Source organism: Muscardinus avellanarius (assembly GCF_963383645.1).
Source record: "Muscardinus avellanarius genome assembly, chromosome: 1".
In the NCBI taxonomy this organism is placed as follows: Eukaryota; Metazoa; Chordata; class Mammalia; order Rodentia; family Gliridae; genus Muscardinus; species Muscardinus avellanarius.
Genome location: NC_137786.1, coordinates 225888806 through 225960894, shown reverse-complemented (window position 1 = coordinate 225960894; position 72089 = coordinate 225888806). Strand labels below are relative to the sequence as shown.

At 39.0% G+C, this 72089-nt stretch overlaps 1 protein-coding gene across 1 annotated transcript; it reads right to left on the bottom strand.

Moving 5' to 3' along the window:
* Nucleotides 1-53297: 53297 nt before the first annotated feature.
* OR4D6 (olfactory receptor family 4 subfamily D member 6) lies at nt 53298-54242 on the bottom strand (the record flags this gene model as incomplete). The annotated part of the gene is made up of 1 exon (XM_080719792.1): nt 53298-54242. One exon carries the CDS (start codon nt 54240-54242, stop codon nt 53298-53300), a length of 945 nt encoding a protein of 314 aa, XP_080575918.1.
* Nucleotides 54243-72089: the final 17847 nt, after the last annotated feature.

The following is a 72089-nucleotide window of genomic DNA, read 5'->3' as shown; positions in this document are numbered from 1 at the left end:
AGAAAATTTGCTCTCAGTCTTGGCAGCCTGATACACAGAGTGAAAGGAGGGATGAAAGGATAGGATATTAGATAGATAGATAGATAATTTTTTTCCCAAGGCCACCACCCCCAGGTGACCCACCTCCTACAGTCATGCTCCACCTCTGAACCTTCTTGCACTGGGATTATGCTTTCAACACATGGATTCTTTTGGAAACGATCTCAGTCCAAGCCACAGCAGTGAATATAATGAGTTCACTATCATTTTCTTATCAGTTATACATTCTATTTTCTTATTTCGACTACACATATACTTCTTCTGTGGCACTATTTACTTTTTTATACCAACTCTTTTCATACTGGTCTGTTTATCATAGTTTGCTTTCTTTAATGATCTTTGTTTCTCTTTGTTTACTGATAACCCACACAACAAATAATGTAACGTCTTAGTAATAAGGGCTTTATTGAGCCTCTCTTGGAGTGGCCCCATGACACAAATGATGAGCTATCTAGAGTTAACCACAGAGGAGTGTGGGACCTCTAGAGCTTAGGGCTATTTGTACCTATAAATCTCCTTGGTCCTGCGCACAAAGGCTTCTGTTATGTCACAAGGTCTGGCTCCCAGCTTTCCTTTCTAAGTGAAGGTTTTCATTAGCATCTATCCCCATACCTCCCTTCATCTTGTGTGTGTCAGAACCCAGGACAGCTTCATGTGAACCCTGCCTTCTCTTTCAGGTGACCATTCAATTTCTGCTAAAATAATTCCAAGATTTTCAGTTTACTTTAGATCTTTTCATTATTATATATTTGTTAACTGCTTCAATTCTGGGCACAGGTAGGTTCTCTCAAGAGGAGGACAAATGCCAGTGATCCAGGAAGGTGGAAAGTTGGGGTGCTCCATTTTGGCTAACAAAGAGAAAATGCTGAGATAATCTAGTTTTAACTTCTCTACCCCTACATGAATAAGACAACAGAACAGGCATGTTTCCATTGCACATTAAATAAATAAGAAACAAATATAATCTTCCATGGATTTAATTCCATCACCTCGTGTGTGTGTGTTTGTGTGTGTGTGTGTGTGTGTGTGTGTGTGTACACATATCTATTTTAATGTATATAAGAGTGTTACCGGCGGGTTCAGTCCTGTGGGGGGCAAGTCCACTAGCGGTCGGGGGCCTCAGAAAGATGGGACAAAAGGCAGGCGACGTTCTGCAGATTCTTATCTGCAGCGGTTCTTTCCCCTCTATGAATTCCTTAAGTTTTTAGTTACGACGCTTTGGAAAAGAACCTGAGGTGGACAAAGGCTTCTTGAGCCAATGACACTTTATTATGAAAACCCCAAGAAATTTATACACTTCACCAGTAAAGTTAAGTGAAAGGGGGGCGGGTGTCTTTTAGCTGGCTGTTGGCCTTTGAAGAATTAACTTCTGTTTCTCTCCAAGGTCTTGCAGATAAGCAGCTCCAGGTGGCAGCCTCCCAGGATAGTCAAGGCTTGGGAGCTTCTCGGGAGCTTTTCCTGGAACTTTCCATCTTTTGGGCTCAGTTCATATAGCAAGTGTGGGGAGATGTGGTGATTCAGGTGGATGTGATGGAGTTTCTTCAGGTGTTGGCATCTTATCTTCTAAGTCTGAAAGCTTAAGCATACTCACAACACAGTTTGGTAGACAAAATACCGCAAATAACACCACAAGGTTCTTAGTTCTAATTGTCAGATGTATTTCCTTAACTGCTGAGCACTCTTCTTTAAACAACAAGCCTATTAAAAGAATCCACTTCCCTGTCACAAACTCTCTGCAGTCTGCTTCTAACTTTCTAATTTCTTTCTTTCCCAGTTGGGACTTTCTTATGATAAGCTCTTTTTCATGCAAAAATGCTTTTCTTACTCTTACGGTATTTCTTTTCCTTCATACATATATATTTAAAATGTCTGTCCTTTATTTTGTAATATTTATTTCTAATTATGCGGCCAGTTTTTCTATCTCCTGGAATGCTCACACTGAGGTAAAAGTTAACAGTCTTTTTCTTTGGGTCTATTGTATTCGGGCAGCTAAGTTGTTTCTTTAAGGTTACACACAAGGTTTCTCTCTGTCTCTAGGCAGGATTTCAAGGGTGAATAATTATTTTGAACTGAGCTACTTTTGCCGGAGTGATAGATAGTGATGAAGGTCGGAGGCCATTTGTGATTGCTGCAGCTGGGGTGCTTATCACAGTACCTGAATTCTGGCCAGTTTCTCATTATTGTTGAGCAGAGCCAAGGACGTTTAGACAAATTATTAGAGAGTTTATTTCCACGGACTCAGTTTCTTTTTATATTTCTAATTTCACATCACTGGAGCAATTCGTGTAGAAAGTTAAAAGGAATAATAGTGAAGGGTATCTAAAAGTGGGGGATACTTTGGCCAGAGACGACACCTCCTTCTCGGGGCATTTTTGCCGATTTAACTATGTGGAGTGGGGGTTCTCAACACATAGATGCCGAGGCAGCAGGATGTCTTGGCATAAGAGTTTCCTGTACCTGTGTATTTACCTATTTTTCTATGTTTGGAAAATTATCTAATATTACTTTTTAGAATAAATTGTTGATCCCTTTGATTTAAGATCCTATTTCCTCTTCTATGCTTATTACTCTTAGGTTAGCCCTTTTAAATTTTCAAAGCCAGGCATGATGGGTCACACTTGTAATGACAGCATTTGGGAGGCTGAGACAGAAATATTGTGATTCACAGCCAGCCTCAGCTACTTATTGAGGCCCTTTGCAACTCAGTGAGACCCTGTTTCAAAATAAAGAATAAAAAATAGGGCTTGGGTTGAATGCCCATGGATTCCAACCCAATTACTGTAAAAAAGGGCCCATATTTATCCAATGTCCAATTTATACTGTCAAATTGTTTTTATTAAATTATATACCATATGTTCATTTTTGGAGTGGTCATCTTCCAAAAGTGAGATTCTGTTTTGTTTTGTTTTTTTGTTTTTTGTTTTGGTGGTACTGGGATGGAACTCTTTTACCTCCGGGCTACACTCCCAGACCTATTTTATATTTTACTTGGAAACAGGGTCTCTTAAGGCAGCAAGGCTGGCTTCAAACCTGCATGATCCTCCTGTCTCTGCCTCCCAAGCATGAGGATTACAAGCGTGTGCCACCATGCCCAGTGTGAAATTCTGTTTTTAATGTGATCTAGTTTACTGTTTATTTATGGTTTGTATTGATATCTTCATTTCAGTGATTGCATCCTTCACTTCCTTCAGAGTTTGTTTCTGATTCCTCTTCAAGGAGTCAGATTGTTTATTTGTTCCTTTATTTATTTCTGTGTCTCTCTAAATTCTTTTTGGAAATCTTGTATCATTTCTACTAGTAAAGTTATGATTTACCCTTCTGATGATCTTTGCAAGTTAGTGTTGTTTGGTTCTGTCATTGTGGGGTTATAGGAACTCATAGCTACTTTACTATTTTTCCTTCTCATGATTTTAGGTTTCTTAAGCTTTTTTTGTTGTTGCTTTTGTAGCTTTCTCTCACTCTGTACATATCAACTGGTATATACAAGGGCAAGTTGTGCTGTATTCAGTGATGAAGACTGAGTTAGGAGTGAGGTGCTGAAGTAGAATACGTGAGTAGAATAAGAGTTTGAGTGTAGTTAGGCAATATATAGTAGAAAGTAGAGATAGTGAACATATAGGAGGATTCTAGTATCCGGTGGAGAGTATTTAGGCATAGTGATATGAAGTAGATTTAATACAGGAAGAAAGAAAAAATACAAAGAGTATAGATATAAAACAGGGAAGAAAAGAGATGCAAAAGAGGTGTAGAAGAGAGCAAACAAAGAAGCATACAACACACAAAAAAACCAAAAAATGAACAACAAAGTAAAAGAATCCTAGAAATATATCAGTGCAGAGCAGATTTGACCCCTGCAGTCCTCCTAGTTCTACATGGATTCTTTCAGCCATTTAAGTTTCTCTCTATATTGCATTCTCTAGCATGTTCCAAGCTTTCTAATTTTCTATGTAACCTCTGGCAAAAATCTCAGTTTGTAGCCTCACTTTTTGGTCTCCCTCATTTGTTAGGACCCTCACCTTGTGTCTTTCTCTCTCTGTGTATATGCTGAGTGCAACTGTTGCCTCTCCTGTTGCAAGCCTGTGTTTCTGAACTCTTCATAGGGCCTGTCCCTCTGTATCTCTCTGTTTACACAGATGGGCAGTATCACTGGAGCTAGATCTAGCATAATTATGGGTCTCCATGCTTTCCAGAGACCCTTAGTCTGCAACTTTCCCTGCCTATGTAGATTTTGGGTGCACTGGCATCAGACCCAATGTATAGATGGGAGTTTGTGTTCTCCACATATAGGGCTGAATTGGTCTGACTTCTCTCTGGTCACTGGCTTTGATGGGCTCTGACAGATTTTAGGCCTCTTTGCCTGATTGGCCCTGAGGGCTGACTACTAATCTGTGCTTTTGCTGTGTCTGACAGCAGTCTTTACCACCAGCTTCACCAGGTGAAGTGCAAAGTCTCAGACCTTGTGAGTCTACCACTTGCTGCATGAGTTTCTGTGGCCTCCCTGGATGGCCTCCTGTTGGGACAGCTAGTTCACTTATGGTGTTGTAGAGTACTGCTTGGGATATCTGGAGGAAGAGATGGGTCCATCCACCACTGCTGCAAGATTTAGCTGGGACTCCAGACAGTAGAATCTCTGTGGAATGTTTGGTGAGGAACTGACCAATTAAAATTTCATAAAGTCATTGGCTTTTTTCTGAGGGTCTCTAAAAATTGTAATGCCCATAGTCATAGCACAGTAGGCAATATGGCATTGCTAGGGCCCTTGCAGTCACAGCCATTCCCCAGGGGAGGTGGGCAGCATACATTTCTGTTTTTGTTCTGTCTCCTGGCTTTGTTTTTGTTCACTTACAATTTTTCATTGCTTTGTTCAGATTTTTTGCTGCTTTTTTTTTCTCTTGTCAAGATGCTGTTTCCTGGGTTATAGAGATTGAGTGTAAGCAAAACTGAGTTGTGCTGCTTTCCTCAGGCACCATTTTCCCCAGAGGTCAGCTGTGAATCTTAACCTGCTGTTTTGAAGGCCATATTTTCAATAGATTGGCATGTTAAAACATTTCATTTAAACAAAGGTAAATTATATAAAAAGTGAACGAGATAATCACTCACAATTTATGTTTGATTAACAGGAAAAACTAAGATAAGTAACTAAAAAACACATATCAGCCAGGTGTGGTGGCACACACTTGTAATCCCAGCACTTGGGAGGCTGAGACAGGAGAATCGCACAGGTTCGAAGCCAGCCTCAGCTACTCAGTGAGGCTCTCAGCAACTTAGTGAGACTCTGTTTCCAAATAAAGTATAAAAAAAGGTCTGGGAGTGCGGCAGACTGACTCAATCAGAATGGCCGTGAGTCCACTCGGGATCGATTTATCTCAGAAAAGATGGGCAAGGATACGGGTGCCGTTCTGCAGGCACTTATCTGCAGCGATTCTTTCCCTTTTATGAAATAAATTCCTTTAAGTTCCTATTCATGGCGCTTCGGGAAAGAATCTGACATGGACAAAAGCTTCTTGAGCAATTGACACTTTATTACAAGAACCCCGAAAAATTTATATCCTTCACCAGTAGATTAATAGTAAAAAAAAAAAAAGAGGGTAGTGCAATCACTGCAAAACAATAGTGAATGACATGTAAACAAATTAAAAAAAACTAGTCCGGCATTCAAGAGATTAGCTCAGAATCTTCTCTGGATCTCATGGCAGATCCAGCTGCCCTTGCAGACAGGCAGTTCCAAAGGGCAAATTCCAGAAGAAACAGGCACGCCCAGGGCTTGGAGAATAGGCCTCTCATGGAATCTTCTTTTTTGGAACTTTCCATCTTTAGGGCTTAGTCCATATGGCAGGCATGGGGAGATGTGGCGATCCAGGTGGATATGATGGAAGTCTCCCAGATATCATCCGCCTTATCTTCTAAGGTCTGAAAGCTTAAGCAAACTCATAACACAGTTTAGCAGATAAACACCAAAAAATAACATGAAGTTTTTAGATTTAGTTGTCAGATGTACTTCCTTAGTTGCAGAGCACTTTTTCTCAACCGATAGGCTTATTAGAAGCCTATTCATAAGCCATATTCCTATCACAGACCCTTTGCAATATTCTTTTCTTAGCCACGTGGCGCCTCCCTGTCTTGGGCAGCGCTCATACTGGGTGTAAAGGTCAAGAATCTTCCTAGCCTTCAGCTCTATTGTATTGGGCAGTATTAGCTGCTCATAAACTAGGTTGCTTTGATGTCACACCCAATGTTTCTCTTCTCTGTATCTAGGCAGGATCACAAAAAGAGGGGTAAACAGAGGCACCGGGTTGCCTCCCTCTTAGGGCTTTTGTTGTAAGTTAATGATTAGAATGAAGGTCAGAGATAGAGGGGCAGTCTGTGTTTTGTAATTGCTGTTACTGGAATGTTTTCCACAGCATCTGAATTCTGACTAGATTTTATTACCATTTGAACAAAGCCGAGGACATTTAGAGGCTTAGACAAATTACCAGAAAGTTTATTTTCCACAAACTCAGTTTCTCTCACAGTCCTGATCTTACATCACTGGAGAAATTCATGTGGAAAGCTAAAAGAATCATTACCAAAAGAATAATAATTATGAAAGAATATCTAAGAGTGCGAGAGTGTCGGGGCCCACTCGGCTAGACCGGGATGGGGCGGTGGCTCAAGATGGCACCTAGGCATGTTGCCAAGTCACGAGGCTCACGAGGCTGGTGGTGCCCTGAGCCTGCACAGTGAGCCCTATCAGGCGCCCTACGGATGATCAGTGATGCAGCGCCTCATGCTACCACCAGCCCATCTATGAGAGGGTTAGAAATGTGCATGTCCTAGCTGTGGGAAGCTTGGGGTTGGTGGAGTGATGAGGGAGGGGTCATGAGACTGATATATATTTGCCTGCTGTGCACATTGAAGAAAAGAATTAAAGAGGAGGCATCATCAATAGACTCAGCATTTGTGTGTTCTTTCCCAGGGCTCTGTAGGACGGAGCATTAGGGATGGGACAAGTGGAGCTGAAACCCGGGAACGTCATGGGGTAAGTTTGCAGGTAAGCAACAAAGGGACAGCGCTGTGTAGGTTCGCAGGATTTAGCGACGAAGTAGAAAGCTCGCGGATTGCGACGAAGCAAGACTTATCATGGGGTCTAAGGTTACTACTATGAAAGTCAAAGAGGCTCTCTGTAAGATTCTTTTTAAGGGAGGAGCGAAAGAAATGGGCAGCTTAAAGCAGGCATAATGATGGTAAATCAAAGAGTAGACCTATTACAAGAACAGGTCGACATCTTGGGACAGATGGCCATGGTACCATGTATTCAAAAATTGTCTGGATTATGCATAACCTCTGTGCAGTATCAGAATTTTTCCCATGCAGGCAATCTATCCCGACAGATAGGCAGAATGCTTCTGGGAAATTGGAGCCATAAATTTGAACAGACTATGACAGAACTTTGAGCGTCCATTGTCGCTATCAAATCTACCCGCGTGGAGATTGTCTCAGTACAACAATGGATAGACCTGATACAGGGGACAGTGGGCTTCTTAAGAGATTGGGGTGGTGTGGCATTCTGGGCATTTTTTGCTGGTGGTAGTATGCTGTGTCCTGGTTGGATATATCAGGTGTATTCAACAACAAACTGTGCAACAACAGCACATGCTGGTGCAAGCTCTGGAGGCCCTTGAAGTCGGCTCATCTCCTCACGTATGGCTCAATATACTGGATCGGTAGTCAAAGACGGGTACGATCATCCCCGGGATCATATCAACCTAAGACAGGGGAGTAATCATGCTATTGCTTTCCCGATGACGGGTAAGAATGATCCTTGAGGTTCGACAACCTAAGACAGGCACGGTCCAGAGCCTTAATTTTAATAAAACAAAAAGGGGGAGATGTCGGGGCCCACTTGGCTAGACCGGGATGGGGCGGTGGCTCAAGATGATGCCTAGGCATGTTGCCAAGTCACGAGGCTCATGAGGCTGGTGGTGCCCTGAGCCTGCGCAGTGAGCCCTATCAGGCGCCCTACGGATGATCAGTGACGCAGCGCCTCGTGCTACCACCAGCCCACCTATGAGAGGGTTAGAAATGTGCATGCCCTAGCTGTGGGAAGCTTGGTGTTGGTGGAGTGATGAGGGAGGGGTTATGAGACTGATATATATTTGCTTGCTGTGCGCATTAAAGTAGTTAAAGGGGAAGGATTAAAGAGGAAGCACCATCAACAGACTCGGCGTTTGTGTGTTCTTTCCCAGGGCTCTGCAGGACGGAGCATTAGGGACGGGACAGGGGAGTACTTTGGCCAGAGACAACGCTCTCTCTCGGGGCTTTGCTCACGTTGAGAACCAGCCAATTAACTGTGTGGGAGACCACCACCCAGATGCTGAGAAGAAGCAAGTGGTCTCAGCATGGGAGTATAACCCAGAGGTAGAAAGCCCCTGGTTTTCTACCTGGGTTCCATCCTCACTACCACCAATACATAAATAAATAAATAATAAAAAATACCTATCAATTTGAAAAGATTTCATCAGGTTTAACTGAATACAAAATCAATATCTCAATATCAATTGTATTCCTGTAAACCAACAATTACCATTTACAGCACACTAGAAATGTTATATGATTGGTGGCAATAATAATAAAAGAACAAAAATGTCTTGAAATCTACTTGAACAGAAATATTTAAACATTAAAAATTAATCATATAATTTTTTATTCTGTACCTGAGAAAGAGTTATGGAGGCATATACCTGTTCCTGAGGAAAATATCAGAAAAAAAAATTCAACTTTTCTCTAATTCTTATCTAAGTTCAATATAACTACCAATTAAAATGTAAAAGGGCATTTATATGCCTTCTTTTGAATTCTGAATTGCTATTTGGGCTATTCAATATTAGAATGTGTTTGCTGAGGTTGTAATGGAGTAGAGCCCAATGTTGCAGCCAGATGACCTAGGGTCAAGGTCAGGGGCATTTTTTTGTTCTTGGATATCCAAAAAGGTGCTAGATTTCCCAAGCTCAATTTTCTCTTCTTTATAAAATGAGGCCAATGTTAATGATGCCCACTTCATTGGATTTGTGTAAGTACTAAATGAGTTTATAAAGAAAAACTCCTTAGCAAAGTATCTGGTAGTAAATGTCAGAAGTTACAGTTATGTAATTAAAGAAAAAAATAGAAATAAACCAAACAAAGAAACCACCTCTTTTCCAAAGCAAAGATCAAACTAAATCTCATTTTTCAACAAGGAATATTTACTAATCCAAAATGTTAACAAAATGGGCTTCTGAATTTGGCTCTGGTTCCACTGGAATTAAGCTGAGATCATTACATTTAATACCTTCATATATTATTTTATGGTCAAGTAGAAAGAATTAATATTATGGTGTTTATAATGAGTATTAGACTAAGATACAGATGGGTGGTGGTTTTGGATAAATATTATTTATCCCGAAGGCACATGGAGTCTCAGGTTCCTGTTCTCAGCAGGATGTTCTGGTCACACATCTCCTTTTGTTGAGAACATAAACCAAGAATCCCTTGTGTTTGGTCTTCAATTTTGGAACATATTCTTGTTGGACAAGAACTTTTACAGCTTCACTTCACAATCCTAATGTCCATATAGACTATTGGCATCACATGATGAAACCAATTTTCATCTCTACTACTTCCTCTTTTGTATCATTCCAATTTTCAAAGACAGAAGGAAGATTAATGCGAATGTAAATGTTAATACACAACACTGATTCTAATGTAGAAATCTCTACATTCAATCAATTTAAGTACTATTTTGTGGCTCACAATTTTTAATAACAAGTATTTTTGTGATTCTTGCTTTTAATAGAATCAGAGGAAGATATAATTTTAGGAATGGTTGAAAAACCATTAAAATAATTTTCTGTGACCCCCTCACAATGTCATTTTTAGCCTATACTTGAGAGAAAGTCAAGAAAATAAATGACATCACCACAACAGAATCCATGCTCTCAAACTGGGTGCAGTGGCAAGGGCCTATAATTCCAGATATTCAGAAAGCTGAGACAGGAGGATTGCTTGAGTTTGAGACCAACCTGGTTAATATAGCAAGATCTCATCTCAAAATACAAACAATCAAACAAAACCTCTCATGTTCACCCATCTTCCCATTCATGTAGTATGTATTTTCAAGTTAACATTCTATAAAGGTATGTTAGGTCCAGCGGCCAGTTATGGGCAGGAGAGAGAAGTAAAGCAGGTTGCTGAGAGATCAAACAAAGTGCCCAGAAATTGTGTGAAATATATAATTTATTTGGAAAAGCTTACAAGAGATTAGTGACTACTTCAAGAAGAGTAGTCAATGGTGATAGGATGACAGGATGACAGTATGATGCCCCTCAAAGTGCTCTGCCAAGTGGTGCCTCCTCTCCCTCATGGCACTTTGTCGAGTGGCAGCCATCTAAATGCAAGGCACATATCTTTCCCCCTGAGCCCTAAATTCCACTTTAGTCACCAGTGAGAGGGGGATGTTATAAGATTTTTTTTTTAGATTTTATGTTAGGCTGTGGAAGCTGTGACATGATCAACATTCGCTGGCTTAGTTTGATTGTATGACCATCATTTATAGACACAACTATTTTGGCGTATATATTAAAAAGTAGCTTTCTATAGATAACGGATAATACTAACTTGCCTTAGCTCCCATTATGCATAAGATTTAAAGCCAGCTCCCTTCAAGAAAATATGTGTCTGGAAGCTCGCTCTCATTGTTTTTTTTAACTTTGCTGGGCTTTTGTGAAAAGAAAGGGGGCATTCAAAAACATGATGTTTTAATGTTCCTCTTTTCTTTAAAGATAATACAAGGTTGGAAATAAATAAACTTGACTTGCTTTAGCAAAAAATAATACAATTCATGGATGTATAAAAATGAAGTCACATTTTGCTTATAAAGACAATTTACTTATCTTATTGGTACATTGTAGTCCATATATCTTAATGGGGGTACAAAATAGTAAAGGCATACATGCACACGTCACTCATCTAGCCCTTACCCAATTCCCACCTAATTTCTTCTCCATGCCCTATTTCTCATGTTTGGCTGAGTGATTGACTCTGATATGTTTGTAAATGTACATCATGTACCTTATGGAATTTCCCTCCTCCACCCTCCCATTTCCCTCACTTAGGTTGTCTTATTTGCTCATCTATGGCTTCTTCTTCATCAAGAGTTCCTCCTATCATCCCTTTTCTTTCTAGTTTCCACATATTAAGGAGAGCATCTTTTTTTTTTTTTTTGGTGGTACTGGGGGTGGAACCCAGAGGCTTTCTACTTCTGGGCTATAGTCCCAGACTCATTTTTTATTTTATTTGGAAACAGGGTCTCACTACGTTGCTGAGAGCCTCACTAAGTAGCTGAGGCTGGCTTCGAACCTGTGCGATCCTCCTGTCTCAGCCTCCCAAGCGCGGTAATTGCAAGTGTGCGCCACCATGCCTGGCAAGCATCATTTTTTTTTTTTTTTTACTTTTTATGACTGACTAACCTCATTTAGCATAATGTTCACCAGTTCCATTCATTTCCCCACACATGACACAATTTTGTTCTTCTTTATGACTGAGTAAAATTCCATTAAAGAGACACATTTTCAATAACATTTTTGATCAATAAATCTCCAACTGTTTTTTGTGGGTATAATACAATAAAAAACTTTTCATAAATCTCTTGCAAAATAATGAAAGTATGTGAGAGAGAAGTCACAGAAGTATTAAAATGAGGAAAGGGATGAAACTAAAGATAAAATTTAAATTTATAAGATTATATGTATGTGTTTACAATAATAGTTTAAACTTTTTATTGGTGCATCATAACCATACATCTTAATGGGGGAACAAGATGGTAGGGGCATACAACACATTACTCATTTAGCCATTCCCTAATTTCCACCCCATTCTCTCTCACTCTCTCCTTCTCAGGTTTGGCTTTGTAATTGATTTTGATATGCTTGTGAATGTATATCATGTACATCAATAAATTTTCCTCTTCCTATTCCCATCCCCCTCAAAATTAATCTTTTTTTCAAAATGGTAAATAAAATATTAATAATGTATATATTCTCTGGTTGGACTGAGGCTTTCTATAAAGGTAAGGCAGAATTATCATCACAATACATTTGACAATAGTAATACAATTATTAATGTTGTATTTGAAAATAACTTCAAGCTCACAGAAACACTGCAATGGTTCCTAGAGTAGAAAGAGCTCCTGCACACCTCTAACCAATTGCACGTATTATTTTATTTTTTACTTTTATTGGTGTGTGATAGCTTCACATCATATTGTATTTCACATTGATAGTGACATACATGCACACAGCACTTGTTGGGCTTTCCCTGGCTCCCTCTAGTTTGGAAAAAAAAAAGTAGACCAGAGCCACATTTAATGTCTTACAGATCAGATCACTACCCCAGATTAGGGAGTATGGATGGTCTAGGACTCTGGTGGTGCAGGAAGTGAAATCCCCTCCTCCATGAAGGGTGGAGGCCAAAGCAGGAAGGTACACAAAAATGAAATTAAAATATTAAATAAGATAACACTTCTTGGCTCTAAGTTTTGGGGAAATTTATGTCTATTAAAATAGCATATAAAACTATGAAATTATAAAGAACAGAATAAAGTCATTTTTATTTTTATTTTATTTTATTTTGTGTGTGTCTGGTACTGGGGGTGGAACCCAGGAACTTTTCTACCTCCAGTCTATACTCTCAGACCTATTTTATACTTTATTTGGAAACAGGGTCTCACTAAGTTGCTGAGAACCTAAGTAGCCAAGGTTGGCTTTGAACTTGTGTGATCCTCCTGTCTCAGCCTCCCAAGTGCTGGGATTACAAGCATGCACCACCACACCCAAGAGAATAAAGTCTTTTTACCTACTGAGGGGGAAAAAGTTGTTTTTAATCAATGTCAGTAACAATATATTAAAGATATTTAACTGCTCCAAAACTATTCCTGGGGCAGAGACCAGAGGCATTATATAAACTAAATCATAATTTCTATGAGTCAGAACTTCATTGGGAAGACTTTTGATTAATAATTGAAATATCAGACCTATTTGTGTTTTTACCTGATTTTAATGGAAATGTCTTTAGCATTTGTTGTGTTAGGGTAAGGCTTGTGGTTGATATTGAAAATTGATCTTTTATGTCTATGTAGTTTTTGCTTATTCCTATTTTACTTAGCTTTTTGTGGTATTCGGAATTGAACCCAGTGCCTTAGGCATGCCAGGCAAACATTATACCACTGAGCTCCTTGGCTACTTACTTAAAATATTTGTTAAGAATGGACACTGGATTTTATCAAACATCTTTTCTATTTTATGTTCTTTTAAGATTTTTCTTTTCATTTTTTAAGATAGCAGTATTGTTAGAAGTCTTTTTATTAAATGAACTTTTGCTTCAGTATTTTTATGTTTATGATTAATATTTTAGGGCAGAGTCCCTCTTGGTCTTTATCTTATTGACTTGCAAAAGAGAAATTTTACTTTTTATTCATCAATATTAATGTAATAATGTGGTTCTCAAAGCATAGTCCAGAGAGTTTAGGGGGTCCTATGATGCTATCAGAAAAAGCAATATTATTTTAATAAAATGAGGAGATACTAGAACATGAAAGCACGTTATGTTCATGTACAGATATACCACAATAAATCCTATTATTCTGTGTAATTATTATACACCATAAACACTCCTTTGTTATTTTCTCAAGTCACTCTCATGCTCTTACAAGTATCCTGTGAAGATGTTTGTGAGAGACTACAGGATGTGTGATACAGCAACATGTTAAAACAAAGCATATATGAGAGTTTATCTGTGTTTGTTGAGGCAGATACTAACGTGCCTTTCAAAAATCTAAAAAGTAATATGGTTAGCAAATTTTTTTGTTCAGGTAGACATAAACTGAATAAACAGAAACACTTTTATTCTTCAACAAATTTAAGAATATAAGAAATTCTTGTTCCTAAAACTCAGGAAATAAAACCAATAATCACTAAGTGGGTTGGCATCAAATTTAAAAGCTTCTGAGCAGCTAAGGAAACAAGAGTGTGAAGAGAGTCTACAGAATAGGGGAAAATATTGTCAGTTACTTCTATGACAGAAGACTAATATCTAGAATATATAAATAACTAAAAAACAAAATAACCTAATCAATAAATGGTAAATTTAACCAAATAGACACTTCTTAAAAGAAGAAATACAAGTGGACAACACATATGTGAAAAAAATGTTCAGTATCCTTAGCAACCAGAGAACTTCAAGTAAAACTATACTGACCTTCCATCTCACTCCAGATAGAATGTCAAACATGGGAAACTGAGACAGAATGACCACAGGTTCATGGCCAGCCTCAACAACTTAGCAAGGCATTTTGCAACTTAGCAAGATCCTGTTTCAAAATAAGAAATAAAATAGGACTGAAGGTTTAGCTTAGAAATAGAATGCCCCTGGGTTTAATCCTCAGTAACACACACACACACACACACACACACACACACACACACACCATAAACAATAAATTCTGGTGAGGATGTTAAGATGCATGAAAATAGGCCCATTTATACATTGTTGGTAGAATTATAGATTAATACAACTACTTTGGAGATCAGTATGAAGGTTTCTCAAAAGACTAGGAATGGAACTACCATATTACCCAGGTTTACCTGTCCTAAGTATTTTTCCAAAACAATTAAATCCAGGATATTTCATATCCATGTTTATGGCAACACAACTAACAATAGCCAAATCACGGAACCAAAATAGGTGTCAGTCAACAGATGAATAAATAATAAAAATATGTTATACAAACATGATACAATTTTACTCATTCATAAGGAAGAACAAAACTACATTATTTAAAGAAAAATGGATGAAGCTGGAAAACTTTCTGCAAAACTCCACAAAACACAGTGGAGTTTCCAGGTTGGGGCAGCAGGACTCTTCCCCCAGGGTGTAAGGAATGGTGTAGGGTACCCTATCTGTGGGGAATTTTAAAATGAAAATAAAATGAACTGAAACACAATCCGCTTTTCTTATCAACATGAGATGATTTTCCATATTGAATCAGTGATAATGTAGTCCTCCTTGAAAAATATAGATATAAGGTCTAAACAATTGTTACAATAGCCATGACCTAAAGCAGGCTGCTCCTAGCCCTCAGTCTTGGTAACAACCCTGACTCCATTCAGTTATGAGGATCCCAGGATTTTCCAATTAGTGGCTCCAGACTACTTAGTATCTTAAACTTAGTGAAACTCAGAGTGAGGTGGCAGATGAGGGTGAGGGGTTGACTGGGATGGCACAGTCAGAAGTGATGTTTGCCAACTCTCCTACATTCCATTGACCAGAAGTAGGCACAAGCCTGTACCTGCTGGAAACCAGGGTCTATATCCGTGTGTGTCCATGAGGAAAAGGCAAATGCATATGTAAGTAGTTCTCTAGTTTGTATTTTTTATTTCTTCAGTGTCTAGAGCACGTATTATTTGGGAAATTGTTGATCTATGTGAGTACACACTATTTTTCATTTATGTTGATTTTATTTTGTTTTGTTTTTCTTTTTGGTACTGGAGGTTGATCAATACTCTAGCCCTTTTTAATTTTTTATTTTGAAAGAGTCTCGTTAGGTTGCTGTGGGTCTCTCAAAGTTAGCAAGACCCTCAGTATGTGACACCATACAGTGACCACCTTGATTTCTATAGTGGAAACACGAACACACATTTGTTACAATGATTATTCAGTGCTGACTAAATCCTATGCCTCCACTTTGTGAAGAACAGTTTAATACAAATGTCCCTTTTAGAAATGGATGGAACTGGAGGACATTATGCTAAGTGAGATTAGTCAGTCACAAAAAATAAGAAATCAGATGCTTTCCCTAATATGTGAGAGTTAGAGAGAAACGGGTCATAGGAGGAACTCTAGATGAAAAAGGAAATCCTATAGAAAAGCAAACAAGGCAACCTAAATGAGGAGAAAGGAGGGGGGAAGAGGAAAATCTCTAAAACACATAATGTACTTAAACATATCAAAGTCAACCACTAAGCCAAGCAAGGGAAGGAGAGATGGGGAGGGAATGGGGTGGGAATTGGGTAGGGGTTAAATAGTGATGTGTACATGTTTGTACACACAAGTTTTTTTTTTTTTACCACAATATGATGTATGAATATAATACACCAATAAAAATTAAAACAAAAAACAAAAAAACCCCAAATGTCTCTTTTATGATATGCAGCATTTACTTAAATCCATATGTATGTTAGAAGTGCAAGCAGAATGATATTTTTCAGTCTAGATATGTTACTCTCTGTCTTCAACTCTTGGGTCCCAACTCTTACTGCCAAGTAAGAACACTGGAAGAGGAGGAGAAGACACTTCCAAAAAGGGTCATTCCCATTCTCTTTCCTAAATAAAGTGTGAACCATGAGCAGCAGGGCTCTAAGTGGATGTGAGGACAGCAGTGGCAACAGGATGCTGAGCACAACTTGAACTCAGAGCCCAAAGGCCTGGGGACTTCTGAGAGGGTGGTATGCAGAGGTGGCAGTGAAGAGGGCAGAGAGAGCACTTCTCCAGAGAGAGCATCCATGCTTAAAACAGGCAGTGAGGAATAAAGTGCTTTTTAGAGCCCTCAGTCTCATAACCAGGAGTTCTTTAATGAATGATTGCATGTGTGTGTCCATGAAAGCGTGCGTGTGTGTGTGTGTGTGTGTGTGTGTATGTTTGTGTGTGTATGCAGGCCTAGGTGTGTGACAACCGAGGCCTTTAAAAACCCCCAGTTCTATGAAAAAACAAAAGAGAGCATTATTGTTTTTTGATAGTTTATTTTAATCAAGTTATATTTGAGGTTTCAACAATTGACTTGCAGTTTATAGGGAGAAAGATAAAAAGAGGAAAGAAAAATTCTTATTTAAAGCTTTGGTAGGTAGCCTTTTTTTCTGACTGCAGACACCAGATCTCTCGGCATCTGCATTCTTATTTATGCAGTCCATAGGCGACTCTCAACGTGAGAAATAAGCCCCGAGAGAAGGTGTGGTTGTTGGCCGAAAGTACTCTCCACTTTTAGATATTCTTTCATAACTATTATTCTTTTAGTAATGATTCTTTTAACTCTCCACATGAATTGCTCCGGTGGTAAAAGATCAGGACTGTGAGAGAAACTGAGTCTGTGGAAAATAAACTCTCAACTTTGTTCAAATGGTAAAAACTAGTTAGATGCAGTGGCAGCAGTCCAGTCAATAATTACAAATGCAGACACCCCCCCCCAATCTTTGTCCTTCAATACAATAGAGCAAAGGCTAAAAGGAATCTTGGCCTTTGCACCTAGTAGCAGCAATGCCTGGAGTTATAGCGACACCACCTGGTTAATAAGCCTATCGTTTGAGGAAAAGTGCTCAGCAGCTAGAGAAGTATATTTGACAACTAAATCTAAAAACTTCATATTATTACTTGGTATTTACCTGCTAAACTGTGTTATGAGTTTGCTTAAGCTTTCAGACAGCAGATTGTATTGCAGACAGAATCCAGCAGACATTCATTGAAATCCTCTAAGTCATCACACGGATTTCCCTACGACATGTATGAAAGCTGGATTCTCGGACTTCGTCCCCCATTAAATAGAGAAGGACATTGGACTAAGCCCTAGGAACAAAAGTTCTGAAAGGGTTAAAGAAAACCGGACCCCTCAAGCGATTTTGGGTGTGACTTTTGTTCTTCTGGAAATAGCCTACTAAAAGCCTCTGCAGCTGCAAGGCCAAAAGGGGGCTGAATGAAGCACAAGACCCACCTGGGATAATGGGACTGATTTCAATCACAAACACTTGTGATGTCACAGGCCTTTACTTTTGTCTTGTCCAGGGTTGGTAATCTGCATGTGTATCTCTCTATTGTACCTTGGGTGTTTTGCACTTTTTTACTAGAAATTCACTGGGAGAGGGGAATATATAAAAAATCTTGTGTCCAGAATAAAGTGTTTGATTGCACAAGAAGCATTGATCCATGTCAGGTTCTTTTCAAAAGCGCTGCTAATATGATTATTTCATAGAAGGAAAAGAATCGCTGCAGATAAGAATCTGCAGTTCTTCACTCTATCCTTCCCCATCTTTACTGAGATCGACCGCGAGTGAATTCGCGCCCCGATTGGACTGAGTTGGTTTGTGGCATCTGACCATATTTTGTAGTCCTTTAAGCAAAAATTCTTGTGATAAGTTTGTGCTTAGTACAGTATTTGTTTTCATATATAATTCCCTGGAAAACAGAAACAGGGATATCACTGAGATTTTCAATTCTGCCCTGCAAAGGTAAATAATGAAAACCCAAATCTTTTCTTGCTGTATATTTGTGTTTTTTGAGAAACACCTAGCATTCAACAAAGTTCTAGAAACAAAGTTAGAATTAGTCAGAATTAATCAGAATTAATCAGTTTCAGAAGTGCTGCTGTTTCTGAAACTTTTCTCCAAATAGCACCCCCTGAGTACTCTTTTCTCTAAACTTCCTGTTATTTGAAATAATGTACTGTAGGGGTGCTGGAAAGCAGGCTGGAAGAAGCGCTTTCCCCCCAATATGAGAAGTTAACTAGAGAAGTCTTCTTCCATATTAGGATTAGAAATAAGATATTAAAATATAAAGTCAGGATATAGAAGTAAGGTAGGATTGGAAATAGAGTGAAGATCCATAAGCCCAGCGGCCCAAGTTGCAGGATTCAAGGACGAGGGTAGGGGACCCACAAGGTCAAAGTCTCTAATCTCCAGCTTGCCGACCAAGGTCTTTGTAAATGGGAACCCACCCCCATATCTCTGAGCTAGATCAGCAAACAAGGCCAGGCTAATCTGCTCTCCAGGCAGACTCTCCAGTGCAGAGATAAGCCTGGCCCAGCCTAGGTGGGTGGGAAAGACAGCCCTAGGGAATGACCACATACCATAAGGGAGATAAGCAGTCCTTAGCAGGCTCTGACATATGTGGATGCATGTTTTAAAATTATTGGTTGTGCTTGTTTGTCCTTGTATCTGATTGCTTGTATTCCAAGGTTGGCAGGCTCAAACTTTTGGCGGGCTCTGACGCGTGTAACCACTCCCTTGCGTGTAACCACTCCCTCATAAGGTTATAAAATTCAGAGTGTGGAGGAGGGAGGGGTCGAACCTCGGCCATAGTGTCTTGGTTTCGACCCCTGGCTAGCCGGGACAATAAACCTCACTTGCATTTTTACATCTCTTGTGAGTCCTTTGATATTTGGGTTGGTGGGCAATTCTTGGACCCTTTCAGTACTTAATGAAAACACTACAGATATTATGAGTTGAAGACCTGACAATTTGAATTATTCTGTCATCATTCTTTTAACACAGAATTGTTAACATCTCTGGTCATGTAAATGGGTGTGGTCATTCTGAGTTTTCCTATCACCTGAAAAGTAAAATATTTCAGTAAAATACTGAAAAAAACCAGAAGACCATTACCATTCCTTTTACATTCTATGAAATATAGGCACATTCTGTACTGTGAGTGACTGGTCTAACATAGATTTTAAATAAAAAGGAATCCCTTTATTTTCAAGCACAGGTGATGTTTAATTTATTATTAGGTGTTTTAGTGTATTTCTAAGTTTTCTACTATGGGATTCTTTAAAGAGAATACTGGTTTATTAAAACATATATATATATATATATATATATATATATATATATTCATTGTAATACCATTGATTTTTGTTTTAAACAATCCATCATCACACAGGCTGTTGCCTAACTGTGATCAATCCTAGTTATTTCATTGGTGCTAAGTGAGAAAGCCCAAGACATCTAAATATGTATACTAACAAATTTCATTGCTTAGAAGCAGATTTTAAATTATTTAAATAGATAACATTGAATATTATCACTCAAATGGTATTTTATGGACTCTAAAAATTGCTTAAGAACTAAGGTTTTTATTGTTTGTTCATTTGCAAAAGGGGAACTATCTTTGTTGATTACTCCCACAAGTGAGTACTTTTAGAATCAGGTGTTTTTCTTTGATATAAAATGTGTGTGTGCATGTGTGTGTGCGTGTGTGTGTGTGTTCTGGGGAGTGGAGGGGTAGGTAAACCATCTTTGAAGATGGCTTTTTTTTTCTTTTGGCTGCTTCATCACCATTCACTGAAGATTCTTGATATTTAAAGTGATCAGTCTGCCTTGGGACTGAAGAAAAAGTTATTAATACTACATAGCTTAATCATATAAAATTAAAAAAGCATATGCACTGATTGCTTTGACATTTTTAGTAACCAACTCTGAGCCTACTTGTTTTTGGTTGGTGATTTTACAAAGTGCAAAATTTTACAAAGTGCAACCATCATCAGTTGAACATTGGCAAGAGTTTCATTGGACTGGTTGAGAAAGCATCGTTTGAATTTTGCCACAGCATTTTCACTGAGCTTAGTACATACAAAAGGCTCAAATCTCTCCTGGTATTCAGATACAAACACTGACAGATCAATTGTCTTTGCAACTATTTCATTGAGACATCCACGGCCAGAACCTGGGAAGAAAACAGGAGAATTTGGGCTCATTACTGGAGGTATGTAGCCATTCTGGGGAGCATCTGTTCTGTCATTAATCTTCTTACATCTCATTAGAGATGAGAATTCAGACAGATTATAGGGTACAATCTAGGTTCCCAATTCCAGGAGCAAAATTCATATTCTGAGGTTTCCTTTAGTTCTTGCAAATTCTTACATATCACAACAGCCCACAGAAGATGGGCTTTTATCAAAGACATTCATGCAATGACATACTCCAATTTGGTGGGGAATAGTAAACATACCTGGTCCTTTCTTTATTCCAAGTCATGCCACACTTTATTATCATTCAGATCATCCTGTAGAACTTTCAAGTGCCACATAAATATTGGGTCTAGAACAGTGTCTTTCAGTCCTATTAACTATAGTCTGCATCAGCAACAAAATGTTCTCATGTAGCCAACCTGTAAAGAGAATGAGCTCAGGACTTGGATGAAAGTGAACTGGTTTTACTCTTGTTCCTGAAATGGTCTATTCAGTTGATTGAGAACATCACTTTTTCAGCCTGCATGGATTTTTGGAACAATTTAGGTAGGCAGCATCAACAAGCTTTGTAGACTATATGAAGCACATCACATGTGTCATTTGTCTGTGCTTACCACATTCTGGACAGCATGGTTTTTCACCTGCTGAGTGCGTTTTTCTACCCTAAAGGGAGGAGAACTCATGGGATTCTGGAAGGGCTCAGGTCACCCTGACAATATCTGTTCTGTATTCCTGTGGTTGTATGATTCTGGGTCACACACTATGCCCTGAGTCTTCTCTCTAGCAGTTTCCCCTTTTTCTTCCACATTTAAGCAGATTCATGAATGCCCCTGTCAAGAAATCTATCTTGGTACAATGCCATAGGGGCATCATTCAAGTCTTCCTCTTGTCCCACTGAATTGTATAATACCAGTATTCAATCCTGAGACCCATTTTGGTGTTCATGGAAACTGTGACTATGGTGGCACACCTTGAGTGGCAATGACACACTGCATGCAGGTCCAAAAACAGGAGCAAAGCCCACAAGGGAGATACCTCTTTTATACTTGAGCTAATGTGGAGCATGGTTTGAGGGCTATAACTTCTTTCCCAAGGTCCTAGAACCAAACCCTGGTCCAAAGCCAGTCCTCACTGTGCAGAACTCACCTGCATAGCAGTTAAGGGGAAGGGCAGACAGCATGAGGATCATTACCAGCTTCATGTTGAGGCAGCTGCTGTTTGCACGTTCCTTCTCTGTTGTAGGAATCAAGGTATTTTCTTTGGAGATGAGAACCCAGAGCTCCTATAGTTATTTCCCAGGTAGCTTTCTTAGTCACTCCCAAAAAAGGAAAGGATGAGTCACAGGACCTGGCTTTGGACCAGGAAAGGGCAGGTAGAATTAACCAGAGACAAGACAGGCTGCAATTTGTTTGTATAAAATAAGAAAATAGAGACTTTTGAAGCCAAAAGTAATGGGCAGCCAACAGTGATGACCCACTGCAATAGGCAAAGTCTGTAGAAGTGATTTTCAAATGAAATTGAAATAAAAATATCATAGAACTGTGTTGCCATCCTTTTTGTTTTTATTGTCATAATTTTGTAATCCATTCATCTCTTGACGGACATCTACATTGGTTCCATAATTTGTCTATTGTGAGTGGTGCTGTTTTAAACAAGGATATACATAATATTCATATAACATTATGGTAATATTACTATAATTATTATGTTCTGATTTAATTTCTTTTGGATATATACCCAGGAGCAGCATAGCTGAATCATTTGGTGAATTCATTGTAGTTTTCTGAAGAATTTCCCTAGTGACTGCACTAATTTGCAACCCCACCAGTAGTGTATAAGAGTTAATATTTCCCTGTATTTTTGTCGTCATTTATTGTTTAACTTCTTGATGACTGTAAATATATTTGGGCTTAGATAAAATCTCAGTATAGCTTTGATTTGCATCTCCTGATTGCTAGGGATGTTGAACTTTTTTCATGTTCATATTTATAGGTCATTTGTTTTTCTTCATTTGGAAATTATCTGTTTAGTTTGCTTGCTCATTTTTTTTGGTGGTACTGGGGTTCCTGGAAGCCCTTCTACCTCTGGGCTACACTCCCAGACATATTTTATTTTTGGAACCAGTGTCTCTTAAGCAAGCATGGCTAGCTTCAAACCTGTGCGATTCTGTCTCCACCTCCCAAGTGCGGGGATTACAAGCGTGCACCACCACTCCCGGTGATTGCTTGCTCATTTTTTAATTGTTTTTTTTAGTACTTATTTTATGAAGTTTTTTTATGTATATTAGGTATTATTAGTCTATCAGAGGAGTAGCTGACAAAGATATCCTCCCATTTTATAGGCTCTCTCTTTACACTCTTGTTTCCTTTGATGAACAGAAACTTTTTAGTTTAATGCTATCCCACTTGATAATTTTTTTAATTTCCTGAGATTTTGGGTCTTATTAAGAAATTTTCTAACTGTGCCTATATGTTGGAGTGTTGGACCTATGTCTTCTTCTAGTAATTTAAAGGTCTCTGGTTTAATTATCAGGTCTATGATTAATCTCCAATTGATTCTTTGCAGGGTGAGGAGTAGGTATTGAATTCCATTTTTCTACAAATGGATAATCACTTTTTCCAAAACCATGTTTTGAAAAGGCTTTCTTTTCTATAGTATCAGATGATACCATACTGAGGTTTTTTTTAAGGATGATAGATGCTCTATGCAAATAGCCTATCACATGATATAGCACAAGGAAATTATTAGTGTGTTTCCACCCATTCTTTCATTAATTGATCCATCCATCTATCCATATATGCATCCATTACTGAACACGCAATTAAGGACTGTCTTTTATGACCTGGGATTTTGACTATATGCTATATATTCATCTTATACAAGCAAGTTGGAACATATCTTTGCTCTTGTGAATCTTATTTTCTAATGAGAGAGACAATATAAAACCCTAAAAATGAGAGATATCAGCAAGCAGAAATTGAGAGATATCAACAAGGAGGAATTGCTGTAAAGATCAACAAAATCTGTACAAAAGCAAAATGAAATAATAGGCAGTTATTAGGCAGTGTGGTGAAACCTGTGGGAAGAGACTCTATTAGATCTAAGACTTGGATGAGTAAACTCAATATCTAAAGTATATCTGAGGGTGATCTAGGCAAAGGGAGCAGAAGCAAGTCCAGAGACCTGAAGGTGGATAGTACTTATAAAGATCAAAGGAAGTCAAAGAGGTAGAACTTTGGAAGCAGTCAGTGGAGGATTAGGTGTGATTTTTATAATAGAAAACCCAGCTTAAGTTGTGACAAAATATAGGCAATAAACAAGAAAAACAAAGTTAGGTCCTAATAAAAAAGAAGACAAAGGCTGGGTGTGGTGGCACACGCTTGTAATCCCCATGCTTGGGAGGCGGAGACAGGAGGATCGCGCAGGTTCGAAGCCAGCCGCACTGGCTTAAGAGACCCTGTTTCCAAATAAAAATATAAAAAATAGGTGTCTGGGAGTGTAACCCGGAGGTAGAAGGGTTACCAGGAACCCCAGTCCCACCAAAGAGAGAGAGAGAGAGAGAGAGAGAGAGAGAGAGAGAGAGAGAGAGAGAGATAAGAAGAAGAAGAAGAAGAAGAAGAAGAAGAAGAAGAAGAAGAAGAAGAAGAAGAAGAAGAAATAAGACGAAGAAGGAAATTCATGTCTGAGCCAGAAAGATGATTCCATTCTTAATTACCCATGAATGTATTATTTGCCATCTGGACATCTGGATTACTTATGACATCTTTCTTTCCATCATTCTGCTAGGGCAAAAGATGCCAAGAACAAAACTGGTTTAGGAGAGGGCAGAAACAGGAAGCATGTGTTCTTAAGCATGCACTTTCATCCAGTTCCCGGGACCAGACTCCTTCAATCTAAAGTGATGTGAAAGCGTTTTTCTTCTTGTCTGGATTTAATAAGGCCCTGCCTGGTTCCCTAGTTTTTATGGAGCTGCCCTATGTCCTGCTGAGCCAGGAATTCTGACATTTCTCTTTTATTTAAAAATGCATCACTATAGTCAGTTATGGTGGTGCATGCTTGTAATCCCTGGGCTGGGGATGATGAGACAGGAGGATTACACAGGTTCAAAGCCAGCCTCAGCTGCTTAGTGAGGCTCTCTGTAACTTATTGTGACCCTGTTTCCAAATAAAATATAAAAAGTAGGTCTAGGAGGATAGCTCAGAGGTAGAAAGTTCCTGGGTTCCACCCCCAGTACCACCAAAATAAAACAAACAAACAAATAAATAAATATGCCTCACTTTAGGCACAGGAGTCAACATCAAAGAGATTGTGTCTTGAGACTCCATGTTTTCCCACAATATCTTGTGTTGACCATTGTCTGATTAATTAAATCACAATTACTCATCCAAGAGGACTAATTTTCTAACCAGCCTTTTCAGGAAGCCATAAATCTCATAATAATTGTACTGCTGATCTGACCTTTTCTCTTCCCCAAAAGGACTTTGCCTAGATGAAGATCAAAACTGAAGAATTGTACTATACTTTATTGTCCCACACTGTGGGACAAATATTTATGGATAACCTGCTATGATTAAAGCATGGTGCAATTTACATTATCCACAGATTCTATCCTGAGTGAGCTTATGTTTCAGGAGAGATATAAAGTATGTGGTAAGGAAGATTCATATTTCACCTTGCCTCAGAGAAGACCCAAGATATAGTCGGATTAGTATATTTTGACATTTGAAAGGCTTTTCCATATTTTATAAAAATAAACACCATGTGAGAGCCATATTTTTCAATGACTCATGCATTTGCAGTAAAACAATAGAGTTATTTTTATGTTTATATAATGTTTAAACTGTCTAAATTGTAGGTTAGCAGTATGTATTTGCTTCACAGTATTTAGAAATGAGAGATCTGACATTTCCTTATTTTTCCATATTTTTTAAGTCTGGTTTCCCAGCTCACTTATCAGGCCTGATAGTAAACTAACCTCAGGCATGCCTTTGGAGGATGAACTTGGAGATAAACTTACTCCATATGGGCATGCCAAGTTCAGAAGTTGGAATGGGACTGCTGACCCAGAACATACATGTCAGGTAGAGGCCACTGCTTTGGAAAATATCTTGGTTGACAATGAGATGTCTGTTGTTCATGTCATTGAGGTCTTTTTAAAACTAGGTGTATCCATTGAAAAAGATGAAATTCTCTCTAATTCCTTCTATGAGGTCAGTATCACATTAATCCCCAAACCAAATAAAGATACTTCAAGAAAGGAAAATTACAGACCAATATCCGTAATGAATATAGATGCAAAAATTCTAAACAAAATACTAGCTATACACATTCAAAACCATATCAAGAGAATTGTACACTATGACCAAGTAGGATTCATCCCAGAAAAGCATGGCTGGTTCAACATATGCAAATCAATACATGTTATTCACCACATAAATAGAACTAAGAACAAAAACAACATGATCATATCAATAGATGCTGAAAAAGCATTCGACAAAATCCAACACCCATTTATGTTAAAAACACTGCAGAAAATTGGAATAGAAGGAACATATTTTAACATCATTAGGGCTATATACAATAAACCCAAAGCCAAAATCATATTGAATGGAGAAAAACTGCAATAATTCTCTTTAAAATCAGGAACAAGACAAGGATGCCCACTATCACCACTCCTTTTCAATATAGTCCTTGAGACTCTTGCCACAGCAATAAGACAAGAGAAGGAAATAAAAGGAATTCAAATAGGAAGAGAGGAATTAAAACTATCCTTATTTGCAGATGATATGATTCTAAATCTAGAAGATCCAATTAATTCAACCAAAAGACTTGTGGGGCTGATTAACCAATTCAGCAAAGTTGCAGGATACAAAATCAACCTAAAGAAATCAATTGCTTTTCTTTATGCCAACAATGAATCCACAACAAAATAAATAAAGAAAACTATTCCATTTACTATAACCTCTAAACCAATAAAACACCTAGCAACAAACATAACAAAAGATGTAAAAGACCTCTACAGAGAAAACTACAAAACATTAAAGAAACAAATTGAAGAAGACCTAGGCCAATGGAAAGATCTTCCTTGATCATGGATGGGCAGAATAAATATCATCAAAATGGCCATTCTGCCCAAAGTGATCTATAGATTCAATGCAATTCCCATTAAAATACCAACAACATTTCTCATAGGCCTGGAGAAATCAGTTATGAATTTTGTGTGGAGAAAGAAAAGACTCAGAATAGCCAAAGCAATTCTCAGCAACAAGAACCAGGCAGGAGGCATCACAACCCCAGACTTCAAATTATACTATAGAGCAATGGTAGTAAAAACAGCATGGTATTGGCACAACAATAGGCAGACTGACCAGTGGAACAGAATAGAAGATACAGAAACAAACCCACACATCTATAGTCAATTGATCTTTGACAAAGGGGACAAACTCATACACTGGAGAAAAGACAGCCTTTTCAAAAAAATGGTACTGGGAGAAATGGCCATCCATTTGTAGAAAGTTGGACCTGAATCCTTACTTTTCATCATGCACAGGAATCAACTCAAGATGGATCAAAGATTTAGAAATTAGACCAGAGACTGTGAAGTTATTAGAGAAAGGCATCGGACCAACACTCCAACATATAGGCACAGGCAGTAACTTTCTCAATAAGACTTCCAAAGCGCGGAAATTAAAAGCATGGTAAGAGGTAAGGATTTAGCTCCATCTTTCTACAAATGGATAGCCAGTTATCCCAGCAACATTTGTTGAAAAGGATGTCCTCTCCACCATACAAATTTGTCCCCTTTGTCAAAGATCAGTTGACTATAGGTGTGTATCTTCTATTCTATTCCACTGGTCAGTCTGCCTGTTGTTGTGTCCATACCATGCTGTTTTTACTACTATTGCTCTATAGTATAATTTGAAGGCTGGAATTGCAATGCCTCCTGCCTGGTTTTTATTGCTATAGATTGCTTTGGCTACTCTGGGTCTTTTCTTTCTCCATATAAAAATTAATTTTTTAATTTTTAATTTTTTTATTTTATTGAAAGTAAATGTTATAATTTAATCTGTATTTTGTGCCCTCTCTCCCCCCCTCATTTCCCTTCCCCTCTCCCGATACTTAATACCCAGGCTAACCTTGCTATATTCGTACTTTTACACCTATTTGGAAATAGCCATTCATCAATCAAGTTCAGCCTCCTTCCTCTCTTAGTTTTCCATTCAAACTTTGCTTAGATTTCCCTTCCATTATCTGGAGTCCCTCTGGTATCCCCAATGCTCACTCATTTGGGTATATTAGAGGAAACATATGTCCCTTTTCTTTCTGTGTTTGGCTGATCTCACTTAATATAATGCTATCCAGTCCTTTCCATCTTCTTACGAATGACGTGATTTTGTTCTTCTTTATAGCTGAATAGAATTCCGTTGTGTGTATTTCCCAAAGCTTTGCTATCCATTCATCTGTTGATGGGGGCCTAGGTTGTTTCCATATTTTGGCTATTACAAATTGTGCTGCTATGAACATAGGTATGCATATGTTGCTGTAGTTCTCTGTTTTCAACCCCTTTGGAAAAATACCCAGGAGTGGTAAAGCTGGATTGTATGGTGGATCTATTCCCAGTTTTCTAAGGAATCTCCACACCGATCTCCATAGTGGCTGACTAGTTTGCACTCCCACCAACAATGTAAAAGAGTTCCTCTTTCCCCACATCCTCGCCAGCATTTATTATTGTTTGATTTCTTTATGCTTGCCAATCTGACTGGGGTTAGATGGAATCTCAGTGTAGTTTTGATTTGCATCTCCCTGATGGCTAATGATGAAGACCATCTTTTCATGAATCTATTGGCCATTTGTATCTCTTCTTTTGTAAAGTGTCTATTCAATTTCAGTTGCCCATTTCTTGATTTGGTTGTTTGTTTTGCTAGTGCAGAGTCTTTTGAGTTCTTTGTATATTCTGGATATTAGCCCCCTATAGGAGTGGTGACTGGTAAAGATCTTCTCCCATTCTGTAGGCTTCCTCTTTAGGTTCTTGATGGTTTCCTTTGATGAGAAGAAACTTTTTAGTTTGATGCTATCCCACTTGTTTATTCTTGCTTTAATTTCCTGAGCTTTGGAGGTTTTGTTGAGAAAGTTACTGCCTGTGCGTGATGAGCCTATGTTCTCCTCTAATAACTTCACAGTCTCTGGTCTGATTTCTAAGTCTTTGATCCATCTTGAGTTGATTCCTGTGCATGGTGAGATATAGGGATTTAGATTCATCTTTTTACAAATGGTTAGCCAGGTCTCCCAGCACCATTTGTTGAAAAGGCTGTCTTTTTACCAGCGTATGAGTTTGGCCCCTTTGTCAAAGATTAATTGACTAAAGATGTGTGGGTTTGTTTCTATATCTTCTATTCTAATCCACTGGTCAGTATATCTGTTATTGTGCCAGTACCATGATGTTTTTACTACTATTTCTCTATAGTATAATTTGAAGTCTGGGATTGTGATGCCTCCTGTCTGATTCTTGTTGCTGAGAATTGCTTTGGCTATTCTGGGTCTTTTCTTTCTCCATATAAATTTCATGATTACTTTTTCTAGGTCTTTGAAGAATGTAGTTGGTATTTTAATTGGAATTGCATTGAATCTATAAATCATTTTTGGCAGAATGGCCATTTTGATAATATTTATTCTGCCTATTCATGAGCACAGGAGGTTTTTCCATCTTCCAAGGTCTTCTTCAATTTCTTTCTTTAATGTTTTATAGTTTTTGTTGTAGAGGTCTTTTACATCTTGGGTTAGGTTTATTCCTAGGTATTTTATTGGTTTTGAGGTTACAGTGAATGGAATTGATTGTTTTATTTCTTTCATTGTGGATTCATTGTTGGTATAAAGAAAAGCCTCTGATTTCTTTAGGTTGATTTTTTTTATTGGTGCACTGTATTCATACATCATAGTGGGATACAAACTTTTGTAGACATACATGCACACATCGCCCCCACCAGAACCCCACCCCATTCTCTCCCCATCCCTCCCTCCCATGCTTGGCTTAGTGGTTGACATCTAGTATTATAGCAATTTATCCAAAATTAAAAATGATAATCTCACATAACAGTTTCATTTGTCTGATACCAAGCTTTTGATGACTTAAAGATAACATTTCAATATTTCTTTTTACTTTCTTTCTTACCAGAGAATATTTTTTTCTATTTTTTTAGGTGAAACTATCATATATTTATATATTTATTTTTCAGAAAAAAAATCTATCCTAATATGGAAAATGGACTCTAGATACCCAAAACGATCTTGAAAAAGAACAAAGCTAGAAGATATATATTTTCTGATTTCAAACCATATAAAGCTACAATAATTGAAACAGTGTAGTACTATTCTAAAGGCAGATATATAAACCATTGGAGTTAAATAAAAGCATAGAGCTAAATTCTTCCCTATATTGTCAAGTTATTTTTGACAAGGTTTCCACGAACATTTGGTGGTGGAAATAATAATCTTTTAACTAAATATTGTTGAAACATAATAATTACACGGAAAAGAATAAAATTGGACCCTTACCTAATCCCATATACAAATATTAACTCAAAATAGATAAAAGACCTAAATATAAATCTTAAGACTATAAACTTTTAGGAGAAAATATGGGTCATAAACCTCACAACATTGAAATTGGCACTGATTTCTTGGATATGATTTGAATGGCACAGGCAACAGAAGAGTATACAAACTCCCTAAAAAAATATTGTATATCCAAAGACAATGTAAACAGAGTTAACAGTTACTAATAGAATGGGATAAAATATTTCCAAATGCTATATCTGAAGGTATATTAATATTCCAACTAGAAATCCTAAAAATTAACAACAATAAAGGCAAACAGTACCATTTAGAGATAGGTAAAAGACTAACATAAATAATGAATCTCCACAGATAACCAATCTTAGTTGTCTGTTGGATGGAAAATCTTGTTTCTCTGGTTCTGGTGTGTGTTACCTATTTCTTCTTTGTAGTTAATCTCTTTGAGTATTTTCTCTAGTGCTGGTTTTGAAGACATAAATTCCTTCAGTTTCTGTTTGTCATGGAAGCTTCTTATTTCTCCATCTAATTTGATAGAAAGTTTAGCTGGGTAGGAAATTTTTGGCTGGAAGTTGTTTTCTTTCAGAGTTTGGAATATGTTACTCCAAGCCCTTCTGGCTCTCATGACTTGGTTTGGGAAGTCTGGAGTGATTCTAATTGGTTTGCCTCTGAATGTCACTTGGCCCTTTGTTTTTGTTGCCTTTAAGATTCTCTGCTTGGCTTCCACATTGGTCATTTTGACAATTATGTGGCATGGGGATCCTCTTCTCCGATCCTGTCTAAAGGGAGTTCTATAAGTTTCCTGGACCTGTGTATTAATCTCTTGCTCTATGTTTGGAAAATTTTCTGCTATTACTTCTTTGAAGAGATTGTTGATCCCTTTGGTTTCACTTTCTTTTCCCTCCTCTATTCCAATTATTCTTGTTAGCTCTTTTAAAATGGGCCCATATTTCTTCAATATCAGATTCCTGCTGTTGGATATTTTTTCCTAGATTAGAAACTATGTGTTCATTTTTGGAATGATTATCTTCTAAGAGCGAGATTCTGTTCTCCATGTGTTCTAATCGGTTGTTTGTGCTTTGAATTGAGGCCTTTACTTCATTAATTGCATCCTTTATCTCTTTTTGGCTCTCTCTGAGTTCTTTTCGAAGCACCTCTATTATTTCTACAGTTATTTTCCTGATTTGGTCTTCTAGAAATCTCTGATTTTCTGTTTTATCGGGTTCTGATGTTGTGGGGTTGTGGGCATTAATTGTTCCAGTATTATTCCTCTTTCCCATGATTTCCGATGTTTGTGCCTTCTCTGGGTTCTTCCCTTGGGTCACTATGACTTCACTTAAGGTGTTCTGGATCTCGAGTCAGTAGTATCTCAGACCCCACTACTCCTTTACTGGGTTGTATCACAGAGTCTCCGACCCAGAGAGTCGATAGAGGCTGCTTTAGACTATGGGGGGTGCCAGGTTGCACATTCTCCTATGGTGTGATATCTCTGCCACTGCCACTCCCTCACTGGGTCAAGACCCAGGGAGTACAGTACTGGGATTTCTCCTCTGTGGCCCGCAATTTGACTCACTGTTCTTGAGTTCACAGATGTAGCTGTACTGGTTTTGGTGAATTCTCTGCTGCTGCCGCCAGTGGCAATATGGCGTCGCTGCTATGCCCTCGGCCGTGAGGCTGGCGTATTTCTTCTTGGTTTTGATTTCCACTCTGAATCCCTGCAGCGTGTGCTGAGCTCAGCCACTGGGAGCTTTAGATTTTACCTGCGGCGAGAAATCCCGCTTGGCTGTTCGGCAGCGGCTCACCTCGGCTTGCTGTAGCCATCCGGTGAAGTCGCCGCTGCCGCCGGCAGTATGGCGCTGCTCTTTAGGTTGATTTTGTATCCTGCAACTTTGCTGAATTTGTCAATTAACTCCAGAAGTCTTTTGGTTGAGTTCTTAGGGTCTTCTAGGTAAAGGATCATGTCATCTTCAAATAAGAATAATTTTAATTCCTCTCTTCCCAGTTGAATTCCTTTAATTTCCATCTCTTGTCTTGTTGCTGTGGCAAGAGTCTCAAGGACTATATTAAAGAGGAGTGGTGATAGTGGACATCCTTGTCTTGTTCCCGATTTTAGGGGAAATTTTTGCAGTTTTTCCCCATTCAGCATAATGTTGGCTTTGGGTTTGTTGCATATTGCCTTAATGATGTTGAGGTATGTTCCTTTTATTCCAATTTTCTGTAGTGTTTTTAACATGAATTGGTGTTGCATTTTGTCGAAGGCTTTTTTCAGCATCTATTGCTATGATGATGTGGTTTTTATTCTTGATTCTATTTATGTGGTGGATGACATGTATTGATTTGTGTATGTTGAACCAACCTTGTTTTTCCGGGATGAAACCAACTTGGTCATGGTGTATTATTCTCTTGATATGCTTTTGAATGCATATGGCTAGTATTTTGTTTAGAATTTTTGCATCTATGTTCATTAAAGATATTGGTCTGTAGTTTTCCTTTCTTGAGGTATCTTTATTTGGTTTGGGGATTATCTTTATTTGGTTTGGGGATTAATATCTTCTGGCTTCATAGAAGGAATTTGGGAGAGTTCCATCTCTTTCAATTTCCTGGAATAAGTTATGAAGTATTGGTATTAGTTCTTTACTGAAGGCTTTGTAAAATCCATCTGGAAACCTATCTGGGCCTTTTCTTTGATGGAAGAATTTTTATTGCCATTTCTATTTCATTGTTTGCTATTGGTTGATTTAGGCTTGCTATGTCTTCTTGGTTCAGTTTAGGTAGGTTAACTGTGTTTAGGAATCTATCGATTTATTTCATGTTTTCTTGTCTATTGGAGTATAAATTTTTAAAGTAGTTTCTGATAATCCTTTGAATTTCTTTACTATCTGTTGTGATGTCTCCTTTTTCATTTCTGATTTTTAATAATTTGCATTGATTCTCTTTTTCTTTTGGTTAGGTTGGCCAGGGGTTTATCAATTCTATTAATCTTTTCAAGAACCAGCTTTTTGTTTTGTTGATTCTTTGAATTGTTTTTTTTTGTTCTCTATTTCATTTATTTCTGCTCAAATTTTAATAATTTCCTGTCTTCTGCTGGCTTTGGGGTTGGACTGTTGCAGTCTTTCTAGATCCTTGAGTTGTGCCAATAGGGTCTGAACTTGGTGATTCTGAGTCCTTCTTATGTGGGCACTCAATGCAATAAACTTTCCTCTTAATACTGCCTTGATAGTGTCCCAGAGATTTTGGTAAGTTGTGTCTCTGTTTTCATTTATTTCCAAAAATTTCTTTACTTCTTCCCTAATTTCTGCTCTTACCCATTCATCATTCAATAGTGTATCATTCAGTCTCCATATATTTGCATAGTTTCTTTTGAGTTTCCTGTTGTTGATTTCTATTTTAATTCCATTATGGTCTGAAAAGATGCAAGGGATTATATTACATCTTTTGAATTTGCTGGTGCTTTCTTTGTGTACCAGGATGTGATCTATTTTGGAGAAGGTTCTATGGGCTGATGAGAAGAATGTGTATTCTGTAGTTTCTGGATGAGATGTTTTGTATATGTCTATTAGGTCCATTTGGTTTATAGTTTTCTTTAGTTCTAAAGAGTCTTTACTCAACTTTTGCCTTGAAGATCGATCCAGTGGCGTGAGAGGCGTACTGAAGTCTCCCAGAATTATTGTACTTGGGTCTATTTGTGATCTGATGTCCTGAAGGGTTTGTTTTACAAACATGGTTGCATTCACATTTGGAGCATAAACATTTACTATCATTATATCATCTTGGTGTATTGTTCTTTTTAATAAAAGGAAGTGCCCTGATTTGTCTCTTCTGATGTGTCTTAGTTTAAAGTCTGTTTTGTTGGATATCAGGACTGCTACCCCTGCCCTTTTTTGTTCTCCAGTAACACGGTATATCTTTTTCCATCCTTTCACTTTCAGTCTGTGAGTGTCTTTGACTGTTAGGTGAATTTCTTGCAAACAGCATATATTTGGGTTATGTTTTTTGATCCACATTGCCAGTCTATGTCTTTTGATTGGTGAGTTAAGTCCTCTGATGTTAAGAGTTATTATTGAAATATGATTTTTGTTTTCTGTCATCTCTTTGGTAGCTTTTTCTTTCTTAGAAGCCCCTCTGATCACTTTCCTCTCTTCTGTGGTTCTGAAGTATGCTTCTTTTTTATTCTTTATGGTTTATTTCTTTAAGTATTTTCTCTAGTGTTGGCTTTAAATTCATAAATTTTTTGAGATTTTGTTTATCTTGAAACACTTTTATTTTGCCGTCGACTTTGAATAGTAGTTTTGCTGGATAGAGCAGCTTCGGTTGGAAGTTATTTTCTTCCAAGTTCTGGATCACGTCATACCAGTCTCTCCTGGCATTCATGACCTGGGTTGTATAGTCTGGGGTGATTCTTATTGTTTTGCCTCTGTATGTCACCCGACCTTTAGTTCTCACTGCTTTTAAGATCTTTTCCTTGGCCTCTATGTTAGTCATTTTGACTATTATGTTGCGTGGGGAGGTTCTTCTTTGATCTTGTCTTAATGGTGTTCTGTATGTCTCTTGAACATGAAGATCTATCTCTCGTTCCATGTTTGTGAAATTCTCCAAAATTATTTCTGTGAAGAGATTACAGATGCCCCTGGTCTGAACCTCTATCCCTTCTTCAATGCCTTTTATCTGTAAGTTAGGGCATTTCATGTTGTCCCAAATTTGCTGTATGTTTAGGTTTTGTTGCTGTAATGACTTCTGCATACTATTGACTGTGTTTTCGGTGTTGGATGAACTTCTAACATTGATATTCTACTTTCCATTTCCTCTAATCTTCCAGAATTTCTTTCTATTGCTAACTTCATTTATTGACTCTTTCATTTCATTCCAAGCCTCTTTCTGATTCTTTTTTAGTGTTTCTAATTCATCTTTCATCTCCTCTAAACTTGTTTTAAATCCATTCATCATATTGTAGATCAAGATTCGGAACTCCCCTTCCTGCATATCTTGTAGGTCAGTATTCGTGATTTCTCTCATTTCTCCATTATTCCTAGTTCTCATATTTTCAAAGTTCTCAGGTCTGCTTTTCTGCTGTCTTCCCATCGTTAGTGGGTATTATTTTTAGCCCAGTTTTTGTATTAGGACTCTAGAAAAGACTTATCTCCCCAGAAAAAAAAAACTTATCCCCCCAGAGAACCAACAACCAAAACAAACCCAAAGACCCAAAAAATAAAACAAATAATACCAAACCACAATAGTAAAAAATAAAATATAAAAGGATAGAAAAATAGTAAAAAAATAAATAAATAAAAGAGATAACAGTCCTACTATGTTACTGATATATGGTGAATCTTGTATTTGCTTGGAGTGTCCCCTTGTGGCCCCGTGCAGGTATCGCACCTTAAGTGCTCTTCTTTGGTCACAGAGTTGAATTGGCCCACTTTGTGCACATTGGCACTCACATATATCGTACTCACTGTGTGCTCACCGGGTCCGTGGCTCCTCTGAATTCATGCTGGCAGTCCAATCTGTGGCTCTGAAGCTCTGGCAGCTCTCCCGCATCCTGCTGACTTTTTGCTCCCGCAGTGAGCAGGTCCACTTCCCGATCCCTGCTGATCTCCAGCTGTGTCTGAGGGGCCGCCTTTTTGGGTGCTGCTCAGGAGCTCCAGATAGCTAGCAACTTCAGGTATTGGAACTCTCTGGTCACTTTCAGACTTTAGAGCTTCTCTGGGAATGTTAAAGACCCAAAAGTCCCGTTTGGGCCAGCGGCCCTGAGGCCAACTGCACCTGAGCCTGCATTCTTCCAGCTCACTTCACTATCTGCTTTCTTTGTGTGTTGTGATGAATCTTGCAGTTCAGTTGCTGGATTTTTTCTGCCGTACTCCCCAAGTCTGTTTTGGATCATATGTTTAATTTTTTCTTTATTAAGACATTTCTGTCTCAGTAGTTGAACTTAATTTGCTTCAGCTAGTGAGGGACGCTGCATCTCTCCATCACCATCTTGGAAATCCTCCCTCCATATAAAATTTATGACTGATTTTTCTAGGTCTATGAAGAATGTCATTCATATTTTAATAGGAATTGCATTGAATCTATATATCACTTTGGGCATAATGGCCATTTTGGTGATACTTATTCTGCCTATCCATGATCAAGGGATATCTTTCCATCTTCCAAGGTCTTTAATTTCTTTTTAAAATATTTTATGGTTTTTGTTTCAGAGTTTTTTTTTTTTTTTACATATTTGGTTAGGTTTATTCCAAGGTATTTTATTGGTTTTGAGGTTATAGTGAATGAAATTTTTTTTTTTTTTTTTTTTTTGGTTGGCACTGGGGTTCCTGGAAGCCCTTGTACCTCTGGGATATACTCCCAGACCCATTTTATTTTTGGAAACAGGGTCTCTTCAGCCAGCGCGGCTGGCTTCGAACTTGTGCGATCCTCCTGTCTCTGCCTCCAAAGCACGGTGATTACAAGCGTGTGCCACCACGCCCAGTGTGAATGGAATTGTTTTATTTCTTTCATTGTGGATTCATTGCTGGCATAAAGAAAAGCAACTGATTTTTTAGATTGATTTTGTATCCTGCTACTTTGCTGAATTGGTTAATCAGCTCCAGTAGTCTTTTGGTTGAGTTCTTTGGGTCTTCTAGATAAAGAATCATGTCATCTTCAAATAATGATATTTTTAATTCTTCTCTTCCTATTCAAATTTCTTTGATTTCCTTCTCTTGTCTTATTGCTGTGGCAAGAGGCTAGAGGACTATACTTAAAAGGACTGGTGATAGTGGGTATTCTTGTCTTGTTCCTGATTTTAGAGAAAATTATTGCAGTTTTCCCCTTTCAATATGATGTTGGCTTTGGGTTTATTGCCTTAATGATATTGAAATAAATTCCTTCTGTTCCAATTTTCTGCAGTGTTTTTTTAAACATAAATGGGTGCTGAATTTTGTCAAATGCCTTTCAGCATCTATTGATATGATCATGTGTTTTTTGTTCTCAGTTCTATTTATGTGGTGAATAATGTGTATTGATTTGCATATATTGAACCAGCCTTGCTTTCCTGGGATGAAACTGACTTGGTTGTGGTGTACAATTCTCTTAATATGGTTTTGAATGTGTATATCTAGTGTTTTGTTTAGAATTTCTGCATCTATGTTTATCAAGGATATTGGCCTGTAATTTTCCTGTTTTGACGTATCTTTATTTGGTTTGGAAATTAATGTGATACTGGCCTCATAGAAGGTTTTGGGAGAATTCCATCTCTTTCAATTTCCCGGAACAAGTTGTGAAGTATTGGGATTAGTTCTTCACTGAAGATTTTGTAGAATTTGGCTAGAAACCCACCTGGACCTGGGATTTTCTTTGATGGCAGAATTTTTATTGCTGTTTCTATTTGTTTTTATTTTAAGTCCCCAATATTATTGTATTTGCACATATATTTCTTTGCTTGTAATCCCAGTGCTTGGGAGAGTGAGACAGGATTGCACAGGTTGTATTTGGGTCAATTTGAAATCTGATGTCCAGGAAGGTTTGTTTTACAAATGTGGCTGCACCCAATTTGGAGCATAAATATTTCATTTACTATCACTATATCTTCTTAGTGGATTGCTCTTTGTAATAAAAGGAAGTGTCCTGCTTTGTCTCTTCTGATGTGTTTTAGCTTAAAGTCTGTTTTGTTGGATATCAGCATTGCTACCCCTTCCTGTTTTTGGTCTCCATTAGCATGGTATATTTTTTCCATCCTTTCACTTTTAGTCTGTGAATGTGTTTGCTATAAGGTGAGTTTCTTGTAAACATCATATATTTTGATTATGTTTTTTTAAATTTATTTTTATTGGTGCATTGTAATCATACATCACATTGGAATATAAGACTTGAGAGGATATACAAGCATACATCATCCAATTAGCCCTCATCCAGTCCCCATCCCATTCCCTCCCCCTCCCTTGATCCCATGCTTGTTTGGTGATTAACTTTGATACATATGTTTATGTACCTCCTGCTTTTTAGAGAGGCTCCATTCTCCCCTATTCCATACCCTCTGATTGGTCACCTTAATTGCTTCACTATAGGGCCCTCTCTATAGCTCAACCACTTCCGGTTGCCCCTTTCCTCCTAGTTATTGCTGATTAGGGGAAGAATCTGGTTTTAATTTTCTGAGATATTTCTCTGTGCATGCCGTGTTGCAAATACCGATCCCACTCTTGATGGCCCCAGTTGTGGCCTGGCTACCCGGTGGACTGATCCAGACCTCGCTGGCTCAAGCAGCGTCCTTGCCTCATGGGAGGCCCTGGTTCTGGCCTCGCTGGCCCTGACACTGGCCTAACCCCTCAGCTGGCTCCAATCCAGGCCATGGAGGCCTCAGTAGCGGCCTTGCCTCACGGAAGGTTCTGATGCCGGCCAGTGGCCCCGGCACCAGCCTAACCTCTCAGCAGGCTCCGATCCCGGCCTCGGAGGCCCCAGCACTGGCCTAATCCCTCGGCAGGCTCTGATCCCGGCCTCAGAGGCCTCAATAGTGGCCTTGCCTCACAGAAGGCTCTGATGCCAGCTAGTGGCCCCGGCATTGGCCTAACCCCTCAGCAGGCTCTGATCCCGGCCTCGGAGGCCCCAGTACCGGCCTTGCCTTACAGCAGGCTCTGATCCCGGCCACACTGGCCCTGGCACCGGCCTGACCCCTTGGCAGGCTCCGATCCCGGCCTCGGAGGCCCAAGCACTGGCCTAACCCCTCAACAGGCTCTGATCCCGGCCTCGCTGGCCCCGGCACCGGCCTAACCCCTCGGCAGGCTCTGATCCCGGCCTCGGAGGCTTCAATAATGGCCTTTCCTCACGGAAGGCTCAGATGCTGGCCGTTGTCCCTGGCACTGGCCTAACCCCTTGGCAGGCTCCGATCCCGGCCTCAGAGGCCCCAGCACCAGCCTTGCCTCATGGCAGGCTCTGATCCCAACTTTGCTGTGTCTGTCGCTGCCCTCACCCCTCGGCAGGCTCTAATCCGAGCACCCTTTTCACCCAACTATTTGTCCCATGTTCTCGAGGGTGCGTGGTGGTGGCAGCATTCTGCCTCTGGGGTCATTACTTCAAAGGTTCCAGGTGTAATGCATCAGATCTTTTCCTCCCCTGAGTACTGGCCACTGCCATTGCCACTGCCTCCACCATTTCAAATCTTTCCCAAGTTTTTTTCCACTCTGAATGTTGTCCAGTCTTCCTAAGCATGCGCGATGGTAGCATTCAACCTTTGGTGTAATTTCTCCACACACAAAAAAATAATAATAAGGGCCGGGTATGGTGGCGCACGCTTGTAATCCCCGTGCTTGGGAGGCAGAGACAGGAGAATCGTGCAGGTTCGAAGCCAGGCGAGTGCGCTGGTTTAGGAGACCCTGTTTCCAAGTAGTAAAATGTAAAAATAGGTCTGGGAGTGTAGCCCGGAGGTAGAAGGGCTTCCAGGAACCCCAGTACCACCAAATAAATAAATAAATAAATAAATAAATAAATAAAGTCGGTAGGCTCCGATTTCTGCTTCTCCTGAATACAAGTCTCCACCACCAACGCAGAGACTGCTTTCAGCACCGCCTTTCTCCTTGGTCTCCACTAAAGTCTCTCTCCTTGCAGGTGATGTCCAAGATTCTTAACAATGTAGAGAAGAAGCAGTCCTCCCGAGCGGGGAATTTTTCCAATAATTCCAGTTCATTTGGATAAGTTTTGTCTGCATCTCCAGTATCCTGTCATAAGCCATCTCCTTGACCTCTCTCCGATATTTTCCTTTTTTCTTTTTCTTCTCCTTTTTTACAGGGTCCTTCCAGGTGGAAAGGGGGTCGCCTAGGGGTGCCCCACCAGCGCCTGCCCACCCGCCCAGGGTCGGGGCCCTGGGGCCCGGACTACGGGGTCCTTCCAGGTGGAGAGGGGGGTCGCCTAGGGGCGTCCAGCCAGTGCCTGCCCATCCGCCCAGAGTCGGGGCCTGGGGGCCCGGACCATGGGTTGATTATGTTTTTAAATCCACATTACCAGTCTATGTCTTTTGATTGGTGAGTTAAGTCCTTTGATGTTCAGAGTTATTATTGAAATATGATTTTTGTTTCCTGTCATTTTGTGTTCTATTTACTGTTTGCTATTCTGTTATTTCTTCTTTACTTAGATGCTCCACTGATTAACACTGGTTCTGAAGTCTGCTTCTTTTTTCTTCTTTATGGTTTTCTTAAAGTATTTTCTCTAGTATTGGCTCTGAATTCATGAAATTTTTAAGGTTCTGCTTATCTTGAAACACTTTTGTTTCTCCGTCAATTTTGAATAATAATTTTTCTGGGTATAGCAGTTTAAGTTGGATGTTGTTTTCTTCCAGGGTCTGGATCACATCATGCCAGTCTCTCCTGGCATTTATGAGTTGTGTTTTATAGTCTGTGGTTATTATTATTGTTTTGCCTCTATGTCACCTGTTCTTTTGTTCTTGTTGCTTTTAAGATTCTTTCCTTGACCTCTATGTTGGTCATTTTGATTATTACATGGTATGGGAAGGTCCTTCTTTGATCTTGTCTTAATGGTGTTATGTCTCCTGAACGTGTAAGTCCAAAGGTGGCACCCACAGTGATACAGCCCTTTAGAGACTCAAGGGAGAAACCCTGTGTGCACAGAAAACCTTCCACATCCAGCAGCACTGCAAGCCTTTGCCAGAGCCAGCCAGCAAAAGTACAGTTCCGAAGAGAGGCGTGAGGATGAAAGAACCAGAGGGTCACCAGCACACTCCTGGGCCGATATCTCTACTGACTGACAACCAGGTTTATTTCTCTTCTGGTATTTATACAATTTATAGCTTTGGGTTGCACAGGAATGCAATAATGACAAATCCAAAGTACATATATCACTTTGCAAGTCAAACAATACTCTGGTACAACCTAAACCTAATCTTAGCTAGCAGACAGAACAATTAACATCAATCATTCTGAGAGCATCTTATTTACTTAGACTCCATGACTCCAAACCTTGTTGACTCTGGGCAAAGGACAGTCAAAAGTGCACTTTCAATAAGGGTGAGACAAGATAAGGTAAAAACCTTAATGGCTCCCCACAAGCCTTGCACTGGCCCAGGCCACACCCAGGCAATAGGGTGTGACCAGAGAAGGGATCCAGAAGGATAGTCCAGTTAGAACCTACAGTGACACAGGAAAGGTGCTCAAGGCACGGTATCTGCACAAAGTTACAGGGGCGCATGCCAAGTCTATGTTAGACACTCTCTGTGCAAAGCAGTCAGAGGCTAGAGATCACACAGAGACTGGGTCAAAAGCTGACAATATGGTACAGAACAAATAAGAGACATTGGAATATACTCCAGAATCTACCAGTGATCAGACACACAAATATTAATGGGCCCAGCCCCATATTTGTTAATTAGTAGAACCTTTTTTTTGATTGCTTGTTTTTTTTCTGTTTTGTTTTTTTTCCCTTCTCTTTCTTTTATTTGGGTTTTTGTTTGCTGGTTTGGTTGTTTGTTCTGCTTTGTTGTTTCACATGATTGCTAGTTCTTCTTAGTTTATTTAATTTTGTCCTTTCTTTTCTTTTTCCCTTTTCTCTTCTCTTTCTTATTTGTTCTTTTTTTTTTGTCCTCAAAGTATAACTTTTAGCGTTTGTATCTTGCTTTGTTACTTCATTCATGTTTGTTTGCTCCTTCTCCCCCATTCCTTTTACAAACTTCCTCACACCAGCCTATCCACTCTCTTCTCTCAAAACTTTATTTTCCCTTACTGTATCTCTGTGTTTAATACTCAAGGGTTTTCATATTTCCATATCTAAATACTATACTAACTACAAGAGTCCTACTATCTAACCTTCTCTCATTCTCATCCAGATACTACCTTATTATACTTAAATGCATACTCAACCTAATCATATCCTCTACCTTACCCAAACACTGTACCTGTCACCCCAGCTCCTTCCCCAATACCCAACCCTCACCATTGGAAAAAGCAGTGCTTACCTGCTGACACTTCTAAATTTCTACTACTAAGATTGGATTAAACAAAATACCTACAAACAATGGGAAGACATCAGAAAAACAGGCCCGAGAATCTTGAAAATATGATAACTACACCTGGCATGGTGGCGCACACTTGTAATCCCCATGCTTGGAAAGCTGAGACAGGAGGATCTCACAGGTTTGAAGCCAGACTCAGCTACTTAGTGAGGCTCTCAGCAACTTAGTGAGACTTGTTTCCATATAAAAAATATATTTAAAATTTTTTATTGGTGCACTGTATTCATACATCATAATGGGATAATAAAACTTTTGTAGACATACATGCACACATCGCCCAGTTAACCCCTACACGAGCCCCACCACATTTCATCCCCATCCCTCCTTCCCATGTTTGGCTTAGTGGTTGACATCTAATATTAGAGCAATTTATCCAAAATTAACAAAGATAATGCCACATAACAGTTTCATTTGTCTGATACCAAGCTTTTGATGACTTAAAGATAACATTTCAATATTTCTTTTTGCTTTCTTTCTTACCAGAGGATATTTTTTTTCTTTTTCTTTTTTAAGGTGAAACTATCATACATTTATTTATTTATTTATTTTTCAGAAAAAGTCTATCCTAACATGAAATATGGACTCTAAATACCTAAAATGATCTCAAAAAAGAACAAAGCTAGAAGATGTATATTTTCTGATTTCAAACCTTATAAAGCTACAATAATTGAAACAGTGTAGTACTGCTATAAAGACAGATATATAAACCATTGGAGTTAAATAAAAACCTAAAGATAAATTCTTCCACATATTGTCAATTTATTTTTGACAAAGTTTCCATGAACATTTGGTGAAGGAAATAATAATCTTTTAACTAAATATTGTTGAAAATAATAATTACATGGAAAAGAATAAAGTTGGACCCTTACTTAACACCATATACAAATATTAACTCAAAATAGATATAAGACCTAAATATAAATCTTAAGACTATAAACTTTTAGAAGAAAATCTGGGTCATAAAACCTCACAACATTGAAATTGGCAGTGATTTCTTGGATATGATTTCAATGGCACAGGCAACAGAAGGATAAAAAAAACTCCCTAAAAATAAAAAAAATATTGTATATCCAAAGACAATGTAAACAGAGTTAAAAGTTACTGATAGAATGGGATAAAATACTTCCAAATGCTATATCTGAAAGTATATTCCAAACAGAAATCTTTTTTTTTCTTTTTTAAAATTTTTTATTGGTGCACTGTATTCATACATCATAGTGGGATACAAAGTTTTGTAGACATACATGCACACATCGCCCAGTCAGCCCTCACCCGATCCCACCCCATTCCCTCCCCATCCCTCCTTCCCATGCTTGGCTTAGTGGTTCACATCTAGTATTATAGCAATTTATCCAAAATTAAAAATGATAATCTCGACTTCCGGGAAGATGGCGACTGAGAAAAGCGGGGCTTAAGAGCCCTGCTAACAACCAATCTCCATTACCACAAAATCAGCACCTTTCATAGCCAGAAAACACCATCACCAGAGAAACAAAAAAATCACCAGGCTCCAGAGAGAAAGTGGACTGAGAACAGAGCTCAGAGCCACAGAGGAGATACACCGGCCTCACGCCTGAGGACATGGCAGCAGTGCCATACTGCCGGCAGCAGTGGCGAATTCACTGGATGGCTACAGCAAGCCGAGGTGAGCTGCTGCTGAACAGCCAGGCGGGATCTTTAGGCGCAGGGAGCATCTAAAGCTCCCAGTGGCTGAGCTCAGAACACGCTGCAGGGACTCAGAGTGGAACTCAAAACCAGAGGAAAAAAAATACGCCAGCCTCATGGCCAAGGGCATGGCAGCGGCGCCATATTGCCACTGGCGGCAGCAGCAGTGAATTAACCGAGTCCAGTACAGCTACATCTGCGTACTCAAGAACAGTGAGTCAAATTGCGGGCCACAGAGGAGAAATCCCAGTACTGTAATCCCTGGGACTTGACCCAGAGGGGGAGGGGCGGTGGCAGAGATATCACACCATAGGAGAACGTGCAACCTGGCACCCCCACAGTCTAAAGCAGCCTCTATCGACTCTCTGGGTCGGAGACTCTGTGATACAACCCAGTAAAGGAGTAGTGGGGTCTGAGATACTACAGACTCGAGATCCAGAGCACCTTAAGCAAAGTCATAGTGACCCAAGGGAAGAACCCAGAGAAGGCACAAACTTCCGAAATCATGGGAATTCAGAGAGAGCCAAAAAGAGATAAAGGATGCAATCAATGAAGTAAAGGCCTCAATTCAAAGCATGAACAACTGATAAGACCACATGGAGAACAGAATCTCGCTCTCTCTGAATTCTTTTCGAAACACCTATATTATTTCTACAGTTATTTTCCTGATTTGATCTTCTAGAAATCTCTGATTTTCTGTTTTATCGGGTTCTGATGATGTGGGGTCGTGGGCATTCATTTCTTCAGTGTTATTCCTCTTTCCCATGATTTTGGAAGTTTGTGCCTTCTCTGGGTTCTTCCCTTGGGTCACTATGACTTAACTTAAGGTGCTTTGGATCTCGAGTCTGTGGTATCTCAGACCCTACTACTCCTTTACTGGGTTGTATCGCAGAATCTCAGACCCAGGGATTCGATAGAGGCTGCTTTAGACTATGGGGGGGGGTGCCAAGTTGGGCATTCTCCTATGGTGTGATATCTCTGCCACCGCCACTCTCTCACTGGGTCAAGTCCCTGGGAGTACAGTACTGGGATTTCTCCTCTGGGGCCCGCAATTTGACTCACTGTTGTTGAGTATGCAGATGTAGCTGTAGTGGACTAGGTGAATTTGCTGTTGCTGCTGCCGGTGGCAATATGGTGCCGCTGCCACGCCCTCAGCTGTGAGGCTGGCATATTTCTTCTCTGGTTTTGAGCTCTACTCTGAGTCCCTTGGCTCGCTGTAGCCATCTGGTGAACTCACCGCTGCCGCCAGCAGTAAGGCGCTGCTGCTGCATCCTCGGGCGTGAGACTGGTGTATCTCCTCTGTGGTTCTGAGCTTCGATCTGAGTCCCCTTCCTCTCTGGAGCCTGGTGATTTTTTTGTTTCTCTGGTGATGGTGTTTTCTGGCTATGAAAGGCACTGATTTTGTGGTAATGGAGATTGGTTGTTAGCGGGGCTCTTAAGCCTCGCTTTTTCAGTCGCCATCTTCCCAGAAGTTCTAGAAATCTTAAAAATTAGCAACAATAAAAGCAAAGAATACAATTTAGAAATAGGTAAAAGACTAACATAAATAATGAATCTCCAAAGATAACCAATCTTACTTGTCTGTTGGATGAAAAATCTTGTTTCTCTGGTTCTGGTGTGTGTTGCCTATTTCTTCTTTGTAGTTAATCTCTTTGAGTATTTTCTCTTGTGCTGGTTTTGAAGACATAAATTCCTTCAGTTTCTGTTTGTCATGGAAGCTTCTTATTTCCCCATCTGATTTGATAGATAGTTTTGCTGAGTAGGAAATTTTTGGCTGGAAGTTGTTTTCTTTCAGAGTTTGGAATATGTTACTCCAAGCCCTTCTGGCTCTCATGACTTAGTTTGGGAAGTCTAGAGTGATTCTCATTGGTTTGCCTCTGAATGTCACTTGGCCCTTTGTTTTTGTTGCCTTTAAGATTCTCTGCTTGGCTTCCACATTGGTCATTTTGACAGTTATGTGGCGTGGGGATCATCTTCTCAGATCCTGTCTAAAGGGAGTTCTATAAGTTTCCTGGACCTGTGTATCGATTTTGCTCTATGTTTGGAAAATTTTCTGCTATTACTTTCTTGAAAAGATTGTTGATCCCTTTGGTGTCACCTTCTTTTCCCACCTATATTCCAATTATTCTTAGGTTAGCTCTCTTAAAATGGCCCATATTTCTTCAATGTCAGAATCTTGCTGTCAGATTTTTTTTTTCTAAATTAGAAACTATGCGTTCATTTTTGGAGTGATCATCTTCTAGGGGCGGGATTTTATTCTCCATGTGGTTTAATTGGTTGTTTATACTTTGAATTGAGGCCTTTACTTCATTAATTGCATCCTTTATCTCTTTTTGACTCTCTCTGAATTTTTTTCGAAACACCTCTATTATTTCTACAGTTATTTTCCTGATTTGATCTTCTGGAAATCTCTGAATTTCTGTTTTATCAGGTTCTGATGTTGTGGGGTTGTGGGCATTCATTGCTCCATTGTTATTCCTCTTTCCCATGATTTTGGAAGTTTGTGCCTTCTCTGGGTTCTTCCCTTGGGTCACTACGACTTCACTTAAGGTGCTCTGGATCTCGAGTCTGTGGTATCTTAGTCACCACTACTTCTTTGCTAGGTTGTATCATAAAGTCTCAGACCCAGAGAGTCAATTGAGGCTGCTTTAGACCATGGGGGGATGCCAGGTTGGGCATTCTCTGTTGTTGATTGCACTGATGGAGCTGTAGTGGCTCGGTGAATTTGCTACTGCTGCCGCCGATGGTAATATGGCACCGCTGCCACATCCTCAGCCATGAGGCTGGCATATTTCTTCTCTGGTTTTGAGCTCTGCTCTGAGTCACTGCAGGATGTGCTGAGCCCAGCCCCTGGGAGCTTTAGATCCTCGCTCTGCCAAATGTCTGCCGAATATCACCCATCTGTTCCACAGCCGCTCACCTTGTCTCTCTGTCCACCACTCCTCTCTGGAGCCTGGTGGGCTGTTGAGTGCATTGGTCTAGAGCCGTCCGGTGAACTCGCCGCTGCCGCTGGCATTAAGGCTCTGCTGCTGTGTCCTTGGCCATGAGGCCGGCGTACCTCCTCTCTGGTTTTGAGCTCAGTTCTGAGTTTCCCTCCTCTCTGGAACCTGGTGCTGCGAGGGAAGATGGCACCCACGCAGCTCCGCGCCGCGGCTCCAGCCGCAGCACTGCCGTCTGGTTTCTTTCTGGTGTCTCATTTTTCCAGCCCTCTTTTTCTCTGTCCCTTGTATTTACATTTTTTGTTTCTCTGGTGATGGTGTTTTCTGGCTATGAAAGGCGCTGATTTTGTGGTAATAGAGATTGGTTGTTAGCGGGACTTGTAAGAGCCGCTTTTCTCCATCGGCATCATATATATATATATATATATATATATATATATATATATATATATATATATATATAATCTTGGAGTATAACCAAGAGGTAGAAAGCCTCTGGGTTTCACTCCCAGTACCACAAAAAATAATAAATAAATACAAGAACTAGGAATAGTGAAGAGACAACAGAAATCACGAATACTGACCTATAAGAAATGCAAGAAGGGCAGTTCCACATCTTGATCTACAACATGATGAAAGGCTTTAAAACAAGTCTACTGGAAATGAAAGATGAACAAGAAACACTAAGAAAGAATCAGAAAAAGGTCTGGAATGAAATGAAAGAGTAAATAAATGAAATGAAAATAGCAATAGAAAGAAATTCTGGAAGATTAGATAAAATGAAAAGTAGAATATCACTGTTAGAAGACAGTTCATTCAAAACCAAAACAGTCAAGAGAATACAGCAATAAAACCTAAACATCAACAACTATGGGACAATATGAAGTGTCCTAACTTAAAGATAAAATTCATGGAAGAAGTGATAGAGGTGCAGACCAAGGGCATTTGTAATATCTTCAGAGAAATAATTTTAGAGAATTTTTCAAACATGGAAAGAGACTTGTATCTTTACGTCCAGGAGGCATACAGAATACCATTAAGACAAGATCAAAGAAGAATCTCCCCACATCATATAATAATAAAAATGACCAACATAGAGGCCAAAGAAAGAATCTTAAAAGCATTGAGAACAAAAGGACGGGTGACATATAAAGGTAAAACAATAAAAATGACCCCAGACTATACAACCCAAGTCATGAATGCCAGGAGAGACTGGCATGATGTGATCCAGACCCTGGAAGAAAACAACTTCCAATCAAAATTTCTATATCCAGCAAAACTATTATTCAAAATTGATGGAGAAACAAAAGTGTTTCAAGATAAGTAGAATCTCAAAAAATTCATGAATTCAAAGCCAACACTAGAGAAAATACTTAAAGAAATAAACCATATAGAAGAAAAAAAAAAGCATACTTAAGAACAAGCCTAAACCAACCAATAGCAAGCAAAGAAATAGAAACAGCAATAAAAATTCTGCCATCAAAGAAAAGCCCAGGCTCTGATGGGTTTCCAGCTGAATTCTATAAAACCTTCAGTGAAAAACTAATCCCAATACTTCACAACTTGTTCCAGGAAATTGAGAGATGGAATTCTCCCAAATTCCTTCTATGAGGCCAGTATCACATTAATCCCAAAACCAAATAAAGATACCTCAATAAAAGAAAATTAGAGATCAATATTCTTAATGAACATAGATGCAAAAATTCTAATTGCCCATGAATGGATGAGTGCCAGAATTTAACAGCTGAGCTTTTAAGAAAATAATTCAATTATATACTTATATCTTACACAACCAATCATGAGACAGCTCTTCTTTAGGAGACACGAGTCTTCTTAGCCTCCTCATGGCTGAGTGTCTCCTGGTTCCTCAACATGTAGATCATGGCATTCAGAATGGGAATAATGACAGTGAAGGTGGTAAAGGGCTGGCCATAGACATAGATGCAGGGCACAAAGTGCAGGGTCACCACGGTGATGTGGAAGGTGCAGGTGAGATGACTTTCCTCATGCCCTCCCTGTGTGCACCCTCAGCATCATCAGGATTACTGTGTAGTACACATGCAAGAAGACAAACCAGAGGGTGACAACCAGACCATTGTTGGAAATCCTCAGGAGCTCTGGAGCAAAGGTGTCAGCACAGGCGAGTTTGAGGATCTGGCAGATGTCTCAGTAAAAACAGTCAACAATGTTGAAGCTGCAGAAGGGCAGGGGGAACAACCTATATGATAAATGCATTTTATGACTTTCAGACATTGACATAGGAGTTTGGGTGAGGAAAATCTCAATAAACAGACAAAAACACGATTTTGCTTATAGTTTTGACTCGGCTATAGAAATGCAGAGAATTTTCCCCCCAATGCAGGCTACATATAGCATTTTGGCCCTGAGAGAGCTGCTTTGCATCTGTATACCTCTGACCCCCAGTTGTGAAATTTAGGGGCAGTTTAGTGTGCTATTTATATTCATGGAAAACACAATTCACAATAACTAAAATATGGTACCAGCCTAGGTGTCTATCAACAAATGAATGGGTTACAAAATTATGGAACATACACACAATGGAATTCTACTCAGCTATAAAGAAGAACAAAATTATGCAGGAAAATGTATGAAACTAGAAAAGATTATACTAAGTGAGATCAGTAAGCCACAAAAAAATAAAAAATCATGTTTTCCCTCATATGTAAAAGCTTGGAGAAACTGGTATACAAAAGGACTCTAGACAAAGTAGGAGAGATCCCAGTGGAGTGATGGAAGAGGTCTAGGGGAGGGAGGAGGGAGTTCTGATAAAGGAAACAATTCATTCAACATAATGTACACATACAAAACGGTCAGGGCCAATCTCATTATCATGCACAGGGGAGGGAAGGGAATGGAGTGGGATGGAGTGGGGAAGGGATGCTCACCAAGTGCTGTGTTCACATGTCTCTATTGCTCTGAACGGCCGTATGATGAATGAGTAAAATGCATCAATAAAAATGGAAAAAGGTTTCAAATAAAAAATAAAAACAGATCCTGCAAAACCATGGAGGGAAAAAATAAGAGCTTCGGAGTATGGCATGCTTGGGTCAGAATACTGATTCTTGCTCATTTGCTACTGGGAGAAAATCCTTTATTTTTCTTCAGTTTCCTCTGTAAACTGGGAAGAATATGTTTACTTTAAAAATAGCATAAGGGCTAAATGTGATAATGTGTGTAAAGTATATGGCCTTTGAAACCTTCGCGGTTCTTAAGGGATGTGTGTGTGTGTGTGTGTGTGTGTGTGTGTGTGTGTGTGTTACTGGGGGGTGGAACCCAGGGGTTTTTCTACCTCTGGGATATACTCCCAGACCTATTTTACACTTTATTTGGAAACAGGGTCTCACTAAGTTGTTTAGAGCCTCACTCAGGAGCTGAGGCTGGCTTCAAATCTGTGCAATTCTCCTGTCTCAGCCTCCCAAGTGCTGAGATTATAAGCATATGCCACCATGCCCGGCTAGGGATTTTTTATTTTTAAAGAAAAACATTTGTTTTGTAGGGCAATGCCCATGGACAAATCCTAAACTGGAACAAAATCTCTCATGATAATTAACTCTCAATGGGGATAACAGGTTCAGAGGGAAAAGTGTTTCTTGGTAAAGCAAAACATCTTAGCTACTGCAATGATGTGTGGGCCTTCAAAGGGCCTCAGCACATAAGAAACACTGTGTATCTTTGGTATTAAATTTTCTTGTTGGGGCAATTAGGAACAATATTTAATAAAGCCTCCTGCAGGGATAATAATTTAAGAAAGGCTGAGGACTGTCATGTGATTAGGAGTTGGAGTTGGCTTAATGTAGCTCTGTCTTGTAGGACTCAGTGATGATCCCAGATATGTGTCACCTGCTAGGGCCTTTTTGGCAGATATTAATTCATCGTCATAATTTGGTGCTCTAAAAACAATCATCAATGTCTTGCAATTTCCTAATTCCCTTGCTTTTCTTGGAGAAGGGCGGAATTTGAGGCAAACCCACAGGGAGGAGGGATGTTCATCATCTCTCTGCACATCTGTTCTCAAATCCTTCCCCCTGGGAGAGAGGTGGATTCCAACACAGGCCCAGGGACTATCCACAAATGATTCTCAATACAATATGTTTCTTTCTTTTCTTGCTTTAGGCCTTGAGGGTTAGAAGATATTTTTAAATAGTTTCCTCCCCCTCCTCTTCCTCCTCCTCCTCCTCCTCCTCCTCCTCCTCCTCTTCTTCCTCCTCCTCCACCTCTTCCTCCTCCTCCTCCTCTTTTTCCTTTCCCTACTCTTGCATCTTCTTCTTGGTACTAGGGATTGGACCCAGTGATATTCTATGTCTGAGCTATATCCCTAGCTCTTATTATTATTAGTTTTTAAATTTTGAAATAAGATCTCACTAAGTTGCTGAGGGTCTCACTAAATTGTTGAGGCTGGTCTCAAAAGTGCGATTCTTCTCCCTTAGCCTCCCGAGTACTGTGATTACAGGCATGTGCCACCACATGGAGTTAATATTTTTCTTAATCACAGTGGTTTATCTTGGATTTTCTGTGCATACATGGACAAAAACTATAGTTTTACTCAAGAGAATTCCTGGGAGTAAAATGGAAAGAGAATAGAGGGGAAAAAGGAAGTTCAGGATACCATAAAAGAAATGGCCATAGCGGGTTTTATGCTGATATACCCCAAAGTATACAAGCAACTCTGAGATTATTTCCAGTATACAAATCAGTAGACTAGAAACAAGAACAGGACAATATTGGTCCATATACAGATGTGTTCATGTATATCTCACTCGATACAGCTTGACACATTCTTTCTCTTTTCACTAATTGTGAAATATATTTAAGATATTATATTCAAAATATAAAACTACAAGTGACCTCAACAATTAACTGGAAGTAATAAAGTCGACAACAGGGTATGAACTTTGCGCATGCTTAGGAGTAGAGGGCTAGATAGCTGGGAGCATTCATCGAGTGTTTGATTAATGCAGGACCCCTACTACCCTTCACAACTGTCCACGAATCATTCTCATGACAACCTTCCGAGCAGGGGACAGCATTTCCATATCACAGGTGGTGCAAGCAAGGTCATTGTCGGCAAAAGAGCAACAGGTAACACCCAGAGAGCACTCAGGTCACTGATTTCAGTCTCAGACCCCGGACTTCTCCCGACTCCACAGAGCAGGCTTTGCCTTTCCTCAGTGTGAGAAAAGGGATGGCTGCCAGTAATCAAAAGCAAAGGGGAGATAAAAAGATAAATGGAGGCCAGGCGTGGTGGTGCACACTTGTAATCCCAGCATTTGGGAGGCTGAGATAAGAGGATTGCGGTTCGTGGACAGCCTCAGCTACTTAGTGAGGCCCTTTACAACTCAGTGAGACTCTGTTTCAAAATAAATTAAAAAAATAGAGCTGGGGGTGTTGCTTGAAGGTAGAATGCCCTTGGGTTCCATTCCAAAAAGAAAGAAAGAAAGAAAGAAAGAAACAAAGAAAGAAAGAAAGAAAGAAAGAAAGAAAGAAAGAAAGAAAGAAAGAAAAAAGGCAAATGGAAAGACGGTTGGGCAGTAGCTTTGAATCTAAAACTCCAGAGGGGTCATCTCTCTTTCTCTGTCTTTTCCTTCTTTCTTTCTTTCTTTCTTTCTTTCTTTCTTTCTTTCTTTCTTTCTTTCTTTCTTTCCCTTCCTTCCTTCCTTCCTTCCTTCCTTCCTTCCTTCCTTCCTTCCTTCTTTCTTTCTTTCTTTTGTTCTTTCTTTCTTTATTTTTTTCTCTCTTTCTTTCTTTCTTTCTTTCTTTCTTTCTTTCTTTCTTTCTTTCTTTCTTTCTTTCTTTCTCTCCCTTTCATCTTTCTTTGTCTCATGAGATGGTCCACATTATTCTGCCTTCCCCTAAATAAACCTGTATGTATTTCTACTCCTGTCTTGAAAATTCTGTGTCCACAACACGACACAAAGGACTCACACACTTCTAGCCCATCTTTTCCTCTTGTTCTTATATTCTCTCTGATAGAGTTGAGAGGCTCTGAAGACATACAGTAAATCTGGGTGCAGAGCACGCCTATAATCCCAGTACTTGGGAGGCTGAGGCAGTAGGATTGCAGGTTCAAGGACAACCTCAGCAGTTTAGTGAGGCCTTTAGCAACTTAGTGAGATCTTGTTTTAAAATAAAAATAAAAAAGGGCTAGGGGTGTAACTTAGAGGTACAGTGACCCTGGGTTCAATCCCTAGTACCAACCCCACCCCTCAAAAAATATACATATAGTGAAATGACTGAAGAGAAAAAAGGTAGCTGTCTCTTACTATGTGTGTGTGTGTGTGTGTGTGTGTGTGTGTGTGTGTGTGTGTTGCTAGTGATTGAATCCAAGGGCATGCTATCTCTGAGCTACACCCCCAGTCCTATTTTACTTTTTATCTGGAAACAGTCTCAATAAGTTTCTGAGGCAAAATTTCTGAGGCTGTTCTTAAACCTGCAATCCTCCTGTCTCAGCCTCCCAAGTACACAATTATGAGCATGCACCACCATGTCTGGCTTTCTTTGTACTCTTGGTTGAACAGATAGAGTACAGTACTTCCTGTCCACACCTGCCCTCTCACCCCAGTTTCCTGCTCTCAGCAGGCCCAAGCCTTCTCTGGAGTCTCCTCATGGCTGACTTCATCTCTTGGTTTCTGAGCGTGTAGATCATGGGGTTCAGCATGGGGGTGATGACTGTGTTGTTGATGGATATGGCTGTGTCCATGGGCAGGGTAGTGAAGGGCCGGCAGTAGATATAGACACATGGCACAAAGTGCAGAGTCACCACCAGGATGTGGGAGGTGCAGGTGGACAGTGCCTTGTTCCGCCCCTCCCCAGAATGGGATCTCAGCATGACCAGAATGACAGTGTAGGAGCCCAGGAGCAGGAGGAACCACAGCAGGGTCACCAGCCCGTTATTGGAGATCATGAGAAGCTCCAGGGCAAAAGTGTCGGTGCAGGCCAGCTTCACCACCTGGGGCACATCACAGTAGAAGGCATCCAGGACATTGGGGCCACAGAAGGGGAGCGGGAGCATTAGGATTACCTGGACAATCGAGTGCAATCCACCACCCACCCAGGAGGCCACCACTAAGGCCACCCACACCTCTCTCCTCATCATGGTCACATAGTGCAGGGGTCTGGCGATTGCAAGGTACCGGTCATAGGCCATCACAGAGAGGAAGAAGATGTCTGCCCCACCAGCAAAGTGGAAGAAAAAGATCTGGGCCATACAGCCATTGTAGGAGATGGTCTTCCTCTCTGAAAGAAGGTCCACCAGGAACTTGGGGACGGTGATAGAAGAGAAGACAATATCCAGGACCGACTTGTTCCTCAGGAGGAAGTACATGGGAGTGTGGAGGCGGGCCTCAGAAGTAATGGTGACCACAATGAGGGCATTTCCTAGGACAGTCGTAACATACACAAGAAGGAAGACGGAAAATAGGAAGAACTCCAGCTCCCGGAAGTGAGTAAGCTCCAGGAAGATAAACTCCTTCACAGTGCTGTGGTTGATATGGTCCATGGTGGGGACACCTCTCTTCCAGGTCCACCTTAAGACAAGATATGTTAGAGTTAGGGGTATGGTGTCACAAGGTGGGGGCATCGTTTATCATAAATTATTAAAAGGCTCTCTTGAGTATCAAGATAATCGTGAATACTCAGAAAACCGGGCTATTAGAGTCTTCCTTTTGTGCTCTGAAAATAATTCTCCTTCTCCTCCTCCTCATTTTGGCAGTTATTGGATATTGAACCTAGGGGCATTCAACTTCTGAGCTCCATTCCTATGCATGTATGTATGTATGTATGTATGTATGTACATATGTATGTATGTATGTATTTTTGTAGTACCTAAGATTGAACCCAGAGTGTTCTATCTCTGAGATACACCCCTAGTCTTTTTGTTTTATATATATATATATATATATATATATATATATATATATATATATATTTACTTTGAAACAGGGTCTCATTAAGTTCCTGAAGCTAGCCTCAAACCCATGCTTCTTCTTTCTCAGCCTCTCAAGTACTGGGATTACAGGTGTGCACCACCATGCCAGACTTCCTTCCCTTCCTTCCTTCCTTCCTTCCATCCATCCATCCATCTTTCTTTCTTTCTTTCTTTCTTTCTTTCTTTCTTTCTTTCTGTACTGGGGATGGAACCCAGGGCTATTCTACCTCCGAACTACAACCCTGGCCCTATTGTTTTATTTTGAAACAGCATCTCAATGAGTTGCAAAGGGCCTCACTAAGTAGCTGAGACTGACCATGAACTGTGATCCTCCTGTCTCAGCCTCCCAAATACTGGGATTACAAGCATGCACCCCCACACCTGGCTCTCTATTTTTTATTTTGAAATGGTATCTTGATAAATTGCTGAGGTTCTTGTTAAATTGCCCAGGCTGGATTCAAACCTGTAATCCTCCTATCACTGTCTATCAGTAATATAGTGAGACTTCGTTTCAAAGCAAAACAAAAAAAGGGCTGGGGGTGTAGCTTGGTGGGTCAGATGGCTCTAGTTTTAATTCCCAATACCCCACACCCTGCAACAAAGTGCTTTCCCTGAAATAAAAGAGCAGTATACACGAACAACCTATTCTTAGTATTTATTTCTTTAACTTATTTCAAAATTGGGTCTATATTATAGTTTAATTAGAAGGGTTAGAAAGCCTCTGAAACACAATCTTGTAAGCTTCTTGATGTTGGTACCATTAACATTATCTTATTCCTCTGCAAAGAGAATTATTTTGCTATTTATTTACTTATGTTTGATTAATATTTTACAATCTTTTTTATATATAGTTAAGAAACAATCAGCCAGGCATGGTGGCACACACTTGTAATCCTAGCATTCAGGAGGCTGAGACCCAGAGGATCGCAGTTCACAGACAGTCTCAGCTACTTAGTGAGGCTCTGCAACTCAGTGAGACCCGGTTTCAAAATAAAGAATAAAAAATAGGGCAGGGGGTGTAGCTTGAAGGTAGAATGCCCCTGGGTTCCATCCCCAGACCCACACACACACAAAAAGAAACAATCTAATAAGAATCCTACTTTAATATGCTATCCCTCAGCAACATAATACATTTATACATAAAACTTATACTCTGCAGGAGTGTGTGTGTGTGTGTGTGTGTGTGTGTGTGTGTGTGTTACTAAGGATTGAACCCAGGGGCTTTATACCTCTGAGCTACACCCCCAACTCTATTTTATTTTATTTTATTTTCAAATAGAGTCTCACTAAATAGCTGAGGTTGGCCTTGAACCTGTGACCCTCCTTTCTTAGCCTTCCCAGTACTGGGATTACAGGTTTAGCCAACCCATCAAGCAAATAGCAGAAAGCTATGCAAATGGTATAATACATTTTAATGTACTTTAATCTACAAGGAAGATCATCTATTTTGTAATTGTGTTGAAGGCAGGATCTATTAAATTTTCCAAGAGGAAATATTTATCCTAAACTGACATACTAAGGGAGCACTCCCTTGGGACACCATTAAGATTCATTTTCTTAGGAAATGAGAACTTTGTAACCAAACACTTGCCTCTCATATACTTGAAAACATATGTGTGGCTTAATGTGTGTGTGTGTGTGTGTGTGTGTGTGTGTGTGTGTGTGTTTGTGTATTCTCTTCAGTGTGGAGTGAGGAGCTAGCCAAGAGTGCACAGTGGTCTAGGGAGATGAGGTAAGAAAGTGACTGTGGGACACAGGTGGATGTTTGGAGCTGGGAGTCAGGCTTTCTGAGTGAACAGGAGGTGAGGGGGCCCAAAAGTCATGTTACCTCCCTCCTCAGTTTGTCTAGGTAAGCTTCAATTAGCATTTTCAAATATTACTGCATGCATAGTATATAAATGATTTTTGTGCTATGATTTTAAGACAAATTTTCAGAAATAAACTCACAAAGCCAAATGATATATTAGCTTTCTAATTTTAACTGATGATTAATTAAGGTAAAGAACCTAATTCTAATTGTGTTTGAGTATTTGATATATTTTTATTTATTTATTTTTTTGTAGCCAAGATATTTAGAGAGAGAGAGACAAACAGACAGACAGACAGACAGACAGACAGATTGATTTAGTTTTATAAATAGATTCTCTGAACTGAAATAAATTTCTCACAGAAAGGGAAGACTGAATATTTGTCATCTTAGCAATAAATCAAAACAATTGAAACAATAAAATTAATTAAATGATTTTATAAGTAGAAGAGCATTAAAACTAAAGATTATTATATTTGACTAAGTAAAAATATAAAACCTCTAAGTTTTAAAATCATTATAAAGTTAACAACTAGATATATTTTTGAATCCCAGCACTGCAAGAGAAGGCACACTGAATATAAATGGGAAGACTGAGTTGGGCGTGGTGGTGCACACTTGTAATCCCAGCATTCGGGAGGCTGAGACAGGAGGATCACGGTTAGTGGACAGCCTCAACTACTTAGTGAGGCCCTTTTCAACTCAGTGAGACCTTGTTTCAAAATAAAGAATAAAAAATAGAGCTGGGCATGTAGCTCAGAGGTAGAATGCCCCTGGGTTCCATCTCCTGGATCACAATAAATAAATGAATACATAAATAAATAAATAAATAAATAAATAAATAAATATTGGGGAAATATTTGTAAAAATTATAAAGCAAGCTTAATATCTTTTAATGTAAAGAGCTTTTATGATTCAATAAGAAGTAGATACTTAAGCTGGGCATGGTGGTGCACACTTGTAATCTCTGTGCTTGGGAGGCGGAGACAGGAGGATCGCTTAGGTTTGAAGCCAGCCATGCTGGCTTAAGAGACCCTGTTTCCAAATAAATATATAAAAAAAAGGTGTCTGGGAGTGTAGCCTGGAGGTAGAAGGGCTTCCAGGAATCCCAGTACCACCAAAAAAAAAAGTGGATACTTGAAAAAATTAGATCACGAGTCACATGAAATATAGTTGGTCAGCATATATGTGAAAGATGATCAATCACACTATCACTGAAAGAAATGCAAATTAAAATTGTAATAGGGGACTTGCGGGAAGATGGCGATGGAGAAAAGCTAGGCTCATGAGCCCCGCTAAAAACCAATCTCTATTACCACAAAACCAGCGCCTTTCATAGCCAGAAAATACCATCAGCAGAGAAACAAAAAATGTAATTACAAGGGACAGAGAAAAAGAGGGCTGGAAAAACGAGACACCAGAAAGAAACCAGCCCACAGTGCTACAGCTGGAGCTGCGGCGCGGAGCGATGGGTGCCATCTTCCCTTGCAGCACCAGCCCCCAGAGAGGAGGGGGACTCAGAATGGAGCTCAGAGCCACAGATGAGATACGCCGGCCTCACGGCTGAGGACGCGGCAGCAGTGTCATACTGCTGGCGGCAGCGGCGAATTCACCAGATGGCACCAGACCAACGCACTCAACAGCCCACCAGGCTCCAAAGAGGAGCGGCAGACAGTGAGCCGAGGTGAGCAGCTGCAGATCAGCTGGGTGGAATTTGGCAATTTTTTTTTGGTGCAGGGAGCGTCTAAAGCTCCCGGGAGAAGGGCTCAGCACACCCTGCAGGGACTCAGAGCAGAGCTCAAAACCAGAGAAGAAATACACCAGCCTCATGGCCGAGGGCGTGGCAGCAGCGCCATATTGCCACCGGCGGCAGCAGCAGCGAATTCACCAAGTCCACTACAGCTCCATCGGCGCACTCAACAACAGTGAGTCAAATTGAGGCCCCTAGAGGAGAAATACCAGTACTGCACTCCCAGGAACTAGACCCAGCGGGGGAGTGGCAGTGGCAGAGATATCACACCATAGGAGAATGCCCAAACTGGCACCCTCCATGGTCTAAAGCAGCCTCGAATGACTCCCTGGGTCCGAGACTCTGTGATACAACCCAGTAAAGGAGTAGTGGGAACTGAGATACCACAGACCACCTTAAGTGTACCTTAAGTGAAGTTGTAGTGACCCAAGGGGAGAACCCAGAAAAGGCACAAACTTCTGAAATCATGGGAAAAAGGAATAACAATGGAGCAATGAATGCCCACAACCCCACAACATCAGGACCTGATAAAACAGAAATTCAGAGATTTCCAGAAGATCAAATCAGGAAAATAACTGTAGAAATAATAGAGGTGTTTCGAAAAGAATTCAGAGAGAGCCAAAGAGAGATAAAGGATGCAATTAATGAAGTAAAGGCCTCAATTCAAAGTACAAACAACCGATTAGACCACATGAAGAATAGAATCTCGCTCTTAGAAGATGATCACTCCAAGATTGAACGCATAGTTTTTAATTTAGAAAAAGAAATCCAATAGCAGGAATCTGACATTGAAGAAATATGGGCCCATTTTAGCTAACCTAAGAATAATTGGAATAGAAGAGGGAAAAGAAAGTGAAACCAAAGGGATCAACAATCTTTTCAAGGAAGGAATAGCAGAAAATTTTCCAAACATAGAGCAAGAGGTCGATACACAGGTCCAGGAAACTTATAGAACTCCCTTTAGACAGGATCGGAGAAGAGGATTCCCACGCCACATAATTGTCAAAATGACCAATGTGGAAGCCAAGCAGAGAATCTTAAAGGCAACAAAAACAAAGGGCCAAGTGACATTCAGAGGCAAACCAATTAGAATCACTCCAGACTTCCCAAACCGTCATGAGAGCCAGAAGGGCTTGGAGTAACATATTCCAAACTCTGAAAGAAAACAACTTCCAGGCAAAAATTTCCTACCCAGCTAAACTTTCTATCAAATTAGATGGAGAAATAAGAAGCTTCCATGACAAACAGAAACTGAAGGAATTTATGTCTTCAAAACCAGCACTAGAGAAAATACTCAAAGAGATTAACTACAAAGAAGAAATAGGTAACACACACCAGAACCAGAGAAACAAGAGTTTCTATCCAACAGACAACTAAGATTGGTTATCTGTGGAGATTCATTACTTATGTTAGTCTTTTACATATCTCTAAATTGTATTGTTTGCTTTTATTGTTGCTAATTTTTAGGATTTATAGTTGGAATATTAATATACCTTCAGATATAGCATTTGGAAATATTTTATCCCATTCTATCAGTAACTTTTAACTCTGTTTACATTTTCTTTGGATATACAATATTTTTTTATTTTTTAGGGAGTTTTTATACTCTTCTGTTGCCTGTGCCATTGAAATCATATCCAAGAAATCACTGCCAATTTCAATGTTGTGAGGTTTAATGACCCAGATTTTCTCCTAAAAGTTTATAGTCTTAAGATTTATATTTAGGTCTATTATCTATTTTGAGTTAATATTTGTATATGGTGTTAGGTAAGGGTCCGATTTTATTCTTTTTCATGTAATTATTATTTTTCAACAATATTTAGTTAAAGGATTATTATTTCCACCACCAAATGTTTGTGGAAACCTTGTCAAAAATAACTTGACAATATAGGGAAGAATGTATCTCTAGGCTTTTATTTAACTCCAATGGTTTATATATCTGCCTTTATAACAGTGCTACACTGTCTCAATTATTGTAGCTTCATATGGTATGAAATCATAAAATATACATCTTCTAGCTTTGTTCTTTCTTGAGATCATTTTGGATATCTAGAGTCCATATTCCATATTAGGATAGATTTTTTTCTGAGAAATAAATAAATAAATGTATGATAGTTTCACCTAAAAAAAGAAAGAAAAAATATTCTCTGGTAAGAAAGAAAGCAAAAAGAAATATTGAAATGTTATCTTTAAGTCATCAAAAGCTTGGTATCAGAAAAATGAAACTGTTATGTGAGATTATCATTGTTAATTTTGGATATATTGCTATAATACTAGATGTCAACCACTAAGCCAAGCATGGGAAGGAGGAATGGGGAGGGAACGGGGTGGGGATCAGGTAGGGGCTAACTGGGCAATGTGTGCATGTATGTCTACAAAAGTTTTTTTTTATCCCAGTATGATGTATGAATACAGTGCACCAATAAAAAATTGATATGTAAAAAAATAAATAAAATTGTAATAGATATCACCTCTCATATTGAATATTGGCTAGTGTTTAAAGGCTCATTAAGTGCATGAATGTGGGAAAAGAGATATTTGCATACAGAGTTGACAGGGACAAAATTTGTGGAGTCATTTTGGTAATGTGTGTTTAAACTTAAATGTGTAAATCCTGTGACTTATAAATTCTGTTTTAGGACGTGTGTGTGTGTGTGTGTGTGTGTGTGTGTGTGTGTGTGTGTGTACCTGGGGATGGGACCCAGGGGTCTCTACCTCAGGGCTACACCCCCAACCTATTTTACATTTTATTTTGAAACAGGGTCTCACTAAGTTGCTGAGAACCTCACTAAGTACCTGAGGCTAGCTCTGAATCTGTGTGATGCTCCTGTCTCAGCCTCATAAGTACTGGGATACAAGCATGCACCACCATGCCTAGCTTGTTTTAGGAATTTAAATCCCTAAATAGAAACCAAATATTCTATGTTAAGTACAAGGAAAGTTTATCACAGAATTTTTTAAAATAGAAGAAAGTGGAATTTAGGTTAGTGTCTAATATACAAAATTGATCCAGTAATTATGGTATAAAAGTACAATTTACAATTCGTAGTCACTTTCAATTATATGTAGAATTTTACTTGTAGACATGACAAGATTCCATGTTAGTGACAGGTTAAAGCTCTGAATGTATTGTGTTATTTTTGAAAAAATATGCATATTAAGAAGTCTGAAAAGATTATATCACTATAGTAACAGCCATTATCTGAGAGTAAACAAATTTTGGAATTTTCCTTTAAAAGGATACTGTATTGTGTCTAACTTTAGAATATGATTTAAAATAGTTTCTGATTTTGAAAACAAGCAAAAATATGTACTTATCTACAGCTTGAAGTAAACTACTTTCTTCATTAATTTGAGTTCTGCCTAATTTTCTTTTCCCTTCCTGTAAAATTGTTCTAAGTAAGTTGACTTATCAAGGGAAAAGGTGGGGGGGGTGAATACAGTTCTAATTTTTCTTTTCATGTAGTATGGATCTTTGGCTGTTTTATGAATACTTGGCTGCATTCAGTAGAGGGCCTGGGACCAGCCAACACAAGCTTTTAGTAACTGAGTCAAAGCTACTTATCCTTGGTGTCTCTTTCGAATTAATACTTTCCTACTTGCTCTTGTGGCCAACCACCTCAGGATGTTATAGAGACTGTCAAGCTCAACAGTAGGTCAGGATGAAGTGGTAGCCTTTCTACCCTCTAACCTTTGGACTGCATTTTTAAACCTACAGACAGCTTGGTCAAAAGAACTTTAGCAGCCAGGTTGAAGTGTTGTAAATTTTCACTCCATGAGACCCTGATCAGCTTAATCATTATGACCCTCAGAACATTTTTCCATGGAATGGGGCTTGATATAATATGGCATTTTTTTGCTGATAGTTTTTGTGTCTAGTTTTGCTTCTGTCCTTTCCTCCCAATGCAGGTTCCCTGAAGGCAGGATTTTCTTTAACACTATTGAGCCCGCAGTTTCTATCTGCCACATATCAGTTATTCAATAATTCTTTTTGAACAGATATATGAAAGAATGCCTGATACACAATAGTTCTTCAACAACTGTTTACATTAATTTTCTCCATTTTTAACCTCAGGTTCCATCTCCTATTTATTTGCTGCTATATAAGTTAATTAAATGTGTTAAGACATATGAGCCCACATGGTTGATTTCAGAATAGTAGAAAAATGCAGGTTATTAACATCTCCACAATGGCAGTATCTTTATATGCTTGTGTTTCTCTCCCTGCCCTCTACTAGCTTTTAATTTTCTTTGCAGAAAGAGACCATTCCAGTTATTTTTATACACATTGAAGGTACTTAGTAAATGTTTATGGAATGAGTTATAATATAAAAAACACCTTTTGACTCAAATGTGTCTAAGGAAGCCCCGTGCTTTATTTTAGAGGCAGGAGAGCTTAATCATCCCAAAGCTTAGAGTTCAAAATGAGATCCATTTAAAGAATTGCAAATGGATATTTTACTTTTCAAGGCTGAAGGCTGAACATTATTAAAATCATAAAATTGCTAGGTATGGTGGCACGTACTTGTAATTCAGTACATGGGCAGCTGAGACAGAAGGATCACAGGTTTGTGGCCAGCCTCACCTACTTAGTGAAGCCCTTTGCTACTTTGTGAGACCTTGTTTCAAAATTACCAAAAAAATTGGGCTGAGGTGTAGTTTGGAGGTAGAATGTCCTTGGATTCAATCCCCAGTACTGAAAAAAAGAAGAAAGAAAGAAGGAAGAAGAAGAAGAAGAAGAAGAAGAAGAAGAAGAAGAAGAAGAAGAAGAAGAAGAAGAAGAAGAAGAAGAATTGCCTGAAGGCAATTGTGTGTTCAGGATTTTTTAACTTACCTCTGTGTTAGAAAGGTGAGCCTTGGGTCCTCCCCATCTTCATGGCTCTACCCTTCTCTATCGGGACACATGCACAGTCCAGTATGTTTTCAAAGACACTGATTTAAAAGTCTAGCCTAATAATCACCACAGGCAATTACATGTGATATTTGTAGAAAACATAATTTTCAATGGAGAAGCTTGAAGTTGCAGATGCAGTGGGAGTTATTAAAAAGTTACTAAGCAACATGTATGCGTGTACACACACACACACACACACACACACACACACACACACACACACCTTTCATCCATTATAATAAAGACATCTAATGAGGAGGTGATGAAACCTCATATAGGAAAGCCCGAGAAATCCCCAAAGACCACTTCCCTAGGCTGTATGAACATTGAATTTGATGCAAAGTCCTCCTATAATTCATACCTACTATGGCAATTTTACCTACAGTAGTCAGGACTCAATTTCATTTCATATGATGAATGTGGCAGTGGTCACTTCATTGATTTCCTTCAAAAGGATCAATTGTAATAACCAATAAAAACATTTCTTTAGTGCTTTTTGCATACCAAGTCAACAGACAAATATGATACTTACCCTCATGAAGTTTACTGTCTAGTGGGGAAATCAGACATGGATTGTACCATGTCTAATTATACCTGTGATGAGCTGTAGGAATGAGGTTTTAGCATGGTCCAGAGCATCTGAGAATGCTTTCTTGGGGGAAATGTTATCTGATAATACAAGCTTTTATAATTTATATGTTTATTTTTTAAGATTTTTAAATTTATTTTCTTGTTTCAACTATTTGTGTGCCTGTATTGGTGCATTAAAGTCTCACATCATAATGTAAATTGTGTTGACAATGACATATATGTTTCTAAGATATTTTAAAGAATCCATTTTCTTCTTTGCACTTATATAATCCTAAAAGATCTAGGCCCTGGATATGATGGCCACTGGAGTCATGGATGAGATTTTAGTTCATGCCTTGGTGAGCAAGGAAGGAGGAATTCCAAATATCTCAGCATGAGACAGAAGTGGTGGCAAACACCTGCAATCCCAGGTACTTTGGGGGCTGAGGTAGGAGGATTGCAGGCTAGAGGCTAACCTGGGAAATTTATCAAGATGTTGCCTCAAAATTAAAAAAAATTAAAAATTGAAAGGACATCAAGGTTTTCTCTTATGTTGTTTTTTAAGGATTTTTATAGTTTTCCAATTAAGGTTTAAGCCCACAATTCCTTTTGAGTTTATTATCTTGAGAATGTAGTGTTTGTGTTTGGGTCTCTCACCCCCTTTTTAACATATGAATTCCTGATTACTTCAAAACCACTTTCAAGAAAAGATCAACAAAACTGGTGTTGAAGTAATCAAATAATCTTTTGTTAAAAAGATGATCCTACTACAAAGCCATTGTCATAAAACAGCATGATACTGGCAAAAGAACAGATATATAGACCAATAGAGCAGAATAGAAGACCCAGAAACAAGTCCACACACTTTCAGCCAATTGATTTTTGACAAAGAGGCCAAAAACATACACTGGAAAAAAGATAGCCTCTTCAACAAATGTTTTTGGCAAAACTGGTTAACCATATGCAGAAAATTGGAAATTAATCCCACTTTTCCACCCTGTACAAAAGTCAATTCAAGATGGATCAAAGACTTGGAAATCAAACCAGAGACCTTGAAGCTCCTTGAAGAGGGCATAGGTCCAACACAGCAACACATAGGCACAGATAAACACTTTCTCAACAAGACCCCAAAGGCACAACAAATTAAAAGGCAAAGCAATACGTGGGATTGCATGAAACTGAAGAGCTTCTGTTCAGCAAAGGAAACTATCAAGAACCTCAATCGAGAGCCAACAGAATGGGAGAAGATTCTTGCCACCTACACCACCGATAGAGGACTAATATCTAGAATATACAGAGAACTCAAGAAACTTAACACTAAGAAAACAAAGCATCCAATAACAAAATGGGCAAATGAACTAAATAGACACTTCACAAAAGAAGAAATTCAAATGGCCAATAAATGCATGAAAAAATTCTCAACATCACTGGCAATCAGAGAGATGCAAATCAAAACTACCCTGAGATTTCACCTAACTCCAACTAGAATGGCAATCATTCAAAACACAAACAACAAAAGATGCTGGCAAGGATGTGGAGAAGTGGGAACTCTAAGACATTGTTGGTGGGATTGCAAATTAGTGGAGAAGTGGGAACTCTAAGACATTGTTGGTGGGATTGCAAATTAGTGCAACCACTTTGGAAAACAGTATGGAGAATCCTCAGAAGAATGGGAACAAATCTACCATTTGATCCAGCAATACCACTTCTGGGTATCTACCCAAAAGATAGGAAGCCAAACTACCAAACTAATGCATGTGTATCTATGTTCATAGCTGCCCAATTTACCATAGCCAAACTATGGAACCAGCCAAGATGTCCATCAACAGATGAATGGATTACAAAATTGTGGGATATGTATACAATGGAATTTTACTCAGCCATTAAAAAACTCAATTACATCATTTTCATGGAAATGGATGGAACTGGAGGACATTATGCTAAGTGAGATTAGTCAGTCACAAAAAATAAGAAATCAGATGCTTTCCCTAATATGTGAGAGTTAGAGACAAATGGGTCATAGGAGGAACTCTTGAAAAAGGAAATCCTACAGAGAAGCAAACAAGGCAACCTAAAGAGTAGAAAGAAGGGGGGAAGAGGAAATTTTCTAAAACACACAATGTACTTAAACATATCGAAATCAACCACTAAGCCAAGCAAGGGAAGGAAGGACAGGGAGGGAATGGGGTGGGAATTGGGAAGGGGTTAAATCAGTGATGTGTATATGTATGTACACACAAGTTTTTTTTTTTACCCCATTATGATGTATGAATATAATGCACCAAGAAAAAATAAAAAAAGAAAAGCATCCGTTTGGCATTGCCTGTGAAATTGATACAATACAATCTTCTCGATGACCAAGACTTTCTTGAAATAAATAGAAAAATGGACATCAAATTATAGATTTGGTGATAACAAGTTATAAAGTATCGCACCCTTCTCTCCTTTATTTTGACCTATTCAAGCAAGATTATGTAGTAGTGAGGATAAACTAGGTTGTGTTGGGGTTAACAAACATCCCTCAACTTTCAGGCTTTTTTTCTTGCTACATAGCCTTCATAATTCAGTCTGAGGTTTCTGCCCTACATCACCTTTTTTTGGTACTGAGGATTATACCTAGGGTGGAACATTCTACCTCTGAGCTATACCCTAAGCTCTTTCTACTTTTTAATTTTGTAATAGGGTCTCATTAGGTTGCTGAGAGTCTCACTACATTTCTAAGGCTGTCCTTGTACCTAGAATCCTCTTATCTCAGCCTCCCAAGTACTGGGATTACAGGAGTGGCCATCACACCAGATTGTACATCATTTTTAATTAAGAAAACAAGCCAAGGGAGGTTTTTTTTTTCTTTCATGCTTGCCAACATTTACCACACATTTTCTTGTCCAAAACAAGCAACTCAAACAAACAATTCTTTCACATGCTTAAAATAACTCCAATCCAGTACAACTTCTGGTGGCTTCTAGAATAACTCAGTTCTTATCAAGCCAATGTCTTAATACTAAGGGAGAGCTATATAATTTGAAAGACCAGGTATAATAAAAGAGATGAGAAAGGTGAAAAGATTCTGAAAGTGGAAAAGAGTCACCTAAATTGTGGCAGGATTGGATAAAAAGACATTTTATCCACACTCTCATTTTGATGTGCTCACGTGGATATCTCTCTCAGGATCCAAGGCATCTGTTGGTGATGATAAGAGCATCTTAAGATGTACTTGTAGTGTGCAATGGTGGGGAGAATTAGAGAATGTTGTGACCTTGGGCCACCCATTTTCTTTTTAACATTTTTTTTAATTGAACATAAATAGTATACATTTAAACTATATTTGGTGCCCTCTCCCCCTGCCCCCGTTTTCCCTTTCCCCCTCCCACCAATGGTTGTCCAGGTTAACCATGTCATATTCATAATTTTACACATGTTCAGATGTAGACCCTCATTAATCAAGATCAGCCTTCCTCCTCTCCTATCTTTCCATTCAAACTTTGCTGGTATTTCCCCTCCATTATCTGGAGTCCCACTGGTATCCTTTGTGTTTCCTAGTTTGGGCATATTAGAGGAAACATATGTACCTTCTCCTTCTGTGCTTGGCTGATCTCACTTAACATAATGTTCTCCAGGGCTTTCCATCTTCTTGCAAATGGTATTATTTTGTTCTTCTTTATGGCTGAATAGAATTCCATTGTGTGTATTTCCCAAAGCTTTGCTATCCATTCATCTGTCGGTGGAGATCTGGGTTGGTTCCATATTTGGGCTATTACAAATTGTGCTGCTATGAACATAGGTATGCATATGTTGCTGTATTTCTCTGAATTCAACCCCTTTGGAAAGATACCCAGGAGTGGTAGAGCTGGATCGTATGGTGGATCTATTCCTAGCTTTCTTAGGAATCTCCACACAGATCTCCATAGTGGCTGAACTAGTTTGCATTCTCACCAACAGTGTAAAAGAGTTCCTCTTTCCCCACATCCTCGCCAGCATTTGTCGTTGTTTGATTTCTTTATGATTGCCTCTCTGACTGGGGTTAGATGGAATCTCAGTGTAGTTTTGATTTGCATCTCCCTGATGGCCAGTGACGTAGAACATCTTTTCATATATCTATTGGCCCTTTGTATCTCTTCTTTTGTGAAGTGTCTATTTAGCTCATTTGCCCATTTCTTGATTGGGTTGTTTGTTTTGTGAGTGTAGAGTCTTTTGAGCTCTTTGTATATTCTGGATATTAGCCCCCTATCAGAATGGTGGTTGGTAAAGATCTTTTCCCATTCTGTAGGCTTCCTCTTTAGGTTATTGATAGTTTCCTTTGATGAGAAGAAACTTTTTAGTTTGATGCTATCCCACTTGTTTATTCTTGCTTTAATTTCCTGAGCTTTGGGGGTTTTGTTGAGAAAGTTACTGCCTGTGCCAATATGTTGTAGTGTTGAACCTATGCTCTCCTCTATTAACTTCACAGTCTCAGGTCTAATTTCTAAGTCCTTGATTCATCTAGAGTTGATTCCTGTGTTTGGTGAGATATAGGGGTTTAGATTCATCTTTTTACAAATGGTTAGCCAGTTCCCCCAGCAGCACTTGTTGAAAAGGCTGTCTTTTCTGTTTTGTTTTGTTTTTTGGTGGTACTGGGGTTCCTGGAAGCCCTTCTACATCCGGGCTACACTCCCAGACCTATTTTATATTTTTATTTGGAAACAGGGTCTCTTAAGCCAGCACGGCTGGCTTCAAACCTGCGCAATCCTCCTGTCTCCGCCTCCCAAGCACGGGGATTAGAAAAGGCTGTATTTTCTCCAGTGTATGTGTTTGACCCCTTTGTCAAAGATTAATTGACTAAAGATGTGTGGGTTTGTTTCTGTATCTTCTATTCTAATTCACTGGTCAGTATATCTGTTATTGTGCCAGTACCATGCTGTTTTTAACTACTATTGCTCTATAGTATAGTTTGAAGTCTGGGATTGTAATGCCTCCTGCATGTTTCTTATTGTTGAGAATTGCTCTAGCTATTCTAGGTATTTTCTTTCTCCATATAAAGTTCATGATTGATTTTTCTAGGTCTCTGTAGAATGTCACTGGTATTTTAATGGGAATTGCATTGAATCTACAGATGAGTTTCGGCAGAATGGCCATTTTGATGATATTTATTCTGCCTATCCATGAGCACGGGAGATCTTTCCATCTTCCAAGGTCTTCTTCAATTTCTTTCTTTAATGTTTTATAGATTTTGTTGTAGAGGTCTTTTACATCTTGGGTTAGGTTTATTCCTAGGTATTTTATTGGTTTTGAAGTTATAGTGAATGGAATTGTTTTTTTTGTTTCTTTCAATGTGGAGTCATTGCTGGCATAAAGAAAAGCCACTGATTTCTTTAGGTTGATTTTGTATCCTGCGACTTTGCTGAATTTGTCAATCAGCTCCAGAAGTCTTTTGGTTGAATTCTTTGGGTCTTCCAGATAAAGGATCATGTCATCTGTGAATAAGGATAATTTTAATTCCTCTCTTCCTATGTGAATTCCTTTGATTTACTTCTCTTGTCTTATTGCTACAGCAAGAGTCTCAAGGACTATATTGAAAAGAAGTGGTGATAGTGGGCATCCTTGACTTGTTCCTGACAAATTCTTACAGCTTTTCTCCATTCAATGTAATGTTGGCTTTGTGTTTACAGTATATTTCCTTAATGATGTTTAAGTACTTTCTTTCTATCCCAATTTTTTGCAGTGTTTTTTTTTAACATAAATGGGTGTTGGATTTTGTCGAATGCTTTTTCAGCACCTATTGCTATGATGATGTGGTTTTTGTTCTTGGTTCTATTTATGTGGTGAATAACATGTATTGATTTGTGTATGTTGAACCAGCCTTGTTTTTCTGGAATGAAACCCACTTGGTCATAATGTATTATTCTCTTGATATAGTTTTGAATGCATATAGCTAGTATTTTGTTTAGAATTTTTGCATCTATGTTCATTAAGGATATTGGTCTGTGGTTTTCCTTTCTTGAGGTATCTTATTTGGTTTGGGGATTAATGTGATACTGGCCTCATAAAAGGAATTTGGGAGAGTTCCATCTCTTTCAATTTCCCGGAACATGTTATGAAGTATTGGTATTAGTTGTTCACTGAAGGTTTTGTAGAATTCAGCTGGAAACCCATCTGGGCCTGGGCTTTTCTTTGGTGGAAGAATTTTTATTGCCGTTTCTATTTCTTTGGTTGTTATTGGTTGGTTTAGGCTTGCTATGTCCTCTTGGCTGAGTGTAGGAAGGTTAACTGTACTTAGAAATCTAGCAATTTCTTCCAGGTTTTCAAGTCTATTGGAGTATAAAATTTTAAAGTAGTTTCTGAAAATCTTTTGAATTTCTTCACTATCTGTAGTGATATCTCCATTTTCATTTCTAATTTTGATAATTTGAGTTGATTCTCTTTTTCTTTTTGTTAGGTTGGCCAGGGGTTTATCAATTCTATTAATCTTTTCAAAGAACCAACTTTTAGTTTTATTGATTCTTTGAATATTTTTTTTCTCTATTTCATTTATTTCTGCTCTAATTTTAATGATTTCTTGCCTTCTGCTGGCTTTGGGAATAGACTGTTGCAGAGTTTCTAGGTCCTTGAGTTGTTTCATTAGGTTCTTTACTTGGTGGTTCTCTGTCCTTCTTATGTGGGCACTCAATGCAATAAACTTTCCTCTTAATACTGCCTTCATGGTGTCCCATAGATTTTGGTAGGTTGTATCTCTGTTTTCATTTGTTTCCATAAATTTCTTTATTTCTTCCCTAATTTCTGCTCTTACCCATTCATCATTCAATAGTGTATCATTCATTCTCCATGAATTTGTATACTTCCTTTCGAGTTTCCTGTTGTTGATTTTTACTTTTATTCCATTGTGGTCTGAAAAGATGCAAGGAATTATATTACATTTTTTGAATTTGCTGGTATTTTCTTTGTGTCCCAGGATGTGGTCTATTTTGGAGACGGTTCTATGGGCTGCTGAGAAGAATGTGTATTCTGTAGTTCCTGGTTGAAATACTCTGAAAATGTCTATTAGGTCCATTTGGTTTATGGTTTCCTTTAGTTCTAAAGCGTCTTTACTCATCTTTTGCCTTGCAGATCGATCCAGTGGTGTGAGAGGCATATTAAAGTCTCCCAGAATTATCGTAGTTGGGTCTACTTGGGATCTTATGTCCAGAAGGGTTTGTTTTACAAATGTGGTTGCACCCACATTTGGGGCATAAATATTTACTATCATTATATCTTCTTGGTGTATTGTTCCTTTTAATAAAAGGAAGTGCCCTGATTTGTCTCTTTTGATGTGTTTTAGTTTAAAGTCTGTTTTGTTGAATATCAGGATTGCTACCCCTGCTCTTTTTTGGTCACTGTTGTCATGGTATATCTTTTTCCATCCTTTCACTTTCAGTCTGTGAATGTCTTTGGCTGTGAGGTGAGTTTCTTGCAGACAGTATATATTTGGATTATGTTTCCTAATCCACATTGCCAGTCTATGTCTTTTGATTGGTGAGTTAAGTCCTTTGACATTAAGAGATATTATTGAAATATGATTTTTTGTTTTCTGTCATTTTGTGTTCTGTCTACTCTTGGGTGGTTTGATCTTTCTTCTTTATTTAAATGGCCCACTTATTAACTTCCTCATTTCTCTGGTTCTGAAGTCTGTTTCTTTTTTCTTCCTTATGGTTTATGTCTTTAAGAATTTTCTTTTTTTTCCACACAAACACATTCATTTATTCACATACACAATACACCCTTCTCGACTTTTTTAATACTTAAGAAGGTAGCCTGTTTTTATGAAGACTACCTTTCTTAATGGGAAGCATTTCCATGCTCTAGTATACCTCAGGTACCAGCAGAAACCTGTAAATTTCATGACATAAGTGAGATAGTTTATGTATTTTCAATTCCACAACCCTATATGCAGTGTAAATTGGATTTAATGAACTAGTCATTTTGAAACTTGTGTATATCCTTAGGCAAATTACTTGAAAATGGTTAAGACCCCATGTCTTAAATTACAAACTAGGATATTTAAAATAAATTAATATATATTTAGTACCATAAATAAGTGAATTTTTTTAAAAAAAGCACCTGTCACAGTGCCAAAATAAAAAGTGATCAGGTAATGACTGTAAACTGTTCTTAGTGTGGTATGTTTTTAATTGTGTTCCTATTCTATTTAACGGCCTATCTCAGTGCTGAAAGATCCACTGTTTTCCTCCTCCAGCCATCCACATTTTTCTTGAGAACCTTCCACAGTCTTGTTCATCCCAGAGCTCCATCTCTCTCTTTCCTGGACACTGATTCTGTTCCAGATTGACTTTACATATATTCAGCAGATCAACAGTAAGTCCTGTAGTTTATGAGTCTCTAACAAGGGTGAGTCTGTAAAGTGAACACCAATATTAATCCTTCGAA